This window comes from Pinus tabuliformis, chromosome 6 (assembly GCF_031772625.1).
Source record: "Pinus tabuliformis cultivar Carrire ecotype Pingquan chromosome 6, CPIR1, whole genome shotgun sequence".
In the NCBI taxonomy this organism is placed as follows: Eukaryota; Viridiplantae; Streptophyta; class Pinopsida; order Pinales; family Pinaceae; genus Pinus; species Pinus tabuliformis.
The window spans coordinates 1,252,803,338-1,252,875,426 of NC_142292.1; the positions used below are offsets into that span (position 1 = coordinate 1,252,803,338).

The following is a 72,089-nucleotide window of genomic DNA, read 5'->3' on the forward strand; positions in this document are numbered from 1 at the left end:
GATTGGAAAGATTGTCTGCTCAAAATGTATGTAATTGAGAATGATTCTTAAGAAATCATTGCTAGTCTTCCGGAAAAGATAAGCCGACTTATTGGTCACAGGGATAAGCTTTGTGGTATTACAGGGAAGATCAAAGTAGACTCGTATAACCACCATGTAATATCTGACAGTCCTGATGGGGTCTGGTAGCTTGATTTGGGGAAAAGTATTGGATCCGAGAGAAGAGATTGGCTTGAATCCATAACCATAAGAAATTGCATTCGCGAGTTTGATTGGAGGAGGGAGGATATTAGAGAGGATGGAAGGTTATATTTAGGGTTGAATTCAAATAGATTGAAGGCTAGAATGGAGTTCAGGATGATTTCAATGAGAGGAAGAGAAACTGATTTAAATAATCGGCAAAATAAGTTACATGGTTTGGGCAGAGAGGATGATGATGGTTCTGAATTCTCAGATAGGCTTGGTAACACTGAAGATAACAAGGAATATATACGGAATTGCATATGGCGAGAACCGCAGAATTTGAAGACAAGTTCCCTCTCCTGGGTGAATTGCATATGGCGAGAACCAAAGCATAATTTGAAGACAGGTTCCCTCTCCTGGGTGCCGAGCAGTGCTCATTGTGCTCTACTTGAGGACTAGATGGTCCCTTTGGATTCCATATTAGGTTTTCATATTCAGGTATATGTTTATCAATTCTTGAGGATAATTTTTGAGCTCAGTGAAACCAGTTCATGATTCAAGAGTTTCTATTCAGATATTTGTTATATTATGTGCATCACTTGTTGCAAGTCGAGCTTGAGGATTTCAAGTCTTAGGCTGTGAAATTGAAAAGTAAAAAAACATTAATTACTCCTATTAGGCATTTTTGAAAATCCATGTTTTGACCAGCATATTAGCTCTTTTGGGGCTTTAAAGGGAGCTGATAAGTGATACATTATAGTGATAAGAGATAATTGTTATTGATTTTTCTCACCCATAAGCAAGAGTTATTTTGGTAATTTTACCTCATTGTGAGATTTCGGGGATTCAATTTTAAAGGGAGCTGATAAGTGATACATGATAGTGATAAGAGATAATTGTTATTGATTTTTCTCACCCATAAGCAAGAGTTATTTTGGTACTTTTACCCCATTGTGAGATTTCGGGGATTCAATTCATCCTCTTGTTGTTTTGGGTTTGAATTGCTTTATTCCACGAGTAAATGTAATAAAAACTGTATCATTTGAAGAGATCAACATGGAAATGATGCTAATCGGTGGCTTTTTTCTGGAAAAAAAAGCAGGCTATCAATAAGTTTGGTTTAATTTATCGGGTGGTTGGGCTAGTAACCCATAAATTGATCTTCTTTTTTCTATCAATTTCAGAAGCAAAATCACATGAATCTTATATGACAATGCATTCTTCGCACTAAGACATGCTTTGAACTTCAATGAGATGTTTCCTCATAGGAAAAGCATGAAATATTATTCTACGCTACAGGATTAAAACTCTTGGTGATGGAGCATGAACTCATAGTTTCTTCGTTGCACTTAGAGAAGCGAAATACTCACAGCCAAGGATGGACAAATTTTGTGTAAAATTCATTTCCATTAACAGAAAAATAAAATAATATGCAAGGAAAGGGACATGCGAGTGCTGAGAAAATGGGATATTAAAAGGACATGGCAATAACTGTTTAAAAAAAATCTACGAAGGTAATCATAATTGCATTCAGAAGCAGGAAAAACAGAATAAAAAAATGAAAGCAAAGAACTTATATTTTGCATGAACTCTGAAACTTCCAAAAGAGAAGAATCTGAACCGAAAATGTGTGCTTCATTTGTCAAAATCTTGTGAAAATCAGAATTTGTAAAAGTGATGTAAATAAAAAATCTAAAATTTAGAAAAATTATGTATACTTTCGATTTCAGAAAAAAATTGGAGTTTGGAATGGTTTTGCAAGTAAAAGATCTTTGTGCATGCAGTGAAAAATTTAAAATTTAAAAAAATTATCTGTACTTTTTATTTATTTATTTCAAATAAAGAATTTATTAATTATTAAAAAAAATTAAAAGTCGATATATTGAGAATTTATTAGCTTAAAAATTTTAAAGTAAATATTTTGGATTTATATTTAATCCCTTTGTGTTGATCCTTATGTTCTCATTTTTTTAAATGTCAAGATAATATTGAACATATTGTGTCATTTTATGATCTAATCACCTATTGAATTGGTCTTGTTTCTTAAGGTGTTCACTTGAAGCAAGGCATTAGCAAGTTTATGAGCCTAAAAAATAGAGTACTATAAGATTATCTTCCAAAGAAACACCAATGTCCATACCATGCTTCTTGTCAAACATGTGGAAACCCTTTGCCCACATGTCACCATTATAAAATGGCCTATCAACTTCCACGGTAGCCTACCTAGTCAATTGGCTATTATATCCACTATCGACCTCTTGGGAAATATCACATTAGTTTAAAACTTGCTTACTCGGTCTTCACATAACCAGAAAATGGGTCATCAATTAACATAGTTACCTTTCCATCATCTACCAGATTACTAAGCCCCTATCCCCCCAGGACACTTAATGCTCTACACATACTTATTGTCTCGATACTCGACACCTAACATACATATGAGCTTGTAGATTGAAGCCCTAATGTCTTGATACCTGATATATCGAAAGGCCACTGGTCGGGCTATCAAGCCATTGGGCCCTCGAGAAGAGGCTAAAGAGTGTCATTGATACATCTTAACATCCAAAAGCCCAACATCCATGTTGTCGCTATCTGGTTACCATGTCGCCATCACCTTGGTGCCAAATAAAACCTCCATTACCATCTTAACATGCCACATCACTTGCCAAATTGGTATGTCAGGTTAGCTATACCCACATTGGTGCCACATCATAATGAGACATTAGCACGTCCAATCAACTGCCACACAATTTACATATGGTATCCCCGGGTCCACATCAAATCATAACATCATTACTCTATGAATATCAAGGTTTCTTGTTGTTGACTAGTGTCCTACTTATCGATGTCTAGTACCCAATATTGTGACATTTTGATAGGTCGTTGTGCCAACAAATAATACATTACATTAGTGTTGGTTGACCTCGAGGTGTCCTTAATACTGTTAGCCTCACATCTAATATTTTGATGGACTCTAGTCCTGAATCATTAAGTGACATTCCTTGAACGGTCTATCTCCATGAACTAATGGGTAATGTATTATTTGTTAATATCGGGGACATGTTTCACATGGAATCTAGGTTAGTTGGGGCTTCTTGTGCAATTAAGTGATGGGGAGCACTATTTTCCATCATTATAAACCATAGGTATATAGATGTTGTATGGGTGCCAATGTGAGGTTTTTCCCAACAAGGATGGCTTTTGTTCGGGCCTTGGAAATCATCTAAGCAGAAACACCATAACCAACCTAGGGCCTACGAGTGGTTTTTAAGGCTTAGTAATAATATAAAATATGCACATGGTACAAAACCACCACTTAGTGCCTCTAAGGTGAATAGTTGGCCTAGTGGTGCCCATGTAGCCCATCTAAGGGATGGTACTTAGGGCCTTGAACATTGTTCAAGGATGAAAACTAGTCCTTGACGACCCAAAAGAGGTGTAACATAATGTTCATGGTCCATGTATAAGTTCCCAAGCCACTTTAATATAACCCCTACAAAGAAAATATTTTCCACATGTATGTTGTATGGATGATGTTTAATATTTTCCTTCAGTGGCTAATTCGTATTGAATGCTACTATAGATTTTGGAATATCTAGCATGAAAAAGTGTTTGAAATATTTCATGTTATATGTTGATGCCTATTGCTACACTTTTTATTTTTCAACCTCTATTCTTCTAGAAATATATAGTTGTCTCATATAAAACCTCAATCCATACGCTTGGTAACACCCTTCAAATAATATTTACTCTCATTTATTAAATAATTTGTATTTCCACTTTTCAACTTCAGTCACAAAGAAATAATAAATCTAGCTAACAATGAGTAAAATCCATCAAAAGTGCTACCTAAATTTGTGGTTATTTTATCTATTAGAGATGATGAAACTATTTATGAAATTAAAGATATCAATATGTGACATAGTAATCATGATCATTTATGGGAATTATTACCTATAACTATTCATCTGATACATACATTTCGTTCAATTACAAGAGATATTGAATAATCAAGCCATATTCATTTTACCAATGGTATAAAAAATAAGATGAGATCCTAGTTTATTCTTTAGAAATTCTCATTTTGGATAGTCTAAAAAAAGGTGTTTTATTTGACCTTTGGTATTGTTTAAGTTTATATTGTAACTTCTCTCCTATACATATTTAGTTGCTTCTTGTCAAACACGTGGCAACCCTTTTCCCACATGTCACCATTATAAAATGGCCTATCAACTTCCACAATATCCTACCTAGTCAATTGGCTATTATATCCACTATTGACCTCTTCGGAAATATCACATTAGTTTAAAACTTACTTACTCGATATTCACATAACCAGACAATGGGTCATCAATTAATAGAGTTACCTTTCCATCATCTACAGGATCACTAAGCCCCTATCACCCTAGGACACTTAATGCTCTATCAATACTTATTGTCTTGATACTTGACACCTAACAGATAAACGAGCTTGTAGCTTGAAGCTCTAATGTCTCGATACCTTATATCTCGAAAGGCCAATGGTTAGGCTATCAAGCCACTAGGCCCTCAGGAAGAGGCTAAAGAATGTCATTAGTACTAATTAGTTGATATCTTAACATCGAAAATCCCAACCTCCACGTTGTCGCTATGTGGTTGCCACCTAGCCATCACCTTGGTGCCAAGCCAACTCTCCATTACCATGTGAACATGCCACATCACTTGCCACATTGGTATTCCATGTTAGCTAGACCCACAATTGTGCCACATCGTAATGATACATTATCATGTCAAATAAACTACCACACAATTGACATGCTGTATCCCTAGGTCCACATCAACTCACAACATCAATACTCTATCGATATCAAGGTTTCTTGTTGGTGACTAGTATCCTACTTACTGATGTCTAGTACCAAATATTGTGACATTTTTAGAGGTCGATGTTCCAACAACTAATACATTGCATTAGTGTTGGTTGTCCTTAATAGCGTTAGCTCGACATCTGACCTTTAGATGGACTCTAGTCCCCAATCATTAAGTGATAGTCCTTGAACCCTCCATCTCCATGAACTAGTGGATAATGTAGGATCTACTAATATCAGGGACATGTTTGACATGGAATCTAGGTTAATTAGGGCTTCTGCACAATTAGGTGACGAGAAGCACCTTTTGCCATCATTATAAACCACACGTACATAGATGTTGTATGGGTGCCAATTTTAGATATTTTTCAACAAGGATGGCTTTTATTGGGGCATTGGAAATCATCTAAGGAGAAACACCATTACCATCCTAGGGCGTACTGGTGAGCTCCAGTATTGCAGCAATAATGCTGCACTCCTGGGACTCCCTTCTTTACTTTTATGAACCCGGTAGTTCGTAACAAACTTGGAAGCGACCGTGCTGTATCCACAAGTACTAGCTCTTGCCACAGCTATCACTTGGTCAGCTGGCACAAGTCCACTAGGGGCTCAAGCCAACTTCTATGAGCTCTAAGAAGAAGCTTTTTAACTGATGGACGAAAGCTAACTTAAAGAAGGCTGATCTATTTGCAGAAACAAACTGGAAAGCAAAAAGGAAACATAAACCCTAGTAAACCCTAATTCTACCAGCTAACCCTACTGCTGTAAGAAGGAAGATGTGAGCTACTGAAGGGGATGCCATTGATTTATAGAAAGGTAAATACATGCATCTAAGCTACTTCTACATCAATATCTGGAAAAAAACCATCTTTTTGTATTTTTGAATGAGTTGTCATAGTTATTATGCATATGCATTGACTGTTTTTGGCTGTGCAGAGGTGGATGGGCGAGACGAGATGCTTGGGACAGGTCAAGAAGGTTCAGAGTGGGCCTAAGGGGTCCCTAACACCCTTCCATAGAGTTTCACCGAGTTTGGCTATCAGGAAACCTCATTCGTGAGCCTCTACAGGAAGTCTGCAGGGGTTCTATAGGATGTCTGCGATTTTCTAAAGGATGTTCAGAAATGAGGTTTTTGGTGGATGAATGGAGAGGAAAAGGAGAGGGAGTGAGTGTGGAGGTAGGGTGAGGGTTGGAGATGGTCTAGGACTTGGTGGATGGAGTGGTGGATAGGTGTAGATGGCTGGATTTGGTTCAAGGAAGGCTGAAGCAATGTTACACACAAAACTAGGGTTATGGGAGCAAATGGAAAACAGGAGGCAAGGATTCTAAGTAGAGGGTGGAGTGGATGGTGCTGATGGAGAATAAGCAGGTGAATGCGTGGTACAGATGCTCTGCAAAGTGTTTTCCCAACTGATCCAATGAAGACTTGTAAATTCAAAAACTAATTCCGTTGACCTAATATGCTAGCTGTCAGCATAGAGAAGGAACAGAAGTGTGACCTGCAATGAAACCATGTATTTTAACTCATGCAACTACGCAAGAAAAAGTTTGAACTTGTGACCAACTCCTACTCATGAAAATTCAAACACTAGGGATTGCATGGCAAAGAAAAATCAATGTTTTGTGGGCAGCACAGTCATCCTGATTCCAGCTCTGATCCTACTGAAGGAGATGTGAAACTAGAGATGTTTGATGGCCCTTTTTGAAGCTTTTTCCTGTTAACAAATTATCAACTAAATCTGAGCATCAAAGGCCTTTCTAACTATTAACAGTGACCTAGTTAACTAGCAACCTTTAATCTACTTAACCGGAAATATTTTTGCAATTGCATAAAGAACAAATAACAATACATAAAGGAGGCCTTAGCACTCGAGTTGGGCCCAACCCCAAGAGCTGCAAGATCCTATAAAGAACTCAGATCTGTGGGCAAGTAAAGCTTCTTCTTATTATTCAAAAATAATCATCATATCAAAGTTGTACAACAGTAGCTATAATAAACAGGCTGAGCAAAATGACAGCACTATAGTGCAAAAATAACAATAGTTCCAAAAGTAAACTATGAACGCTGAGGCCTTCCTACTTATACAATACAAGGGGGCTAGCAGCCCTCCTAGATTCAAGGGACTTGGTTGTCCCAAATGCTAGTAAACAGTATCTTTTCCCAAAGATGCTTGGCTGCCTTTGAAACTCGTTTTGGTGACCTGTGGAGCTCGGAGTTGAGGGTGGAAATTTCGAGGAAGGCTATTTAATGTAAGAGACAACCTTCCTACGAATCCTCCCCTCAAGCTTGGCTGCCATCTGTCTCGTGATTGCTTGGTTTTGCTCCAAAATTTGTCCAAAAATCCTGAAATAACCATGTATTAGCCTCCTAGGTAGAGTGACCACCCTTATTCGTTCAAATAACACAAACATACTAAGAAAACATGCATAATCTATGAAAAATGGAGGATTGAACAAGGACAACTAGGAAAAATGAGCCCAATAAGTTACCCAATTTGGGGGCTCATCATCACCCCCCTGCTAAACATGTTGCTCATCCTCTGAGCAACTAGTCCAGCTCATGATCCTTGATGGCTTTGATCGCCTCCCTCATGTCCTAGGCCTCTGCTGTGATATCCTCTTCCCAATCGTGGAATCCTGCGTTCCTTTCCACTTCCTCCCACTGTCTGCCTTCCTCCTCCACCTTAACTCCTTCTAGCAATCCTAAAAGCAAAGGAGGACTGAATTTCAGGCCAATCCAGTTGGCCTATAGATTCTGCATCAACTGTTTGTATTGAGGTACCCTTGCCAAGGCCTCCCTCATCTTGGTGGGAGAGTGGTATTCCCTTATCTTCAAGCTGTGAGGCAGTGTGTTTCACAGCCTTGTACAGGCATGCATGCAACTTTCTCCCAACAACCTGTCCATGTCCTCAAAGTGGGCGATGGCTTGAGCTTGTTGCTCAATGTATTTTGGGAGATCTTGAGGACTGTTGGCCAAGTGTTGGTGGGCGCTTATCACTGCTGAGGGGTTATCTGGCTCTGCTCTGATCATGAGTGGTTCGCTGAGCTCTCTGCTTATGAGATTGCGGACCTCTGCTGCTCTCTTTTCCTCATGGTTCATCTAGGACGCCATGGCCATTAGTTGGACATCTCCTATCACCTTGTTGGGATCCCATGCGTTCATGTCCGAAAGGGCGAAGTTGTGAAAGTAGAACTCTGCCAATTTAGCCCTATCCTCAGATGAATTACTGCCACATAAAGCTGCAAACTGATGAAAATTTTGGAAAGGGGTAATACCCCTTTGAGCCAAGGTATTAATTTGAAACTGTAACCATTGGTCCTTGAGGTATAGGGCATAGTATTTGGCAGGCTGCTTGCACTGCAGAGCTTCCATTGCCCAGCTGGCCATGCAGGCCAGTTGGGCCTCCTTGTCTTGCACCTATTGTTTCAGAGAATGTATATGCAATTCTTGTTCCTGTAGCTGCTGGTTCAGTGCCTCAATTTTAGTCTGTGTTCCTTCCTTTCTCTTCTGTTCATAAGGGGTATCTTTGGCTGTTGTGGGACCCTCCTATTGCTGTCGCTCTCCCAAGATAGGAGGCCTATCTTCCTTCCCTTGCCCCTATGACTGTAGCTATCGTTTGAGCAGCTCATTTTCTTCCTGTAGCCTGACCCGCTGGCTGCTCTCCACATGTCCTACCATAGCCAATTATTTTCTGGCCTCCTTGAGCTGCTCCTCCAGAGGACCTATATTTGCCACTCCCTTGGACTTAGTGATTTTCATCCAAGTGTGGGTCCTCATCCTCTCTTCCTCTAGTGCAAGGAAAGGTGGCACTGTGAATTTCTGAGGAATGATCTTTCCGGCCTCCAAGAAGTTATAATAGGAGCCCAAGCTGGGCTGGGGGCTAGGTTCCACAATGTTACCTTTTCTTCCCTTTGAGGTGATTTAGTTGCCTCACCCTCCATTACTTTGGTCTCCTTCAGTCTAGCCAGTGTTTCCTGTAGAATAGCCTCAGCATCCTATAGAGAGGCCTGGGTGTCCAACATTTCCATCCTCTCCCTCCAGGTGGATGTCTTCGAGCTCCCCCATTCATAAGTGATGGCTTCCTTGGAGGGGGACCTCTCCTTTGGTGTGGTATGGGTGTCGACAATGGTGATTGGTTCTTTGGACAGTGGTTGGGGTCTGCCGGTTTTAATCCTCACGCTTCTTCTCGCCTTAAAATATAGTGGAAGCTCCCTCTTTCGCTTCTCCTTCTGCTTGGGGGATGTGCTTAGGGTGGCCAACACAGCTACTGCCTCCCTAGCCAAAATCTCGGGCGATTTCTCCTTCTGCTGCCCTTTCCCTAGACTTCCTGTAGAAAGTCCTGTAGTGGCCATTTTCTAGCTTCTTGTAGAAGTAGTTTTCTGGCTTCCTGTAGAAACAGTCTGATGGCTTCCTATAGAACTAGTTTTCCCTGATTTGGCTTGCTTGGCTGGGGGTGTCTTCTCCTTGATTTGTGCTGTGGTTTCTTTGGGTGTGTCCTTACTTTTTTGGACTTTTTCAGTCCTCTCTGCCAGGGTCTGCAACCGCTTCTCCCTTGGCATTTGTGTTTTTACTTCACCCATAGCTTTGGCCTCAGCAAATTGTCCTTTTTCTTGCTTTTCCTCCTACTTTTCCTATGGCTTTTCCTGTGATGGTCTACCCTAGGTTTTCTTACCCTTAGCTTCCTTACCCTTTGTTTTCCTCTCTGCCTTAATTTGCCCCTTTTCCTCACTGCTGGATGAAGTGAGTTCTTTGGCCAGAGTCTGGATATCATCATCCTTGGACATATTGCGGAAAATCTCCCAGGAAATAGGGACAGTATAAGTATGGAGGGCATCTTCAACGAGGAGCTTGATAAGCCCATGATGAGCCAGCTGGTCTGGTGTCCCCTCCTTCGATTTTGTGCCACACTCGATCAATGACTGTAGGAGGAAGTATGGGATACTCATTTTTTGTTCTGAAGGCAAATCCATCTTATGCCTGAGCTCAGTTAACAAGAGGAAGTGATAACCATACACAATATTAAATCGCCCCTCACAGGTAATATATTTCATAATTTGAAGGCTGACCTCGCTCCAGAATGGCTGAAGGCTAGCTCTCCGGACCCCATTCTTATCCTCTGAAAACTGTTCTTTCGATAGGAAGAATTCTTGTTTGGCCTTTTGGCCCAATTTCTTTTCCTCTTTATCCTAGGGTATCCCCAATGACAATTCCGTGACCTGACTAATGAGTTGTGGAGTGAGTTTTAAGGTCAATCCTCTAAATTTTACAGTGGCCAATGTTTTTGATTTGGGCTGCAGGGACCTTAGGAACTCCTCTGTTATCTCATCATCGTGACCTTGAATTCTATCACAGAAGGTCATCCAATTTGCATGGGTAAATACGTCTACCACCTCAGGAGTTTCTCATAACTTCCTGGAATCCGAGGGCTCCTTTCGGATAAACCCTCTTGGCATGGTGAAAATACCCTGTTTCCGGCTTAAGCTCTGGTTAGAACGGAAATTCTGATATGGTTTTCCTCCTTGACTCTCAGGACAGGATTTCTCCGCTATTTGTATCTCCCCTTTCACCAATTCTCTAGTTATAATATTGCTGCCACCCAAAACTCGACATGTCAAAAGGAATTAAGCTCTCACAGATAGAGTGCAGAGCTAATTTTCACACTAACCATATAACAGTCACAAGAAAGTTTATATGTGCACAGGTGAGCCTTACAGCGGTTTATCGTTTATAATGGGAAGAGTTTGTTAACAGGAACCATGGAGGAGAATATGACACAGCACCATTTGAAAGAAATTATGTGTATCATATAAGCAAACCACCATTCTTGACCCACAGGCAGACTGGTTTTAATTTTCCCCACTTCAAACAAGCTAGTTCACCACCTTTCGAAAATTAAGCATGGGGATGGCGTGTTCGAGCCTACCTCTCTTCGAAATTTCCAATTCCGACGCAACAGACACGGGTTTCTCTGCTCCGGGGGCTTTCGCTGTGCTTCCTGTAGAGAGCTTTTGCTGCTTCTGGAGGACGTCACGGCGCTGCTGAGCAAGCTTGGGACGCGGGAAGAGTTTGAACCGGGCCAAAAAACTCGGGCTAACGAACTGTAGAGGAGGAGGAAACTCACGTTGCTGAAAACCGGTTGTAGAGTAAATGATAGTGGTTAATGTGAGTGCTCTGGTCGAATGATTTTGAAATACAACGTAATTCATGGCGCGGGGGGTGAGGTGTTCAGGTCGAGCCATTAGACAACGTCACGACCATCATTCTTTGGTGTGTCTCTGACCGCCAATATCTATCTCCACCATTACCTGTCGTCATCCCTATTAGTCCGCCGATTTCATTGCAAATCTACTGATTTTCCCCGACTGGACACTTCCCACGTGTTGGCTCCACGTCTTTCTGGCGGAATTGAGCGTAACCATGCTCGTTCGGATCCCACGAGGCAATTCTATTGGCTGTGGGTGGCCGGTTGACTGGCCATTGCATTCATTCAATCCGCCCCATTCACAGATATGTAGTGTTCATAGTATAGTTATGCAATTTGACGAAATAAGGTTAGGCACTTACCTCTGTGGCCGTGGACGTACTTCGCAGGTTTTTGGACGTGAAACAATGGCTTTGCTCTCTGTTGCTCGTGCACAGACGGTTGAATTCCCTCATTCATTGGTTGACGCTGGATGCAAGGCTTCAGGACCCGGTCCTCTGGTGGTGAATGTTGCATGCACAGCTCTGCCTTCCCTCAGTTGTCGAGGAGGTGTTCATATTTACACGGAGTTGGTTGCATGCCTCCTGTTTTGATTTCGACCGCTCTTGACTCCATAATGAGCGCTCCACATGGATTAGCTGCTATAGGATTCCTGTAGGACATAATGTAGTTGCTTCTCCTCCTGGGATGCATGCTAAAACGGGCAAGGTTATAGTCACGGATGAAGGGGCATATTGAAGCATTTGACAGGTAGGGTATGCAAGCTTGTGAATGCTTGATTTCTCTTTTAGTGAAAAAAATTCACTCTGAGGAAAACAAGACTTTTTGCATGGCTATGCAGGGATAAAGGATCAAATTGTGGTAATGGCAGTGGAAAGAGATGAAAGAAGTGATGGATGGGAAAGAGGAGTGGCTGCAGGCCTCATCAACAAACTTCAAGCTTTAAATCCCTCTTCGGAATCGATTTTGGCCTGCCTAAAGGTTCTACAGGATGTTTCCTGTAGAAATACAAAACTTCCTATAGAAAGCCCTGAAACTTCCTGTAGGAGGTTGAATCTTGACCCAAATGTGTCTAAATCCTGGGAAAAGTGAGTGGCCATGGAGGGAGTGTCAGTGAGGATGCCTGGTAGCTTGGGATGGACCCTTGTCCTTGATTTGCGCGACCTTCTTTATCTGCATTATATGCCCTGCAACCTGCAATAATTTTAGAGATCAATCTTGTTTTTCTTTTTTCTTCTTTTTTCTTTTTTCTCTTTTTTTTTTTGAGACAGCAGGGGCGCCTCTATGAGGTTTTCACCCCCACAATCTGCCCTAGGCGCCTCAGAGAGGTTTTCACCCAGGGATCTTTATTTTCCCCCTTTTTTTTGATGATGAAGGTGTGGCCGGAACAAAGGCAGAACCCTGATTTATTACCAGCACTGACTTTTCCATAGTTTCAATGAACTCCTGCCTTGAGAGGGGTCTCTTGTAGACTTTTAGTCTATGCCCATTGACAAGCATGGCGATGGCTTCTTCATCAATGGTCTTAATGAGGACTGAACCATTGTCATGGCATTTCTCCACTGTATATGGTCCTAACCATCTTGTCCTCAGCTTTCCTTTGAAATCCTTGTATCTTGAGTCATACAGCAGCGCCCAATCTCCCGGCTAGAATTGCTTTTCATTAAGGTGTCAGTCATGCCATATCTTCCTCTGGAGTTGAACTACCTCTGAGTGGAGAAGGGGCTGCATTCTTTGTTCATCTAATCCATTCAGCTGCAATAATCTTTCACATTGAGCATGGCTGAGATCTAGGTCTAGCTGAGCTGCCACCCTCAATGTATTGTACTTGAACTCTATGGAAAGCAAATCTTTCTTCATGTAGATCAGCTCATAAGGCGTGAAAGTTGTTGTAGTCTTCCAAGTGGTTTTGTAGGCCCAGGTGGCCCCAACCAAGCGATCTGCCCAATCCTTTCTGCTACTGCTCACAACCTTAGTCAAAATCCCTTCCAATGCTCTATTAGTGACTTCCACCTGCCCATTTTCTTGAGGATGATAGGGGTGGAAGTCTTGTGCTTGATCTTGTGATGAGCGAGCAAATATTCAATTAGGTTGGAGGTGAACTGGCTTCCTTGATCAGTGACTAACTCTCTTGCGTAGCCAAACTTGTAGAAGATATTTTCCCTCAATAACTCAGCTACCTTTTCTTCTGTTGCTGCTTTGATTGCTTTCGTTTCTGCCCACTTGGTCAGATAGTCGGTGCACACAATGATGTAATACCGTTGCTTTAAAGGAGAGTTGATAGGAACCGAAAAATCCATGCCCCACTTCTCAAATGACTCGAAGGTCACTTGAGGTTGGAGAGGCATTTCATCTCTTGGAGTCAGTTTCCCCATCCTTTGACATTAGTCACACTGGTTGATGTATCTTCTGACATCCTGATGAAGAGTAGGCCAATAGTAGCCTACCTGCAGAATTTTGAAGGTAGTCCTTTTTGCTGCAAAGTGGCCTCCACAAGGTCTGTCATGGCAGGTTAGGAGGATTTCAAAGACTTCCTCCTCCCTAACACAACATCTCAAGATCTGATCTGGGCCAAGCTTGAACATGTTGCCCCCAATCCAAGTGAATGGGGCGCTCTTCCTTACGATTCTGCTCTTCTCTTTTGAGGGTAGATGCGGAGGGAACTGTGCTTAGACCAAGTAATTTTCTATATCAGCAAACCATGGAGAGAGTATGGAGATAGCAAATAGATGTTCATCTCGCATCTGGTCATCCACTATTCCTTCTTCGCCTGCGGGCAAGTCCAATCTAGACAAGAAGTCAGCAACAACATTTTCCTTACCTGGCTTGTCAACAATCGTCAAATCAAATTGTTGCAACAAAAGTAACCACCTAATAATACGAGCATTGACATCCAGCTTATTCATTAGATATCTAATCGTAGCATGATCAGTGTGCACAAATATTTGATAACCAGTGATGTAGTGTCTGAACTTGTTTAGGGAATGGACTATTGCCAGGAATTCTTTCTCAGTTACAATATAGTTCATTTCTGCCTTGGAAAGGTTTTTTCTAACGAAGTATATGGCATGTTGGAGTTTCTCCTCAACTTGTCCTAAGGCTGCCCCTATGGCTTTGTTCGAGGCATCAGTGTGGATGTGGAAAGGTAGGGCTCAGTTTGGACCTCTCAAGATCAGGGTAGACACCGGCTTATCTTTCAATTCGTCCAGTGCCCCTTGACAGTGGTCAGTCCATTTAAACTCAACATCTTTCCCTAAGAGTCCAAACAAGGGCGAGGCTAGCTTACTGAAGTCTTTAATGAATCTTTGATAATATCCTGCTAAGCCTAGGAAACTTCGAACATCCCTTACCTTCTAAGGATGTGGAACCTTTTGGATGATAGCAATTTTGTTTGGATCCACCTGTAATCCTTGGCGAGAAATGGTATGTCCTAGCACAGTCCCTTTAGTCATCAGGAATTCACATTTTTCGGGACTGAGGGATAGGTTCATCTCAATGCACTTGGTTAGAAATTTTCCTAGATTAGCCAATGCTTCGTGGAAGTTGGACCCATAAGGAGTAAAGTCATCCATGTAGATTTCTACCGAATCATGGACTAATTTAGAAAAGATGCTTACTACTGCTCTCTGGAAAGTGGCAGGAGCGTTGCATAGCCCAAAGGGAGAGACTCGGTAGGCAAAGGTACCCCATGGACAAGTGAAGGTGGTTTTATCTTGGTCTTTAGGGCTTATATGGATCTGGTTATACCCGCTGAACCCATCTAGGAAAGAGAAGAACTTCTTCCCTGCTAGTCCATCCAATACTTGGTCTATGAAAGGCAAAGGGAAATGGTCTTTCTTGGTGGCTTTGTTAAGTTCTCGGTAATATACACAGATTCACCACTTCCCGTTCTTCTTGGGCACAAGCACTAGAGACGAAACCCACTCACTATCAGAGATAGGGTAGATAAATCCTGCATCCAATAATTTTTGCAATTCTTCTTTTACAATGTCTTTAAGGGCTGGATTCATTCTCCTCTGAGGCTGCCTGACTCGTTTACAATCTTCTTTGGTAGATTTGATGGGTACAGACCGAAGGATGGACTCCTTGCATCTCCTTATAGCTCCAAGCGAAAGCATCTAAATGATTGTTCAATAAACTACACAACTCCTTTTCCTAGGGAGGAGATAGGGAAGAGCTGATCTTCAAAGTTCTTTCGGGACCAAACTCCACATTCTTAACTCTAGGGGAGGTTGAATCAGTCACACAGAGGTCCACTAAGGTGCTAGCTTGGGTATCTTCCATCAATTCCTCTAAGGACAGTGCACAGGGGGGTGGATTTTGAATCAAAGTCTCAATCAAATCATCCTCGGTTTGAGGCCCTCCCCTAGTGGTTTCTACTGTGCACGAGGGTGCAGAGTAGACCTCATCCTCATCTCCTTCTTCCAACCAGAGTGGTAAGTCATGTTCTAGCAGAGGTTGGGCAGGAGGATATAGGACTAACTGCTTGGACATAGGCCCATTCTTGATGGTCATGCTCCCAGCTCGGCAGTTAATGTAAGCATCTACAGTGGCTAACCAAGGCCTTCCCAAAATGAGGGGGTATGCAGTAAGCTTTGCCTTTGGTTGAAGGACCAAGAAGTCCCCAGGATACTCCCAAGAGTCAACAGAGACCAAGACATCCTCCAAAGTCCCTTCGAGAGTCACGATGGAGCGATCTGCCAGCTGCAGGACTGTCGAGGTCTTCCTTAAGGAACTTTGAAGGTTGAGTTTAAGCATGGTGTCCCTGGTCATCACATTAATGGCAACCCTAGATCAATCAAGGTATGGGGAATGATGGTGCCATTGATGTGGACATCTGCTACAAGACTCCCAGGGTCCATATACTTTGGACAGATTACTTGTCCCAACATTAGATCGCACAGTTGTCCTATGACATTGATAGTCGAGACCTCTCTCTTTCTCCTGCTTGGGTGCCTAAAACACTTCTCCTTAATCAATTTGTTGTATATTGGTACATCTTTGATGGCCCGGAGAAGGGGTATTTTCACACACAACTGTTTCAGTTCCCCTAGAAGTTCAGTCTCCTCTGGGTTTGGTTATGTGGTTACTGTTAGTCGCTCAGGAAAGGGTGGAATGGCTTTGGGTTCACTTTCTTGTTTGTCTTCCTCGTCCTCTGGGGGAGGAGGTTGGCGATCTAGAAGGGTCTTCCCGGATCACAGGTTGATCTCTTGGATCTCCACAGCATAGGTAGGACATGTTGTCTCCCCAGTGTATACCTACTGGGCCTGTCGGTTGTTGGGGTTCGGGTTCGGTTGAGTAGGCATTTGGGGTTGTCTTGGAGGAGCTGGAGATAATGGTTGTGGTTGAGCCGGTGGTGGAGGCAGAATGGCGGGAGGAGAGTTGTATTGGGTCCTCCACCCCAGTTGAGGTGCATTCCACTGAGGCTGTGGCTGGACATGTGAGTGAAACGAATGAGCAGTGGGTTGAGTATGGTATTGAGGTGGATAAGACCACAGAGGAGGTGCAGACCAGAAAGGATGAGCAGGGGGACCCCATGAAGGCATGTGAGCAGACTGGTTGGGGCTATAATAGGCTTGGGATGTCCCTTACATCCCCTGCTGGTAAGGTCAGGGTCCATGCGGCCTCCTTTGGTTGAGGAAGTAGAGAGGTTCAATGGGTGCCTCAGTCCCTTGGTACATGGCTTTGAATCCGAGTAAGGTTGGGCATTGGTTTGTGGGGTGGTCCTCCTCACAAACGAAACATACCTCTACTGAGTGCAATGGACACTCGTTCTTAGGGTGCTTCCTCGTACATCTGGGATAGAAAATGGCCAAAGCTCTCTAAGCTTCCTCTTTCTTTTTTTGGATTCGGAAAGTATCTAGTTGCATGGCAATAGTCTGTCTCATCTCACTTTTGAGGTCTTCCATCTGATTAGCAAACTCATGCTTGGAGAAGGTCATACTAGCTGAAAGTGGATTCCCCCTACCTCTTTTCCCGGCTACCCTAGAGTGGTTTCTAAACATAGTCTTTATGTCCTTATAAGATAGTTGGTAAATATCTCCTCCAGCTAGCATGTGAAGGGTATCTAGAAGGTATTCAGGGACTCCTCGGAGCAGAACCAGCTTTAGAGATTCAGGGTCAAGTGTGCACCTGGCCCGTTTATAGCTGAGTTGGAACCTTTCCTTGTAGTCCTCTAAAGACTCATCAGTTTACATGGTCATCCAAAAGATTTCTTCCTTGGTTTCCTTTGACCTACAGTAATCCCAGTGTTTGTTGTTAAAGGCTTGTTGCATCTAAGCCCAAGTAGTGATACTGTTTCTAGGTAACCCCATGAACCAGCGTAATGCTGCATCCTTGAGGGTAGAGGGAAAAAGTTTCAGCTTTTGCTCGTATTCTCTATAGTCATAAGTTCGACAAAGGACAACAAACTCAAATAGGAAGGTATCAGGGTCTTCAGTGGTCAATCCATGGAAATGAGGTAAGGCTGAGGGGCTTATGTTCTTCATTTTCATGTCCCCGTTAGTCTCTCGGATGGGGAAGGTACCTTCTATTCTCTCATCATCGTCTCTACCATTTCTGTTTTCATCCATGGTATCAAAAGGAATGTTTTCTTGCTCTTCTTCTGTTATAGGATCTTCGTATATCTCAGGAGGTTCACCTATAGGTTCTTCTGGATCACTACCACCAAAGAAGAGAGAAGGGTGACTCAGTGAAGTGGTGGGGGTGTTGGGTAGGAATTTTCTGGTATTATCTCTGTTCCTATGAGGCATGAAAGGATTTTTTGGTTGTTTTTGCCTTTTTTCTTTGCTTGTACCTGCAAAACTAAAACAGATGGGATTGCAAATAACTAGAATCTATCTTGCAGCAATGAAAATGCAGAATTGAAATGAAAGTGGGAAAGGACTAATCTACTCTGCTGAAATCAAATTGCGAAAAGGAAATACTAGACTATGCTTGCAAAATTGAAATTCTAGTTTACGTTTGCAGAATGGAAAGGTTAATCTACGAAAGTAGGAAATGTCTAATTTACTTTTGCAGAAACGGAATTGCAGAATGGAAATGAAATAAACTACTTACCAGAAGGTTAGAGCAGGAAAATAGAAGAAAAGCAGCAATCACAAATACTCTAATGCTTCCCCGGCAACGGCGCCAAAAAAAAGAGTGGTGAGCTCCAGTATTACAGCAATAATGCTGCACTCTTGGGACTCCCTTCTTTGCTTTTATCAACCCGGTAGTTCATAACAAACTTGGAAGCGACGGTGCTGTATGCACAAGTACTAGCTCTTGCCGCAGCTGTCACTTGGTCAGCTGGCACAAGTCCACTAGGGGCTCAAGCCAACTTCTATGAGTTCTAAGAAGAAGCTTTTTAACTGATGGACAAAAGCTAACTTAAAGAAGGCTGATCTATTTGCAGAAAGAAACTGGAAAGCAAAAAGGAAACATAAACCCTAGCAAACCCTAATTCTACCAGCTAACCCTACTGATGCAAAAAGGAGGATGCGAGCTACTGAAGGGGATGCCATTGATTCCTAGGAAGGTAAATACATGCATCTGAGCTACTTCTACATCAATATCTGAAAAAAACCATCTTTTTGTATTTTTGAATGAGTTGTCAGAGTTATTATGCATATGCATTGACTATTTTTGGCTGTGCAGAGGTGGATGGGCGAGAAGAGATGCTTGGGAAAGGTCAAGAAGGTTCAGAGAGGGCCTAAGGGGTCCCTAACACCCTTCCATAGAGTTTCACCGAGTTTGGCTATCAAGAAACCTCATTCGTGAGCCTCTACAGGAAGTCTGCAGGGGTTCTACAGGATGTCTGCGATTTTCTACAAGATGTTCAGAAATGAGGTTTTTGGTGGATGAATGGAGAGGAAAAGGAGAGGGAGTGAGTGTGGAGGTAGAGTGAGGGTTGGAGATGGTCTAGGACTTGGTTGATGGAGTGGTGGACAGGTGTAGATGGCTGGATTTGGTTCAAGGAAGGCTGAAGCAATGTTACACACAAAACTAGGGTTATGGGAGCAAATGGAAAACAGGAGGCGAGGATTCTAAGTAGAGGGCGGAGTGGATGGTGCTAATGGAGAATAAGTAGGTGAATGCGTGGTACAGATGCTCTGCAAGGCGTTTTCCCAACTGATCCAATGAAGACTTGTAAATTCAAAAACTAATTCCGTTGACCTAATCTGCTAGCTGTCAGCAAAGAGAATGAACAGAATTGTGACCTGCAATGAAACCATGTATTTTAACTCATGCAACTACACAAGAAAAAGTCTAAACTTGTGACCAACTCCTACTCATGAAAATTCAAACACTAGCGATTGCATGGCAAAGCAAAATCAGTGTTTTTGTGGGCAGCACAGTCATCCTGATTCCAGCTCCTGATCCTACTGAAGGAGAGGTGAAGCCAGAGATGTTTGAAGGCACTTTTTGAGGCTTTTTCCTGTTAACAACCTATCAACTAAATCTGAGCATCAAAAGCCTTTCTAACCATTAACAGTGACCTAGTTAACCAGCAACATTTAATCTACTTAACCAGAAATATTTTTGCAATTGCATAAAGAACAAATAACTATACATAAAGGAGGCCTTAGCACTCGGGTTGGGCCCAACCCCAAGAGCTGTAGGCTCCTATAAAGAACTCAGATCTGTGGGCAAGTAAAGCTGGCTCTCATTATTAAAAAATAATCATCATATCAAAGTTGTAGAGCAGTAGCTACAATAAACAGGCTAAGCAAAATGGCAACATTATAGTGAAAAAATAACAATAGTGCCAAAAGTAAACTACAAAGGCTGAGGCCTTCCTACTTATATAATACGAGGGGGCTAGCAGCCCTCCTAGATTCAAGGGACTTGGTTGTCCCAACTGCTAGTAAACAGTCTCTTTTCCCAAAGCTGCTTGGCTGCCTTTGAAACTCGTTTTGGTGGCTTGTGGAGCTCAGAGTTGAGGGTGGAGATTTTGAGGAAGGCTATTTAATGCAAGAGACAACCTTCCTACGAATCCTCCCCTCAAGCTTGGCTACCATCTATCTCATGATTGCTTGGTTTTGCTCCAAAATTTGTCCAAAAATTCTGAAATAACCACGTATTAGCCTCCTAGGTAGAATGAACACCCTTATTCGTTCAAATAACACAGACATACTAAGAAAACATAAATAATCTATGAAAAATGGAGGATTGAACAAGGACAACTAGGCAAAATGAGCCCAATAAGTTACCCAATTTGGGGGCTCATCATGTACGAGTGGTTTCTAAGGCTTAGTAATAATATAGACTATGCACATGGTACAAAATCACCAACCAGTGCCTCTAAGGTGAATAGTTGGCCTAATGGTGCTCATGGAGACCATTTAAGGGATGGTTCTAAGTACCTTGAACATTGTTCAAGGATGAAAACTAGTCCCTGAGGGCCCAAAAGAGGTGTAACATAATGTTCATGGTCCATGTATAAGTTCCCAAGCCACTTCAATACAACCCCTACAAAGAAAATATTTTCCCCACGTATGTTGTATGGACAATGTTTAATATTTTCCTTTAGTGGCTAATTCCTATTGACTGCTACTATAGATTTTGGAATATCTAGCATGAAAAAGTGTTTGAAATTTTTCATGTTATATGTTGATGCCTATTGCTACACTTTTTATCTTTCAACCTCTATTCTTCTAGCAATATATAGTTGTCTCATATAAAACCTCAAGCCATAGGCTTGGTAACACCCTTCAAATAATCTTTACTCTCATTTATTAAATAATTTGTATTTCCACTTTTCAACTTCAGTCACAAAGAAATAATAAATCTAGTTAACAATGAGTAAAATCCATCAAAAGTGCTACCTAAAGTCGTGGTTATTTTATCTATTAGAGATGATGAAACTATTTATGAAATTAAAGATATCAATATGTGAGATAGTAATCATGATCATTTATGGGAATTATTACCTATAACTATTCATCTAATACATAAGTTTGGTTCAATTACAAGAGATATTGAATAATCAAGCCATATTCATTTTACCAATGATATAAAAAATAAGATGAGATCCTAGTTTCTTCTTTAGAAATTCTCATTTTAGATAGTCTAAGAAAAGGTGTTTTATTTGGCCTTTGATATTTTTTAAGTTTATATTGTAACTTATCTCCTATACATATTTAGTTCTCCTAAAATTGAAAATAGGATCTTGGTAATTATTACATAAATAAAATTACTGAAGAGTCATTTTTCCAACATTGATTGGGCACTTTTTAAACAATTTTGTGTGACATTTTCAAATTTCAAGCACTTCTCAAACAATTTGGTGTTGAAGCATTTTGGGAAACTTTTGAGCAGACAGATAATCCATTCTTTGAGGAGCATTAGCTGGTGCACACATTTATAGATAGATTATTAACTCCACTATGGTCGGGGAGTATCGTGGAGCATTAACATGTGAGGCGCTTTTGGGAACAACCCTTCCATACCACCAAGATAAGTTTACAATCTCTATAGTTACAATCATTCCTTTTGACAGCCCCGATCTTCCATGGTTTTTGCCTAAAGTAGGTATCTTTTTTGGATTGTTTTTTTCTTTTCTTAAAAATTATCTCTTTGAATAAATTATCATCTCCAGTAGGTGAATAAGGAAAAAAATTTATCAGTCTCTCTTTGATTACACTTTTTCCCTGCAGAAAAGATAGGTTGTAGAAACTATAGGGCACTTCAATTGACAAATTTTCCTTTATGTTAGTTTTGGCTCCAGCATCCTCTCCAGTACCAGTATCAGAGCCAGTCCCAAACCTATCACCTATCTTTTCACCTGTAGCATATCGAGATATGGATCCACCGATTTCACAGATAGTAGAGACTATTTCTAGCAAATGTAATAGCAGTAGCAGACTGCTACTTCTACTGATTTTGGATCAACAACTAACTCTACCGTATATACTAGTGATGTACCTTTCCTTTCTTATAGGTAAATTGGCTATGCTGGTATTGATTCTACTACTGGTGCTTCAACTTCTTCCTTTACTATATATGGTACTCATGTATAAACTCCCAAAGCCGTTGCTTGTGCTATTGAATCTATAATAACCAGTAGAGGGGAAGCTACAGAATCTGTTGCTAGCTCGTATAATGATGCTATAGGTTATGGATCTACTACTTTATATGCTCACTCTATATACCTAGATAAGAAGGTTTAGAAAGGAGAAAAAGAATCTTTACTAGAGAGAAGAACCACAAACCCAGTCTAGGGTCAAACTAACTGCTATCAAACTAATTGACCCGAAGTTTAACCTTTAAAACTAGGACCATAGTTGGGCCTTCCTTCTCATCCTTCAGAATCTCAACAACGATGCACTCTATTGTGGTTAACAACGAAGACACACTTGCAGCATCAACCAAAGTAGTTCTAATCACTTTCAGGGGATCAATAATCCCTGCCTTCACCATGTCAATGTATTCACCTTTGGCAGCATGTAGCCAAGGTCAAGATTATCTTGCTCCAGTAATTTCCCAACAACCACTGCACCTTCCACACTATAATTTGCAACAATCATATATGCATGCATCTTCAATGCATTCTGAATAATTTTCACTCCAATATTTTGGTCGAAGTTAGCAGTTTGATGTTTTTCTATCTCTTTTGTCGCATAAAGAAGAGCAACACCACCTCCTGGCACAATACCCTCCTCAACTGCTGCCTTAGTAGCATTCAAGGCATCTGTAACTCTGTCTTTCTTCTCCCCTACTTCTGCCTCACTAGCACCACCAATATTCAAAATTGCAACTCCTCCTGAAAGATTTGTCAACCCTCATGATGCTTACATGTTGGATTTAATGGCAGCATGAATCTGCTCACATCTTTCTTCTATAGCCTTCTTATCACCACCTCCATCAAGAATAATTATGTCATCCTTCGATACAGTTACCTTCTTTGTTGAACCAAACATATCAGCTTCAACCTTTTCAAGATTCATGCCAAGTTCTTCTGTAATCATTTGACCACCAGTAAGTACAACAAGATCCTCCAAGTTGGCTTTTATGTTTTCTCCAAAGCCTGGAGCTTTGATTGCACAGACCTTGACTCTGACACAAATTTTATTTAGAATTAGGGTTTCTAGTGCATCACTCTCTACATCCTCGGAAACAATTAGAAGAGCTCTTTGCTTTCTTAAGGCCAACTCCATTGCTCGGACAACTGCATTCAAATTTGAAATTTTCTTTTCATGTATCAAAATCAGAGGATTCTCTAATTCACATTTTTGGGCCTTCTCATTTGTGATAAAATACGGGGATATATAACCCCTGTCTAGCTTCATTCCTTCAACAACCTCCAATTCATTATACAATGTCTTCCCATCTGCAATAGTTATGACTCCCTCGCCAAATTTTTCCATTGCTTTAACAATCAGTTCATGAATTTCCCTTACATCATTTGTTGAGATGGTGCCTACCTGTGCAATTTACTCAGATGTGCTTATCATCCTTGCTCTACTTTTCAAATGTGCCACAACTGCATCAATTCCCATGCTAATGCCCCATCTCAAGTCCATTGCATTCATCCCAACTGCAATTGACTTACAACCTTCTGTGAATATTGCACGAGTAAGGATAGTCGCATAGGTAGTGCCATCTCCTACAACATCATTTGTAGCATTGGAAACTTTCTTCACAAGACTTTCACTGCCATTCTTTAACTTGTCACTGAACTCAATACTTTTTGCCACGGTAACACCATCCTTTGTTACTTTTGGAGCACCATAAATTTTTTCAATAAAAACATTGCCACCCTTTGGTCCGATTTTCACCTTTACATCATTTGCAAGTTGTTCCCCACCTTGTAGCATTGCAACTCTTCATTCAACACACCAAATTTGATATCTTTTGCATCATAGTTTCTCCTCCAACCGACTCTGCTAAAATTCTATCTGTAGCTTTACCCTTTCAAGGGTTGTCTATATGGTGCGTAATTTCTAAAGAAAAGACTTCAATGTCCATGCCTAATGGGCCTATGAGAAAAAATATAACTGTTGAGTAACAAGGGTTGTTCCTATCATTTATATCAGTGGAGGTCATGTTGTTAGTGCATTATATTTCTTACCTAAGTCTTCTATATGGCTAGTTCCATTTATTTCACTCTGATTATAATACTATGTGTTTGTCACTGTTATTAGTCATTCCTTTGTTGTTCGAAGGTCCTATGTCTCTTAATTTTAGTTTTTGAATTTATTTAAAATAAAATTATTTACTCTTTATTAATTCATTTGACAAGATGCCTCCTTTTATATCTGTGTTGTAAATGTGCCTTTCCTCATTCCAAGTTTATTACAATGGAATGTTATCAGATCCCTTTGGTTGAGGAACCATGGCTGGGTATCTGTTATGCCAAGTTCTGTAGGATTGCACCTAGTTTCAATAACACAAAACCATGAGCCTTAATGGGGTCTAAGAAATTCCCCTGCTTTACAAACTAATAAAGATTGATCACTAGCAATTATTCATTTTCTATTTGTCTAGCCTATTTTTGGCTCTTGCCAATTTTTTCATAGGCCTAACATTCTCTCACTATTATGCCAATGAAATTTTGGGTTCTATTTTAAAGCTTAACTATCTAGCATTGCCACAATATTATGATAAATTAGTTTAAACTGGTAGCTAGAGGTGGCCCATGGTACATGGATGTATCTTGTAACAGTTGATTTTTTCATAGTATAATATCGATTTTACTACATGTTGTTTAGAATCTAAAAACAATTATGATGTGATTTAATTCTAAATACTATGTCTTAGAAGAGAACATGTTGTAGGTTGATTGCCCATGTGTCACTAACACTTGCATTGGCCCCTATTTCTATTGCAAGTGTTAGTGATCCAACCAAACTGACCCCTATTTCTGTTGCAAGTTCTAGTGATCCAACCAAACTGGCCCCTATTTAATAATTGTTTGGGACAACATTAATCCATGTGAAAGACTTCGAAAATCAAAATTTCATTTCTTAGTCTCATGTCAAACACTAAGTAATTTTAGAGTACAATCACATTATTTTTGTCTATTAGGATATTTTAAGATGGTTTCTGCATCATAATTGACTCTTGGTGATCACCCTTCTCTTCTATAGTAAAAATAAAAACTATGAATCTTTTAAGCTTAAAATTATTTCCATTCTTTCCATTATTTCATTATGGACAAGGAACTCAAAGTCATGGAGGGGGTATGGGTCCCATTGTTCCTCTAGATACAAAATATCACGTGAGTTAGCTATTCTTCTAGTAGCATGAAGATCACTCTTCAAAAATATTTCACATTGATTAGCTCTACCAATTCTTGTGTCTTTTTGAATTATATTAGAACTAGTCCTGTCCCCCAAAGCATGCAAAAGAGTGGGTATGACTTAATTTGTCATTTGTGTTCATAGATCTTTATACAGAGTAGTCAGGGACAAATCTACAACTACAACTATTTGTGGGATCATGTCATGTAAGTTGCACTTAAAATTTTTGATAAATATGTCAGTTTCTTGACTGGGTTGTACAGGGCTTCTGGCACTAGATTTTACATCAAAATGTTTTCCTTTATCTATATTTGCATGGTGCTCAACAAGCCTATAGTTGTGAACCACTGGTTTCTTGGTTCCAACATGGTTGATTTAAATATTCAACTTGGCATCAACCCTTTCACTCGTAGCATTGACACCAATGTAATGATGCAAGAAAATAGTCCACTCAGGATGAACCACATATTCAATGTGCTAGAGAGCATATTTCCTATGAAAAATATCATAAGGCTCATGATCATATCCAAACTTGTTACTCCTGCTAGTAGCCTTTTTTTTATTTCCCGCAATTTATGTTTTTTGGTTACCTGTGTGTATACAAATCTTATTGATGTGAATCACACTTTGAAAGGTACCCCATAAGCTGAGTGGTCAGAGCAGCCAGATCTTGTTTATGACTATGTTGAGAAAATGCCCTCTTTCTAGTTTCAAGCTCATATTGACCTACATCACCAATCATTCCAAAGTGCACATTTTCCAAGCCCCAAAACTATCCCTCAATGTTGACTTCATGCGGATTTGTTAGAGGTTTGTTGTCTACTTTTCCTTTTAAAAATATAATGCATGAATGATTGTCCACATGTTCATGGAGAAGAGAACATATTTGCATTTGATGTGGTCCAAAGAGAAAAAATTTATTTGATCAAGCTCGTATTCTTCATCAATGATTTTCTTGACATTGTTTTCATTCTCAGCACTATAGTTGTATATGTCATCGAGGGTTTCATTATAGGTTTCATCAATCTTCTGGGGTTTTCCAACTTCGTTATTGTTAACAATAGAGACATCTAGAGGTTTACATGGATTTGTATGACTATAAGCTTCAATAATTTCATGTTTATAACATACCCTTTGTTTGTCTAGCAAGGAATCTCCATCACATATGTCAATAGCTTTGTATTCTAGATGAGTATTGACAATAAAAAGAAGAGACTCCTATTGCAAGATTTATTGCAGAAGATGAAAACACATATTCTATCCTTTCCTCAAAAGACAAGCAACTTGAGCGAATTGTCTTGTTATGAAAAGGCCAAAAAGTAATGCTAACTTCCAACCTTTGGGTTTCAACCAGACTTGTTAATGGTTCCTCGAACAATTTATAGCCATATTTTACAAAGAATCAACTGAACCTCCAAAAATTCCAACATTTGTTGTTGTAGATTTTCCCAAATACTTTGGGCCTGCTTGGGATGAAATAAATCCGACCCACTTACGTATTCCAACAATAAAAAGAAATGGACGTACACAAGTTCCACTAAAGATGGCTTGGGAATTAACTATACATAAATCTCAGAGTATGTCATTACCAAAAGCAACGATAGATACTGGAAAAGCTGAAATTCAAGGAATCACATTCACAGTAATTTCAATATTTCCTTCTCTACAAGATGTCTGAATTTTGCCTCACATTCAATTTCGATCATTACATAAAAATGAAAGACAACAAAAATATTACTCGCAAAAAACATGCAGAAGAAATTCTCCATTCAATGTCTCCTCCAGACGACCTACTCCAATCCATATGTTAACATCTCCAAAAGGTTTCCCATAATTATTAAGCTCAATCTATTTTTATCGCATACATTTTCTATCTATTAACAATAGTCAAATTTACTCATTATTAATACATAGTTGTAAATATTACATTGTTATTATATTTTTTAACTACTTGATTTTAACATTATCTATCTTTTGAAACAGGACATATGGACTCACAGATATCACAACTATATAGTTACTACAACAAAATAGAGGAAGCAATAATTACATTACACAATATAGAAAAAATATTTCTACCAGTGCCAAATCCAAACATACCACTACACTGCCTTCGACCAACTTTACAATTATTATTAAAAATAAAATCTACTCTAAAACGTATAATCCACATACATGAACACGACAAAATGCGAAAAATACAAACGGAGTAGAAATCAAGAAATATGCATCTTCAATTATGCATAAATCTTCAATGGTGTTCGATATGCCATCATTCCCTTGCATTTTTTACTAGAAGTATTGAAATTCCCATGACAAAGGTAAGTTCAATTTCATTCACTCCAATTTCATTATAACACAATTCACATGCAAACTCATTATAGTCAATTTTAACAGTTAATTTCCATATTTAAAATAATAATAATTATTCTATATATTTTGAACGAAATATTTCTTTTTCAAGTGGTTTATTTCTTCTTTGACTCCCTGATGTCTTCAACAAGTTGATATGCAAATTTAAACGTGGAAGGATAACCACCATGTTGTTCGCGATTAAAATTATTATTTTTCAAGAGGCAATGTATGTTAGAAACATTACACATTCAATAAAATTCACATAATATAAATCATTTACCTTCATCTTCTACCTTTGCATGAAATCTTGTTTACTAAATCTTAGCTTCAATAATCACTTACATGTCACAATTCTTCTTCAATTTATGCTTTATAACATTTTCTTTGCAACATCTGGTGCAATTATTAGTGGATTCAAATGAGAGAGGTACCCCTAGTTCTCATTCATTTTTAGAACTATAATGTGATTAATGGTTTTTTATTGGAGTCCAAATTGTAATTTTAATGCAAGTTGCAACTCACTTCTTGAAGCCCTACAAGGACATAATGAGAATTTTGTTCAGGGGAATAAAATCAAAACCGAGCAAGCATAATTGTTTTGTAGGCTGCTACAAGTGTGTTTGGCCAAGGACCACATGAGCATGATACCCACAATTTCTGGAATTATTGTCTTGTAAAATAGAACGTTTTGGCAAAAATTACATTGTCTCTCATTGAACAAAACCCTAGTTCTTCATATCATCGAATAAAACATTTTTTAGCTAGTGGAATCAAATGAGAGAGGTTTCCCTAGTTGTAATTCAATGTTAAGAGTCCAATTCAATAAAAAAAAAAATTCTATCGGAGTCTTAGTTAGATCTCTATGGGGAATTGCAACTCTCTTCCTAAAGCCATTTGGGGACGTAATGACACTAGTAGAAAATGAGAAATTAGTGACTAGGTGACTAAAAAAGTTAGTCACTACAACTTTTCTAAGTGAAATACTACCAAAAATAAGAAATCTTAAGTGAACCAACTAAAAACGACTAACATAAATGACTAATTTAGTCTCAGGTTAAAATACATGACTAACTAATAAGTAATACAACTAAAAATGACTAACGTGAATGACTAATTTAGTCTAGGAACAAAAATACAACTACCTAACAAGTACTACAATAATATGAATTGGTCGTTTACGTCATTTTTTTTAATTGTGTCATTTTAGAAATCCAAAATTACAAGGTCTCTCAACAATTTAGGCACCACAATGCCACAGACTAGATTCCTGACCAGGGAAATCTATCTGGGACTAAGATGGACTCAAGCTTTCAGCTTCTCTAGGTACCATCAGGCTTACTTACTAATCATCCACCCAAGGATCCAAGTGCGTGCTAGAGCTCAATGACCAACTCCACCTTTCCTACTTCGGGACATCAACACCAAGTGCCTACCAGATGTCCTCTCAAGAAATGCTTCACTCACACAGCCTTAACAAAAAATATCTCTCGATAAAACTGATAAACAACCAACATGCTTATCAAACCTTCGAGATATTTTTACCTGTACAAACACAACCCCAATCAGTAGTACACTTTCAAAAGTACATAACTAAATACAAACCTTCGAGTTCTTCTAGACAACTCGATGTTGCTTCTCAACTTATCTCAGTAGGACTATGAATCTTTGACAAAATATTCCTCAATCATACACTTTTCTTTCCTACTTCACATGTAGCAACATACCCTTTAAAATGCATTCTCCAATCAGAACTATGTTATCTCAACCAGGGAGTTTTCTTCTATCTAGGCTCCCTCTTAACCTAGGGAGATCAACTTCTTCTTTTGATATTGGAGAATTTTTCATGGCTTCCATCCTTCTCATCATGCTTATCATATCAACTTCTCTTACAAACATCTTCACCATCTTGAAGATGATGTACTTGCACAACTTAGATAGAAAGTACAACCAAATCTATAGAAGCATGAAGTTATTCATATCAAAATCTTATAATAATAGAAGCATTAGACTTTACAAACATAATCAGCAAGAGACTATACTTCAATACTTCAACTTCTTGCCTAGGTTTTGTTACAAACCCTAAATCACATCAATAGCTCAAACAAAATATCAAACTCATTATATCTATGGTCTTAACATTACTTTCAATGATATGACAAGCCTTTTCAAATATCAAACCCTAGAAACAAATCAGAACCTAGTTACATTCTTCAACATGATTAAGCCCTTACTACAGAGGGAATATTGATGTCTACCTTATGGGTGGGAGTTGCATTGATTCTAGATATAGTTGTCCAATGTCAAATTGTGGATGGTTGGATATGTTCTATTACATGTAAGTACATGCTTTTAATGTTATTCTTGGTTTACTTTGTCATATACATTGGACTCGGATTTTCACTAATTTTTACGGCTACTTGCTGCATGCGTTTACTGCATAAACTGTGGAATTTTGTCTCTATATGGAATCTCTCAATGTACGGGCCCAATAATTTGAATCAAATTTCCTAGGGATAATTCTATTAACAAATTCATATTGATGAGCCATCACTTTTTGCAAGTTGAAGTATAAAAGTTGTAAGGTTGCTTCCATTTTCCCTAGAAGGATAACAAGGTAGTCTTAAGGCATTATTGATTAAGAAACAAGGTCCTGATTCATATTTATCATAGATCCATTCTCCCAATATCAAGGCACTGATCTACCAAGAGGTGGTCACTCAAAACTTAACTCCTTTTCACCTTTTTCTAGGTCTAGCCAAGTTGGGTCACTTAAAACATCATTTTCCTGAGAAAGAATCCCTCCAAAACATTCGATCTCCTAGCCTCTTTCGCACTAGTGTATCCTCAAGGCCTCCTCCAATTTTGAAGCCATTCTTATGGTGGAGTTGTGAGAAAATTCAATCCCTATCTCCGAGATCATACTTTTCCCTAGTATCCCAAAGGCTAGTGCCTCATAGAATGAATTCAACACCTTTAAGTGAAAATCCTTTCTTTGGTCCTTTCCTGCTCCTTTTCTAGGTTAAGAATGTAATTGGTTGCGAAATTCTTGCCTCCTAACCTAGGTTGGGTCCACTTGGTCCCATATGGTCCCATTCCTTTGGAAAGACAATTCTTCAACAACCATCGAGGATACCAATTCCAATAACATGTTTAAGATTGGGAAAGTCTTTCAAAAGTCATATTCCCTAAACCTAACCCTCAAATCCTCCCATCCTTCTCTTAGAAGATATTGTACCTTTCTTAGAAAGCAAGTAAGATCCATTCTTGACTATCTTCTTGAAAGGGATTATTTGGGTCATTCTATATCCATTTGTTGATTTATCCTTCATTTATGACTCCATATGTATAGGGTCTCCTCCCATCAGTGAAAATCCATAAATAGAAGGGAGCCTTAGCTGAGGTGATAGTGGGCCAAGTCTCCATTTGTTTTGCCTTGATCTAGCATTTGTCCCTTTAGGAATCCCCTTAGGTCCCCTACTAGTTTGAGCAATAACAATGTGTAAGAGCATTAGAGAGAGAGAGAGAGAGAGAGAGAGAGAGAGAGAGAGAGAGGGAGTAATTATATCATTGAATGAGAGAGTTCGATTTTCCATGAAGGAGAGAGATGTGAAGTGACATGATTGAGAGCCAAGTAGGAGAGGTGACAAGTAATTCCTTTTTAGATAATATTATAGTATCATAAGTGTAATAATAGTAATAACATTCATGATTAAATTTAAGAATTAAACAATTTAGATTGATTAAGGATAAGTTAAGTGATTTTCTATCATATATACATGATTACCAATTGAAGCAACACGACTTACTAATTTTGGAAAGTCATTGTTGCAATGATCCAAATTGGATCCTAGAAAACTCTCTAAGTTTTCATAAACTCTTCAAAATTATGCCAAAGGCTACAAGTCTTATAAAGATCAAGCTTATCAGAGATATCCTCGTAACAGTTGCAATTTGTGATCAGCGTGGAGCAACGAGGACCGTCAGTCAAGCGCATAGATCGTCAGTCCATGGTAACGCGCGCTATCGCAGATTAGCAATCGAAAGGTCATTTCAAGGAATAGGGGTAGTTTTTGATATGTCATTAGCGACAAGTCACTAATCGCATATCGCAAGGAAAACCCCTCAAAGAAGGAAGGGCCGTAAACCCCCGGACCCGAAAAATCATAAAATGCAATAGATATCGTTCCAATTCCATCAGAAGTGGGGTCCCACAAAATATGGTGGGATATCAAAAGGGCTTCGAGCAGTAAGCGATTTCAACCGAGTTCCACCGGATGCCATACAATGATCACCACACGTCCGATGGAAGAGAGAGAAACCTGTTCATATCCAATGGGTAAACATCATGTTACTTACCCGCCCGATATGGACGATGACCGTAGGATATAGGGTCCCCAAATCAACGGTAGAGACGCATTCTGATGGATGACTGGATTTGACGGGGTCAACAGGTAGAGTTGTATAAGATTTTAAGTCCAACATATACGATGCGTTGGCAGAAGGTCGTGTTTCACGGGCATTCTTGGAATTAATGGAATTAATGGCCATGTCCAAGAGAATTGAAACTCAGTTCATTATGAAATAGGTAGCCACCTCCCTGTGAAGCATTATACAATGATTGATTATGCAGGATAGAGGGATTCAAACAGATAGAGGTAGGGGAACTAGAAAGCCGGGAAGCAGAAAAAAAAAGCCAAGAAGCAGATTGGCTTAAAAGCCACTAACTGACAAGAGCAAAGCAAGCAGAAAGCAATAGGCAGTAAGCCGAAAGAAGAAAGAAGAAGCAGAACTGACCTGTAGAAGTGAAGGCAGCATCAATCCAGAATTAAGAGAAAGCCAGAGAGAGTGAGAGAGTCTATGTACTCTAGAGAACGCTTGAGAGGTTCAAGAAAACTCCTTTGTATATGCCTGTCATGTATTGAGTCTTAGATTGGACTCATACCATTGTGCCCAATAGAGGTCAAGATTCATCAAGGAGAGTCTGTGTACTTGATAGACTTGGGGGATCTAAGTATGGTCTTGTTGATTTATATCTATTGTGTGAGACTCAAATTGAGCTCACTGTTGTAAAAACTTTGCTTTGAAAACATAATAGAGAGGTCACCACTGAAGGTTGGATCAGGAGATGTAGCCCAGGAGTATTGGGTGAACTCCTTATGAAACTTGTTGTTTTTATATGTGTTGCTTGTTGTTGGCTTATATGGGCTTAACCTAGGTTCGAAAGAATTATTTAGCCAAACAAATCCTGCAGCTACTGGCCCTTTCGGCAACAGCCCGCGAAGCGCGGACTGAGCTCTCACCCGTGGTAGCAGGGGAGGGTGCTGGAACCAGGTTTCCGCACCCTGGGGATGTCTTAGATGTGGTTTGGGGCTCGTGCGTTGTTCTGTAGCTTCGCACTACGCTAGATCCGTGTAGATCAGAATAGCTTTATCGCGTTTATTACAGATTGAATCAATCATTACTAGTCAGATCTAGTTAAAATGATCATTAAGAAAATATTTATTACTTTTGGTTACTTCACGCATCAAGATTAATCCAATTCACATGAACTCATCTATAGAAAATACAGAAATCATAACAATTCATTTCTCATAAAAGATTACAATCGCAATCAACATAGAATTCAGAAGAAACTTATATTTATTATCAATCTTCAACAATACATCCAGATCCACCCTGCGCACTCAACTGCAAGGGTCCGCGCACACAACTGCGGACTTTCCAGGCCTCTGTGCACATAGATGCAGAGCCTCTACCTTCTACCCTACTCCCTCGACTCGAACCTACAGACGCTTTCAAGTTATTTCCTTTCAGAACCCATTACATTCCATCCTTTTCTAGAACTACTTTCCCTCATAGAGCCTTGCTCTATTTATACTTTCCCTTGGCTCGCGGTCCCTTCATGGGCTAACTCTATTACTATTTCTTTAAAATTTCTTTGGGCTGACTACCTTTGACTCCACCTACTATAGTTTGCACTCTGCGCTTTCCGTGGACTCTTTAACCCTAATATTACCCAAAATTCCAGGCTTCGCACCCCATACTCACTTTGCGGGGCTTGCGTTACCCAATAGTCCCCCAACACAATCATCGTGACTCGTCTCGAGTCACTTAGCTAGTGCGTCCATATTTGAGCAAAGGTCATTTAACAAGTTCTATGCTATGCATGTCTCTTCAAAAAATTCTACGGCGGTTTGTTGTACCAGTGCCACTCGGGTCACTGATGTATCTGTGTCTAATGGATGCACTTGCTTAGAATCATAGACTGCCTGCATCTGTGTTATCTTGCCCTCCATCATTGTGGAAACAGTAAATGCTTCATCGATCCATGGCTGAATGCAGTCTTTAAGTTCTGCCTCCTTTTGCCTTGCCACATCCATTTGGACTTTGAGAGCCTGAGCTTCCCTCATCTTAGCTAGCCGTTGTGTGATAGTGACCATTTGTGCCTCTCCGCGAGCTGTATCATAGGCCTTCTGCAACGTGCATACCTAAGATTCAACACATTGAATGGTGGGGTCCTCCTATTGAGATGTAAGTAGGCCAATGGACGGATCTAAAAGCCTTGAATATTCTCGGACCGTGCTTCACATGGTTTCCATGCCTTCTTGAATTTCCACGCGACAGTGTCCATCATCGGGTCGGGGTTGTTGTGCCTGGAGCTGAAGCGCTGCAATCTGTAGAGCAAGCTCTCTTTGTGCTTTTGCGGCCTCTTCCTAGACCGTGCGAACTTCTGCAGCCATGTGTTGAACCTTGGTCATAGTTGGAAGATCCTAAGGGATAGCTACCCTCAAAACTGTGCGGCATGCTTCTGTGACAGCTTGTTCAATATTCCTGTAATGCTCGACCCAGATAGTGTGCTGAAGACTGACCTGTTCGAGCTCAGCTTTCTGCTTCCGTAAAGTGTGGAGGGCGCTACCTTCCCTTGTGCGGAGTTCACTAGTGAGCCCCTCCTGTAATTGAAAAGGTATGCTACTAGGTAGGGCGGCCAGATCTAAATCCCAACTACCCTCTTCATTGGGTCTTGTGATAGCAGCGGCTAGCAACGTTAGAGTGTTCGGTGTGAGCAGCTCATCAATGGCTCAATCATACCTATGTTGTTGGCGAGGTGAACCTTCCCCCGAGATTGTGCCTACAAGGTTCCCACCTGCTTCTGGATTTCCCCCAACATAGTTGTCTGTTCTATAAGTAGAGCAAGAAATATAGGGCTTGCTGTGAATTCGTTCTCTACCCTTGTTATTACTTTGGAATTTTTCTTGATACATGGTGGGTCCTCCCACCACGACCATTTGACTTGTTCTCTAGGAGCTTGAGTTTCTGTCTCCTATGCTAGTTCTAATTCCTGCGCTATCGAGGTCTCTTCGGCTGGCGGGTTCTGGGAAACCCCTTGTTGCAAAGCGAGCTATTGTTCCTGTCGTGCTTTTTCTACCAGATGCTGGAACCGCTGTTGTTGTTCCTTCTCCTGCTATTTGGCAGCGAGTTGTTCTAGGATGGCCTTGTCCAGAGCGCGCCATTTGAGAGGCCATTTTGCCAAAACCCCATAGATTGCTTCGTCCATTGCGATGAATGGAAGTGTGGTCCAAGATTGGTTCGGGTTCTTTCGCGCTTGGATGTACACATGATGCATGTCAGCTTTAAACTTGGCCATGCTTTAGAGATTATTGTAGATTGTGGGAGACATGCGCGGTCAGCGAGCAATCTAGATCCGTATTTGTTCTGCCATGGAAGTCCAAAATGCTCGAATTGTAGAAACCCTTGTCACATCCCTTGTTGAGCATAGCACCATAAACCGTACAGCCTCAGGTAGGTCATCTGTAATGCTAGGGAACTAGCTATCCACTGGCAACGCACTTGTTACCAAAAATATTGACAGAAGCAACCAAGCATAATGAAATGTCTTACCTTTGTCCTGTGCTTCTCAGCAGTTGGTCAAGAACTATATGCATAAGAACTGGGCCCAATTAAACTGCAGCCCCTAGGCGCACACCCAGCCAGCGCAATGACAGAGGTGAGTACCTCATCTGCATGGCACTTCCTCATGAGTTTTCCCCCGAGGAGTTGTGTAGCCACTCAAACGGTGTAGTCTTTGATGCTAGCTATGACATATCCACGCTTTCCTTTCGCTAGCTTGTACCACGTCTACATTGTTTTGGTGAGGCTGACCTCATTGCTAGTTCCTGTGGCATTAGCAGGGTCATCTCCTTACAGGGGTAGGTGTGTTATGTGGTGGATTAAATCAGCTGCGATCAGAATCGACTCTTCCAACCATAAGAATACATCATGTACAAGACAAAGAAGTTGCTAGATCACAAAGGCCATAATCGTCGCGCGGTGGTAGTGAGGTAGCCATAGGAGTTTGAGGATCCCATCCCTCTCTATACCTAGTAGCCATACCCATGGTAAAAATTTGTCTGTGGCCAATTTAGGGAACTTCTCACTGTCAGCCAGATCCAAATCTTCAAATTTGAGGGTCGAAATGCATCCCCACAGTGGGCCTTCAACCTTTATATCATCTGGAAGTAGAGGGGTCTGATGTTCAGCTTTCGCTCCATCTAAGTCCCTTGGTATCTTTGTTAACCTTGTCCATGGAGACAAATATGGGGGAAATGAAGGAATTTGGAATGCACCTACTTTGTCCTCATCGATCTGGTCAAGGAGGTCTTGAAGAGCCTCATCCTCTTCCTCATTGTCTGTCGAAACGGCTTTTCCCTTATTGGTTGCAGCTTTCTTGGTGAGTCGTGGTGAGGCTCGCACTATGCGGGTCTTCTGCTTCGTATTCTATCTTCATGGGGATTTTGGAACCTGCTATTCTTGGCCCGTGCCTGCTAACTCTTCCTGATTCAACTGCATTTCTTTGGCGAATCATGCTTGGTTTCTGGCAATAGGACACAGGGGTTGATTTGTGTCTGGATTTATACTGATTGATCCTAGTATATAGGGCCAATGTGCCCGTATACTCCCGCAGTCATAAATTAAGACCGTCACTTTGAACAGTATTGTACCAACATTCCCTCGAGTGATCTTAATGAATCCACCTCGGAACTTTCGTCTTAATGATTCGCCACCCACTCCTTCCTGTCGTACCCTAATGTCTCTATTATGAAAAGGAGTGCTAATGGTTATCTTTTATCTAGCGTGCAACCCATCACTCGCGGTTGCGATCGAGGAGACAGGGTAATGTAGGTAGAATTGGGTATGCCAGATCGGCTCCCTACACACTTGTTTATAGTCCCGTGCCCTCTTTCAGCTTCTTGGGGTGCTGAGACTGTGACCTTAAGGACTAGTCAGGTGTCCACACTGTCATGCAGATCCGTACTATCCCTACCTCCTTGTGCTACGGGCATCGATCAAGCGCTTGGTTAGCCAGGGTTTTGTGCCACATATGTGTGTGTTGTCTTGATAGCTCGGTCCGCTCTAGGTTAGTTCTAGTAATATTTCATGAGGGTCTGAGTTGTCTTAGGTGAAAAAGGGCTGAGCTTCTGTAAGCATTGCGGCATGATATCCTCTTGAATTTAGTCCTTTCTACCAGGCTTCGATCTCTGGATCGTACCTTAAGGGTGCTGTCAGTGTGGGGCTGGTAGCTACCTGGCTTCTTCTAGTTTTTCTTCCATTGCCTAATGCAGAGCCATCTAGGTCATAGTACCTGTAGCCTCCAAGCAAGTCGTGTTAGCACAACGCCATGATGTATGCCATCCCTTGGGTTTTCATGGATCTTGTGGGTAGCTTCTGGTGATTCGTGTTGCTGTGGGTTGCTCTTCTTTGTTTGTCTAGCTACCGATATTACCGTGTGTCCGCAACCTCCATGCTTTAGTTTATGCTTAGCCGCGCCTACCTCTTTTGTTGATGTCCTAGCTTTTTGGGATGCGAATACCTTCGGTGCACCGGGTTTTGATTTCATTGAGACCACTGGTTCTCTGGTGACTTTTGCGAATGACGCGATAGCTCCTACTGCCACCATTCTATTACAATTCAATGTGGTTACTTCATGCAGTCGATTTTTCCATCGTTCAACCTCTTCATCTAAATTTGATGTGCAAGAGCTATCATGGTCCCATGAGAGTTGTCCATCTTTAGTCGGGTTCACTTAGTCCTCATTTCACACGGTGAGCTGGTAGATGCAGTCTAATTCCCTGTTACTATCGTCGTTGTGCATTGATTCAGTATAGCAGGCTCCTTCAGCTAGATCTAAAGGAATGACTACTCAGAGTGCATTATTTTCAAAGATTATTTTCCACTTTTTGAGGTTGATGATTCCATTCATGTCTATTGCCCAGTATATTCCTAGTAGTGCCAGGTAGGGGTTACTGTTGTCCATGATTTATATGACTTCAAAATCAGTGTGCGTGCAGGCACTGTTGATATCTACTACAACTCCTTGCAATCTTCCCATCGACAGGATCTTTTGTTGGTTTGCCAATCATAATTGGATCGGGGACCATTGCAGTGTAGGCCTGCCCATGCGTTCCCAGGTCTGTTTTGGTAGGAAATTCTCGTTGGAACCCAGATCTAAGAGTACCTAGCCCATCTCGTAATCGCTAGTCTGGGCAGTCAGCCGCATCTCCCATCCAGTGTGTAAGACATGTTTTCCCAATTTCTAGATTATGGCGGTTCATCTACCCCCTCGCATCTAGCTATTAATTCTTGTAACCCCTTCACCGCATTGGCATCCCGCAGGAGCTTCATACAGGTTTCTAAAAAGGTAGTTACCAAGGCATTATCCCGTTGTAGGTCCGGTTGCTCCTTACTACCTGAAGTCGATGCTTTTGTAAAAAATTTCTTAGCCTCCAAAAAGGTTTCCTTTGCTTGTAACAAATCAAATTCTGGTTACTTTGTGGGGGCCTTACGAACCCACATATCCTCTTCCAGGTTCTTCCCCTTATCTTCCCCGGTAGCTACACCGCTTCTGAGCATCATGTTTATGTTGGGGCCTTCAATGCAGGGTTTAGCCTTCATCATCCAGATGTTCAGGGTGGGACTAGCTGGGAGCACTCCTTTCTCCCTTAATTGCTAGAGCAACATAGGGCAATTAACTGCATCATGATCAAATTTGTGGCATGACGACAATAGGCTCTTTTAGGATTCATACAATCCTACTTGTGATGTCCTTGTTCACCACAATTATAACAAATCAATTGTCCACGGCCTCGTCCGGGCCCCCATCCTCCACGCCCTCATCCGCTTATCGGGAATCCCCCATGCACGAATGGTGTAGACGGGTCCTATTTGTGTGTCTCTATTTTCATCCTATATGCAGGGGGTCGATCCATCAACATGCGAAAATATCTCTCCTCGTGACCCATTGTTCTGCAAAAGTTACAAAATAAGTGTTGAGGAGGTTGTTGTACGTTCAGTAATAGGTAGTATCTGTCTTTTGCATGCTTTCCCCCTACCTGGAAAATCATGCACCAAAGTGGGGAATCGCACTTGGTCCCATCTGTACCTCTAGTCGCAAGTTTGTTGCCCCCCCTGTTGCCTCAAAATTTACTGCAACCAGACAATGATCCTTATCATTTCCTTGGCTTCTACACAACCCCCACCATACTTCTTCCTTAACTTCTGGGTGTGATGCCTGGTCTTGTTTTAACTTCTATATTTCCAAACACAAATTTTGGACATGTGCTTGGATTCGCTGAACTCCCAACCCTTGGTCCTATACCAGGGTTTCGTGCAGCCACATTGCTGCCTCCAATGCTTCTACTTGGGTTGAGATCTTTTGTTGTGACAAATTTGATTTCAGATATGGCATTAACGATGCGATAAACCAAGCGCGGTGCTGTGCATCCATCAGGGTCATGTTGGCTTCGCGAATAGTGCTTTTTAACCTTTGATCTAGATCTGACAGTGTCTCACCAGGCATCATCGTGATTTCTTTGAATCCTACGATCGACTGCGACTCTGATTTTGGCTAGCTAAACTCCTTTTTTAACTCCATGTAGATGTCTGTTATCCCCGCCATTGGGTTGGTGCCCGAATACTTCATATACCATGTTAGCGCTCGGTCCTGTAGTGTGCTGACTAAGACAACTTTCTTGATATTGATCTGTTGTGTGTTCCATATTGAATTCAATACAAACCAAAACTTTTCCAGATCTTCACTACCTGCTCCCTTAAATATTGGTATCTGGATGGCGATCGCCATTACTACTGTATTGATCCTTGTTTTCTCTTTCCTCTAACATCCCCACCTTTCACACCAGAAACCCCTTAAGTAGATCCTAGTCCCGGCAACGGAACCATTTGTTAGCTTATATGGACTTAACCCAGGTTCGAAAGAATTATTTAGCCAAACAAATCCCATAGCTATCAGCCCTTTCGGCAATATCCCGCGAAGCACGGACTGAGGTCTCACCCGAGGTAGCAGGGGAGGGTGCTGGAACCAAGTTTCCACACCCTAGGGACATCTTGGATGTGGTTTTCGGCTTGTGCGCTGTTATACAGCTTCGTACTACGCTAGATCCATGCAGATCAGAATACCTTTCTCACATTTATTACATATTGAATCACTTATTACTGGTTTGATCTAGTTAAAACAGTCTTTAAGCAAACATTTATTACTTTTGGTTACTTCACGCATCAAGATTAATCCAGTTTACATGAATTCATCCATAGCAAATGCAGAAATCATAACAGTTCATTTGTCATAAAAGAGTATAGTCGCAATCAACACAGAATTTAGAAGAAACTTATCTTTATTATCACTCTTCAACAATACATCCAGATCCACCCTGCGCACTCAGCTGCAGGGGTCTGCGCACATAGCTACAGACTTTCTAAGGCCTCTGCACACACAGCTACAGAGCCTTTACCTTCTACCCAACTCCCTCAACTCGGACCTACAGACACTTTCAAGTTAATTCCTTTCAGAACGCATTACATTCCATGTTTTTCCAGAACTGCTTTCCCTCATAGAGCATCACTCTATTTATACTTTCCCTTGGCCCGCGGTCCCTCCATGGGCCGATTCTATTACTATTTCTTTACATTATCTTTAGGAAGGCTACCCTTTGACTCCACCTACTATAGTTCGTGCGTCGCGCTTTCCGCGGAGTCTTTTACCCTAATATTACCCAAAATTTCGAGCTTCGCACCCAATACTTGTTCCTCGGGGCTTGCGCTACCCAACACCTGTTATGTTTACTTTGACTGCTTTAGTGTCTGTGTTTTCGCAATATTATCAATCCGTTGCACAAAATAACATAGGCACATCCATGCATATGAGTCTGCAATACCTTATTAATTCTCTTAAATCAATTTTAGATCAAGTGGTATCAGAGCTCTAGGTTGCCAAGGCTAGACAAGCTTGTGCTGGATTTTTTTGTTAAATGCTAACTAGGACAAAGCTCAAATTAGAAGAAGGAGAATTGGATGAAGCTAACCCAGAAATTGGAAGAGTCTATCCTAAGAGGAAAATGGCAGAAGAAAGTCCCTTGGGATTAGACTCCCAACTCATGGATAGTTTGATGACCATGAGAGCCATGGTAGAGGAAATGTATAGAAAATTTAAGAAAGGTAGAGATGAAGATTCATCAAACTCCAAGCAAGATAAAGGAGCAGAAGAATCTCTCTTCCATGACCATTCTAAAGGCAAAGGGAAAGAAGAAAAGCTTCCCACACCTCCTAATAGCCCTGAAAATAAAAAGAAAACATCTTTGATTAAATTAGATGTTAAATTTGATTTGCCAGTACATGACGGAGAGTTGAATGCAGAGAAGCTGGATAATTGGATTAGACAGATTGATGTATATTGCAGGGTTCAAAGCATTGATTTAGACAAAATTAAGATTTAGTTGGCCAACATACACCTTGGAGGCACTGCCTTGGTATGTTGGGAAGGCAGGACACAAGCTGACATGAATAAGCATGGTAAAATACTTTCTGTCTGGAGTGAATTTGTTTATGCAATTAAAAAACAATTCTATCCACTAGCTTATATGCGGCAAGCTATGATGAGTTGGGAAACTCTTCATCAATTGAAAGGGCAAAGTGTACAAAGTTACACCCAAAAATTTAGGAAAAAAGCTTTGATTCTAGGCATTTCTTTAGACTCACCTGAAACTTTGCTAAAGTATATAGGTGGTCTACATAGTTATTTGAGACATACCATTCTTATGTTTAATCCCACTAGCATAGATGAGGTATCTCTTCAAGCTACACATTTAGAGGCTAGAGGTAAGAATGTGAACCCAAAAGTTGGGGGATCATCAAAACCCATTGCAAGCAAGAACAAGGAAAAGAGAAAGCAGAAATGGAAAGAGAGGAAGGAAAATGTTGTACAAAAGACCAAACCTTCATGCACTCACTACAAGAAGGATGGGCATGATGATGAACACTGCTGGATTCTGCATCCAGAGCTGAAACCCAAGAAGTACGATGGAAAAAATAAGAAGACTGTTGTAGCTATTCAAAAGGATTTGGGGTTAGACTCAGGGGATGAAACAATAATCACAGCCACAGGTATAAAAGGTAAAATTTCTGAAGCATCTACTAGTAATTCTGCACAAACTATTGATAGTGAACAAAATGAGAGAAGAAGACATGAGCTTTTTCATATTAGAGTTATTTCCAAGCATCAAAGAATTGATACTTTGTTTGATAGTGGCTCGCAAGTAAACTTAATTTATGAAGCAATTGTAAAGAAACAGGGATTACTAACCACACCTCACAAGAAGCCATATCCATTAGGTTGGTTATGTGATAAAGCAAAGCTACAAGTGACTAGACAATGTAAACTTAGGTTTTCTTTTCGGTCAGCATTTGTAGATGAGGTTGAGTTAGATATTGTTCCCATGGATATATGTGGAATTTTTTTAGGAAGTCCTTACTTGTATGATAGAAAAGCAATTTTCTATAGAGCTGAAAATAATTATCTACTCATTAAAGATGGAATTGAATATATTGTAAGAGCTCATAAACTCAAGAATAATTATACTCTCATAAACTTAGGGAAGATAAAAAGAATTGTAAATTGATGCAAACAATTTTTATTGATGGTTGTAAAGGAAAAGAAACCTGATAAAACCAATGTATTTGAACGTTGTAATGCTAAACAACAAGCTGATTTAAAAAAAGTTGTTTCAGAATATGATATACTATTTCAAGAACCTAAAGTTCTGCCACCCAAAAAGGAAATAGTACATGATATTAATTTGTAGAAATATGCTCCATTGCCTAACGTCAGAGTGTACAGGTTGTTCGCTTTAGAGAATGCAGAAATCAAGAAGCAGGTACAGGAGCTGCTCGAGAAAGGGTTCATAAGACCTAGCACATCACCATGTGGATCTCCAATTGTCTTGGTGATAAAGAAAGATGGCTCATGGAGAATGTGCATTGATTACTGAGCACTGAATAAGATAACGATAAAAAATCGTTATCCCCTTCCTCGCATAGATGATCTATTATATCAGTTGAAAGAAGCTATTTACTTTTCCAAGTTGGACTTGCATAGTGGCTACCATTAGGTCAGAGTTGCAGAGCAAGATGCATGGAAGACTACTTTCAAAACAAAGCATGGATTGTATGAGTGGTTAGTTATGCCTTTTGGCTTAACTAATGCTCCTGCTACTTTCATGAGAATAATGAATGATGTACTCAGGCCTTTTATTGATGATTTTGTCATTGTATATTTATATGACATTCTTATATTTAGTAAAACATAGGCAGAACATTTGAAGCATGTAAAGCAGACTCTAGATGTTTTGAAAAGAGAAAATCTCTATGTTAAGCTATCAAAGTGTGAATTTTGCAAAACATCTTTGAATTATTTGGGTCATATTGTAGGGGGTGGTGAATTGAAGATAGATCCCTCTAAGGTTGTAGTCATTGTACACTGGCCTAAACCCAAATCTGCTACAAAAGTTAGAAGCTTCCGAGGAGTAGCACAGTATTGGAGAAAGTTTAATGCTAACTTTTCCTTGATTGCAGCTCCCTTACATGCTTCAACAGGATTCAACAAGGTGTTTCATTGGGGAGGCAAACAGCAGAAAGCCTTCGACACCCTAAAAGAAAATATTAGTACAACACTAGTACTAGCACTGCCCGATCTTCAAAGACCCTTTGAGATTGAAATGGATGTCAGTGACTATGCCATGGGAGCAGTGTTGATGTAGCATGGTAAACCCATATGTTATCATTTTGAGACCTTTAATTCTATAGTAGTTAATTATCCCACATATGATAAAGAATTGTATGCATTAGTACAGAGTGTGAAAAAATGGAAACATTATTTAATGGGCAAAGAGACAGTCATACATACTGATCATCAACCACTTCAATATCTACACTCACAAACTAAGTTGCAGCAATCAAGACACTATACACAATAAAGTTGTAGATATGTTGTCCAGACCAATCATAAATGCATCTACTATACTTAAGCATAACTTAGTATTGCATGAAAGCTACATTGAACAATATGCTCAAGATATAGATTTTAAAGATGTATATGCAACTTTAAGTCATGGCAAACAAGTTGAAGAATTGAATTATCATGTTAAGGACCGAATCTTGTATCATTCTGGAAAGTTATGCATTCCTCAAACTGAAAGAGTAAAGATAATTTGAAAAGCACACACTTCTCTAATATCAGGTCACTTTGGTGTAAGTAAAATAGTTGCACAACTGCAAAGATTTTGTTATTGGCCAAAAATGAATGAAACAGTTTCTAGATATGTAAGAGGGTGTACCATGTGTGCTAAAAGCAATCCCAGCAATAGAAAAATAGGCTTGTACACTCCACTACTAGTTCCTTCTCATCCTTGGGAAAGTGTTTCCATGGACTTTGTTGGGGTATTGCCTAAATCTAGAAAAGGTCATGACTATTTATATGTTATTATGGATAGGTTCAGAAAAATGTGTATTTTAATACCTTGTAACAAACATATTACAACTGAACAAATAACAAAGTTGTTTTTTCAACATGTATGGGTTCATTTTGGATTACTGAATTCCATTGTATCTGATCGAGATTCCCGATTTGTTGGGAAATTTTGGTCGAGTCTGTGGGGCTTGATGGAAACCAGACTAAAGAAGAGCACAACCTTTCATCCACAAACATATGGCCAAACATAGGTGGTCAATTGGACAGTGATCCAGTTTCTCAGAGGATATTGCAGCAAGCATCCCAAGCTTTGGGATGAACATTTGTGTTATGTGCAATATGCTTACAACCAGGCTAAACATTCTTCTACACATAGATCTCCTTTTGAGACCTGTTTTGGTTTCACACCAAGGGCTCCCATGGATTTTGTCTTTGGTAAAGACATAGTGGTTGATGGACATAGTGATGTGGACAAGGCAACCAAGTTCATTGAACAAATCCAAGAGATTCACCAGGTAGTACAAGAACAACTGGAAAAGAGCCAAGCTAAGTATAAGGAAAGGCATGATAAGCATCAGATTGAGCATAGTTTCCAAGTTGGTGATCAATTCTAGTTGTATATCAGCAAAGATAGAATGCAATATGAAGGTAAGAAGCTAAAGCTGATAAGGTATGGACCTTTCAGGATACTTGAGAAAATTGGTGAAAATGCTTTTTGCCTTGATTTTCCAGCTTACATGCACATCTATTTAGTAGTTAATGTAGAAAGCTTGAGACTGTTTGAACAGCCAATTTCCTTCTATTGATGATCTGTTGCCTGAATATCTCAATGAGTTGCAGGAAGATACAGTTCTGGACAAGAAGGTGAGAACTACGCACAGAGGGGACATTGAGTACCTCAGAATTGGACTCAAGGGTTCAAAACCAAGTAGTCCAAGATGGATAGAAATTAGGCAAGTGAGGAATCTATATCCTCACTTAATTGATGCTTAAAAACCAACTTTTGGTGGTCCAAAAGCTTTTCAGTGGGAAGGCAGTGATCCAAATTGGATCCTAGAACACTCTCTAAGTTTTCATGAACTCTTCAAAATTATGGCAAAGGCTACAAGTCTTATAAAGATCGAGCTTATTGGAGATATCCTTGTAACAGTTGCAATTTGTGATCAGCGTGGAGCAACGAGGACCATTGGTAAAGCGTGCAGACTGTTGGCCCATGGTAATGCACGCTATCATAAATTAGCAATCCAAAGGCCATTTCAAGGAACGGGGGTAGTTTCTGAAGTCACTAATTGCATATCGCAGGGCAAACCCTTCAAAGAAGGATGGGTCGTAAGACCCAGACCCAAAAAATCATAAAATGCAATGGATATCATTCTGATTTTGTCAGAAGCGGGGTCCCACAAAAACCGGCAGGATATCGGAAGGGCTTCGAGAGGTAAGCAGTTTCGACCGAGTTCCGCCTGATTCCATACAGCAATCGCCACACATCTGGTGGAAGAGAGAGAAAATTCGTTCACATCGGATGGGTAAACATCATGTTACTTATCCACCTGATATGGATGATGACTGTAGGATTTGGGGTCCCCATATCAATGGCAGAGATGCATTCTGATGGAGGACCAGATTTGACAGGGTCAACAGGTAGAGCTGTATAGGATTTGAAGTTTGACGTGGACGATGCATTGGCAGAAGGTCGTGTTTCACGGGCATTCTTGGAATTAACATAAGAAACAGCCATGTCCAAGAGAAATGACACTCAGTTTGTTATGAAATAGATGGCCACCTCCCTGTGAAGCGTTATACAGTGACTGATTACACAATACAGAGGGATTCAAACGAATATAGGCAGGGGAACCAGAAAGCCGGGAAGCAGAAACGAACAACCATGAAGCAGATTGGCTAAAAAGCCACCAATTAACAAGAGTAAAGAAAGTAGAGAGCAACAGATGTTATAGACATTTTTGTGCCCTACAACCCCAAGCATGAAATGTCCATAAACCAAGGGCTCCTAAGTCCCTAAAATTGTTGTTCTAACCCCTAAAGGAACAAGGTCAACAGATTACAACTTCTCCCAGAAGTTCTCCATGAGAAACTACTCAGAATTGGTGAAAACAAGATCATTGCAGCTGCTCCACTGGCTAAGTGCGTTGCATCTCACCTAAATACACTGTGAGGGTGCATTGCATTTCAAAATTCCCTTCTGTGGGGTGTGATGGGCGAGAAATGACAAATGGCAATGTCATTCCGCGAGGTGGAGAGGCAATGGAAGCTTCCAGAATCTTCTCCTGTGACACTTGCCTCACTGAATTCGACCAAGGATGAGTAAGAGGCCCTCAGTCTCCAAGTGGAAGCAAGAACTGTCGGAGAGAAGACACTAATCAAATCACAAGCTGACTCATCCCCCTTACAGATATCTATATATGGATCCCTCATCCCAGAGATCCAGAGGCTGGAATTTTGCATATTGTAAGGAATTGTTGTTGGTTTCTAGAGACAAACATCATATTGTTGGGTGATCTAAGCTTTGTTTGAGGTGAAGAGGGGCTTCTTTGCTGGGAGGTTGATGCTGGGTCGAAAAAACTGGTTGTAACTCCTCCTGGATATTTTCTTGTTTATCAATAAAATCTATTTGAGTTTTCCTCCATGCTTTTGTATCATTGATGCTTGTTACATTTGTATGGTCAATTTACATCTGATCCTAGATTGTTTATGATTATAGATCCATGTCTTTATATAGTGCTATGCTTCTGTGATCTTACAGGTAATTTGTGAAGCTGGGCGTGCAAGGGAGCAGGTAGCTGAGGACTATCAAAAAAGAGAGGGATCGAATCGAAGGATTAGCGCAAGACAGAGGTTGGTCTTTCTATTCCTCTCTATCTATAATTCATAAAGGAAAAACAACAGTAGTTTTTCTCTGTTTTTTTCTAAGGCAGCTATCACACCTTAGTGGGATAGAGCAGTTCTAAATAGACACTTTTCCCTGTAACAAAATGGCGACTCCGCTGGGGAGCTAATTAGTTTGTTTGTCTATCATTCTTTGTTGTTTGTTTCATAAACTTACAAGTAGCATTTGAACTGCATTTGCCATAACAAATGCAAAGTAGATAACCACTACTTCAATCCATCTACCGGATCTGTTTATGATTTAAACAACTGATTCACAAACTATCTGATTTCCCTTGTGATAGCTCTTAGATCCTCCTTAGATCTACCCCTGATTGTTGCATTACTGATTGCTTTTTACTTGGCCAAAACCCAAGAACTGAACTGCAAACTGTGACCCAGAACCTGAACAGAGTCTCATTTCTGGCCCAGTGCAGGTACTGTTCAGAGATTTTGAATTTCAGCGCACTTCCCGAGTGGACAACCTGCGTTGCATTTCAGATTCTCTGTGTTACAAGTGCGCTGATCAGACTAGCTCTGTGTAGCTGTGGCTTCTGTGATTCATTCTTTCCAGTTCTATTCCTGAATCTTGCTACCTGTGATCAGTATATGTCTGTTTGAAACCCCTTTTCCTTGTTGTTATTATGCCTCCTTTGTAAAAAATAACTGTAGATGTTTTTGTGTGTTTGTCGAGTCATTTACAGTTCTCTTTGCAAAAGTAGCATAGTCGTACTGTCGTCCTTTGATTTGAATCTATCGCAAGTGTCGATTTTGATCATAGGAAAAAGTTTGATTGTTGTTGATGGTCGATTATCCTGTTACTATTGCTTTTGGTCTGAATTTGTAATTTTCTAGTGTCAAGAACAAGTATTCAGTTCAAAATCGTAAGGTGTTGTAATCGTCTCCATTTTTTGATTTCGAAAAGAAGCTTGTTGATATTTGTCACTTGAAAAGAAATTTAGATTTGTGCATCAACTTTCTTTTTAGAATCCATATACTAAGAAAGTCGAAAACAAATACATGCATGTGCATTTGCATATAGACAGTCTGATTGGCTTGATTTAGGAAAGTGCATTTAGAGTGTGCTCTTTGCTCTTTGTGAAAAGATTCTGTCTTTCTTTTCCCTAGTAGCTAGGATTTTCATTGCATAAAAGAGATAAAAGGTTTGTTTATCATCTTAGATTGCATTTTAGGAATTACATCTACATCTCGTGGTGAACCCGAAAGGCAAACTTCATAAACAAGATCAACTTAAAATAAATTCAATGAATCTAACAACGCTTTGGAACTTAACGCACAACATTTAGAAGTCTAGGCTAGAGACGTATTCCGGCGTCGTAAAGCCTGGTAACTGTTGTTCTCACTGATGGTTGGGTGATTCCTCCACTTTGAGACGATAAGTGCCAGTACGGACTTGTGCTCCCACGTACCCTCGAGTATATTTTGGGAGACCCCAATAGGCTTAATCCTTTATCCATAGGAAGCCATGTCTGCCGCCCTATCGATCGCAATGCACTGAACACAGCATTCGGGAAGATTGACTGCCGTACCATAAAAAGTATTTTGCAGTTTTGCGATTGGTTTGGTACTCCCTCTACCTAGACTTCCAGAGCAGTCCCTTTTGTTCCTTTTCAGCGTCCTTAACGGAAAAGGTCCATCTCAGCACTTGTCACTTCAAGCTCATTAAAAATCGAAGGAGACTAGAGTCATCTTTTGTTTTTTCTCGACTCTTAAAAACTGAAAAAACAAGTTGTGTCAAAGCGTCTAAAATTCATTTAATTCGGAAACATACTTCCCCTTTATTTTAGTTGATCGAGTAATCCGCAATCGTGGAAGAAAGTCAATTGAAACCCCGTCAGTCGCGGAGGCTTACGAGTCAACTGTCTTTGTCTCCGGAATCGAAGCCAGTACGGATAAAGCGAACTCGTTTAACCGGTTCCAAATCTCCTATTAAAGTTAGAACAAGTGTTCCAACGACATAGAGACTCCAGTTACTCCAAACAGTTCTGGAATCCCTGCCTCTACAGAAGAAGTTCAGCAGCCACATAAGGACAGTGATACTGATCCTAGTCTGAGAGTAAACACTTGTGTTACCGAACCAGTTCCATCTACAACCGGTTCAGAGAGTCTTGCTCTTCAAACATCTGTCGCTGCCGATTTCACACCTTCTTCGGCACCAGAAATATTCTACGGACCTGATGGTCTTCCCCTTCCACCTGGTCTGATTGCCATAGAAGAAATTGTAGAAGAACCTCCAACAAGTACTCCAACGCAATTTGGAGTCGGGGTCACTCTATATCCTTCTTCATCAGAAGTTAGTCTACCACCAGCGGAAGCTCCTGTAGAATCGCTAGGTAATCTTTTGGATAGAATACAAATGTATGAACAACCGTCAATATCTAGGACTGTGTCGTCTGACATAGCGACGGCAAAACTCCCTACTATCACTCCGACAATCTTTGCCGGTATACCATCTATCCCGACTAGCTCTCAACCGCTAGAAGGAGTCCACTCAGGGGCTATTTCGACTGTATGGTCTGTTCCTGTTTGTTCATCTGGAATAATATCCGGAAACTCTTATGTTGAGTCTCAACAAATTGATCCATTTGGAGGTCAATTTTGTCAATCCGGCCCCCAAGGGCAAACAATTCCCTTGATTTCTGGATTACCACCGTATGGGGGGCAGTATACCCTTTCATTATCCCCTCTGAGAGGATATCCATACGGGAGTTCACAACCACATTCAGGTTATACTGGAGTTACCTCAAGCGGTTGGGTACCTATACTACCTCAACAACCAAGAGTTGTATACTCGATGCAACAATGCTTACCTATGTCAAATATCCCAACTATGCCAGCTATTGTGACGGTGTCACAAGTTCAAGCGCTGCCTATTGTATGCCAACCTCAGGTTTCTCAGGTTGTAATGAAACAGACCCTTGACCTTGCGACTCAACCACAATCGCCGACTGGTGGAACGACACAGGTTCAGACGGGTACAATTACCCCTCATCTTGGTCAAATTGTTAGTATCGGGCAACAGCACATGGCTTCACAACCATGGCTGGTGCAATACCAACAATTGCAATTCCAACAAGTATACCAAGGTTATGAGCAACAAATCTTTGCTAATAGTGGACAGTCGTACATTCAAAACGGTCAAAATCAACCATTTTACAATGGTCATGCCCACCAACCTTACCAAACATACCAACATCAAATGCATTATGCCGGTATGCAAAGACCAACTGCTCAGGCAATCCCATCTTATCCTGGGTATGCTTCACCTAACCTGAATCAACAGTTACCCTTTGTGGCAACTTTGGAGTTACCTGATTTAAACTGGTTAACAAACGATCCAATCGCTTACGCCCCTTGGTGGCCAGCGATTCCGCATAAACTTCCATCAGATATTCCTAAATTTAATGGAAATCCGGGCGAAGATCCATCGAATCACGTGATGACCTTTCATTTATGGTGTTCATCAAACACCCTAAATGATGATTCGATAAGACTTCGCCTCTTTCAGAGGACGTTAACGGGTCCGGCGGCAAAATGGTACATCGAATTGCCTAGAGCTTCGTTCGACAACTTCAGTACCTTAGCCACAACCTTTTTAACCCATTTTCAGTTACCAATAAGGTACGAAACGGGAACAGAACTTCTTACCAACTTCAAACAGACAACGGCCACTCACATATCTGATCATATACATGAGTGGCGACGTTGTCGTAGAATGGTAAAAACGTATGTCCCCGATCAGCTCTTAGCTGAATGGTTTATCAAGTCATTACTGCCTTCCATCACGGAAGATGTGGCAAAGGGGGGAGTCATAACAAAAGAGCAAGTTATCGCTCGTGCGCAATATCTGGACTTGATTTACACTCAGTCCGACACGCTCTACGATAAAATACCTGACACCCCTAGACCGGAATTCTCAATTCCTCCCCCTCCTAATCGAACAATGACTCTCATGCCGGCGATGGTGTGATTGGCACAACAGACACGAAATCGACAAAGGCTACATCCAAAAAGGCCCGTAAGATTTCAAGTCAAAATGAAAAATATGAACTTCTTGCTTCAGAAGTAAATGTCGTATCGACAAATAAAGGCAAAGAAACCAAACAACCAGGAAGCAAGAAGAAAGACAAAGGGAAGAAGAAGAAACAGGAGGAATCATCACCTGAAAAATCTTCTTCAAACCCTCCTGGAGATAGGAAACCAAAAAATCCATGCTTCATATGCGATGAGGATCATTGGACCGCAAATTGTCCACACAGGGCTGAGCTTAAGAAATTCTTGAAGAATTCAAAAACCTCCGCAGTGTTAACTGATCCGTTTCCCAATCCAGGAACAAATCTGGTTGAAATTGGAAATGCTTCCCCGTCTCAAGTGCTAACGTTATCGGTTTCAAAACAACAAAATGATGCTTTGATATCGACAAGGAACAAAGATTGTGGGAATCCACAGCTGTCGAACAACAAGGATAAAGATCAACCTAGTAGTTCGACAACAACTTCGATAGAAGTTGCGCCACCTACCATTCCCGAATTGACGATAAAACCACCAAAGGGAGTAGTACACAAGTCGACATTTAATCCCCGCACTAGAGCGGCACAACATTATAATATAGTGGAAGATTTGGCCCAATCTCCATCCGCTATGTCGACTCTTGAAGTACTACAGAATTGCCCATCCCAAAGGCAGGCTTTATTATCAGCCATGGTGGGATAGACCCAAAGGATTCCAATCTTGTATCCTTCGACCATAAAGGATACGATCCTCAATTACCAGCTCAACTAGCTTTCCTTGTTCAAGTGAAGGCCCTCTACAAAACTGTTCATCGAACAATTATTGATGAGGGAGCATCTACATGCATTATGTCGATGAGTTGCTGGAAAACTTTAGGATCTCCAACCTTGTCGCGATCTTCGACGATATTAAAAGCATTCGACGGAAGGACATATAACCCATATGGTATTCTAAGTAACTTGAAAGTTGAACTAGGAGGGAAAACAGTAGAAATAGATGTTGAAGTAATCAATGGAAATTTTGATTACAACATCCTACTAGGAAGGCCATGGATATATGTTATGGCGGCTATTGTGTTGACCTATTTTAGGAAGATTGCATTTCCGTTTCAAGGAGGGATTACAATCGTCGATCAACAAAACTTCCTCCCCAATGGTTCTCAAGTTACACGAAGCATTCCCATGATCCATGGAAGCCCCCATTCGCTTCAAAATATCGGAGTAGGCCTATTAAAAGATCCTATACTAATGGGAACTTTCGCCCTTCCACCTCCAATCAACCTGGCAGAAGTAGCGTCGATAGGAACCTGCAACATGATATCTTCTAAAAAGATCTCAAAAAATGATATCGACATGGATCATGCAATGGTTTTGCCCCCAAGCCCAACAGAAATATTGTAGCAATCAATGTTCCTAGCATGGGAGGCAAACCCAAATCAGCGCTCATCGAGCGTTTGGATAGATAGGTCTAAAGAATATGGTACCCCTTCAGATCCTTGGTCGCAAGTGCATGTCACCGACAAAGGAATTGTCCAATCAATGGTAATTGAAGGAGCACCATGGAATGATTCCCACCATCGTTCCCTTCTTCCGGATTGTGGAGAAGAAACTCAAGATGACCTTTATCATCCTTCAGTCTTTGATTTCCTATCAAATACTGTAAACACGATGGATTCCGAACGAAACTTGTCCAACATTGAAGAGACTATCGCCATAAATATCTCGACCAAAACAGATGTTGTAGAAAATATTTGTGTTGGAAAATGTTGTTCTCCTTCAGAACTGGAAATATATAATGCTCTTTTTCACGAATTCAGAGATGTCTTTGCTTGGTCATATAGTGAAATACCAGGCATTGACTCGAGTATCTTTGAACATGAAATTAAGATGTATCCAGATGTCAAACCAGTACGACAACGGCTACGGCAGGTGCACCCCAAGAAAGCCGCTGCCATTAAGGCAGAAGTTGAAAAAATTCTCGATGCTGGTTTCATCTACCCGGTTCCTCTAATCGATTGGGTATCAAATATTGTCCCTGTTATGAAAAAACAAGGAACAATTAGAGTGTGCGTCAATTATAGGGATGTAAATCAAGCTTGTCCAAAAGACAACTACCCTACACCCTTCATTGACCAGATAATTGATGAATGCGCCAGATGCAAAATATTTTCATTCATGGATGGATTCTCCAGGTATAATCAAATAAATATCCGCCCACAGGACCAGTCAAAGACTGCATTTATTTGTCCGTGGGGCACATTCGCATATCGAAAATTACCCCTTGGTTTAAAAAACGCAGGGGAGACGTTTCAGAGGGCAATGAATTATGCCTTCCATGACATCAAAAACATCGTTCAACCATACCTCGACGACCTTCCGGCTCATTCGCGAAAGCGGACTGATCATCCGCAGCATTTAAGAGTGATATTTCTACGTTGCCGACACTACAAGATACGACTCAATCCACAAAAATGTGTATTTTGTGTCAGTTCTGGTCATTTACTCGGCTTTGTAGTCTCGAAGGACGGGATTCGTCTCGACCCATGTAAGGTCCAGGCAATCATAAATTTGCCTCCACCTTCGAATTTGCTTCAAATTCAGAAACTCCAAGGGAAAGCAAACTTTCTGAGGAGGTTCATTCCAAATTTCGCCGAACTTGCTAAAGGTTATACACGTCTTTTGAAGAAGGAAGTGTCCTTTGTCTGGGATCAGGTTGCACAAGCTTCCTTTGATGCTTTAAAAGAATCACTAATGAAAGCATCATTAATGTACGGTCCTGATTATCAAAAAGATTTTAACCTGTATCTGGCTGCAGCAGATACGACCATCGCAATGGTTTTAGTTCAAGAAGTCGATGGAATTGAACATCCTATATATTATTTAAGTAAAAACTTAAATGATACAGAAAGCAAATATTCTTACGTTGAAAAGCTAGCACTTGCAGCTGTTCAAGCGATACAGAGATTTCGACACTATGTCCTCTTTTGGAAAACTACCATTCTGTCAGATTGCAACCCCATGACTTATATATTGTCGCGACAGTTGCTTGGGGCAAATATTCAAAATGGATAGCGATCCTACAAGAGTTTGATCTGGAATTTGTAAAATCTAAGTCAAAGAAAGCTCTAGTTTTCGCAGAATTATTATGCGATCTCCCATCGTCGTCCAACAATGACACATCCGAAGAAACAATCGTGGATGAAAATCTGTTTCTGATATCTGCAAGCAAGAGTGGTATGGGGATATAATCATTTATCTCCAAACCCAAAAATACAAGCCAAAAACCTCCCACTCCGAACAAAAACGTATTTGATACCAAGCAAAAGACTACATGATCGTCGGTAATACACTTTACCGTCATGGTATCGATATAGTTCTGAGAAGGTGCCTCCCCCATGAGGAGGTCAAAAAGGTCTTGAATGATTGTCATTCAGGCACGTGTGGGGGGCATCAATCTGGATATGCTACAGCGCAAAAAATCTTATGAGCAGGATACTTCTGGCCAACAATGTTCAAAGATTGCATAACCGCAGTCAGAAGTTGCCATGCTTGTCAAATTTTCGATAGCAAAACCAGAAGACCACCCGCACCTCTGCAGCCAATAGTGGCTGTTGGGCCATTCACCAAATGGGGCATCGATTTCATGACATGTAACCCCACCTCGACCGGGGGGCAAGGGTATATCATAGTCGCAGTTGACTATTTTACCAAATGGGACGAGGCAATGCCTACATTAGATAATACTGGTGAAACAGCTGCCCTCTTCTTTTTCAATCATGTAGTCGCCAGATTTGGCGTACCACAGGCTATAGTCACAGATCATGGATCGCATTTTCGCAATCACATGATGGTAGAATTAGCTGCCAAACTAGGGTTGTCTCACGACAGCTCTACTCCATATTATCCGCAAGCCAACGGACAAGTTGAAGCAATCAACAAGGTCCTAAAGCGCATGCTGCAAGGGATGATCGGAGTTCACAAAAGAAGATGGCACCTAATCCTGTACTCAGCTCTGTGGGCTTACCGAACATCGATAAGGAATGCAACCGGGTTTACACCTTTCCAACTGGTATATGGCCTGGAAGCAGTCTTACCAATCCAGTGTGAAATCTCGTCTCTCAAACTCGCAATTGATCTCCTCCTCGGAACTTCAGAAGAAGAAGCTCGTTTCTTGGAATTAATCCAATTGGATGAAACCCGTCGTCATGCCGCTTTGGCTCACGAAGCCCATAAGAAACGAGTCAAGGCACAGTTCGACAAAAATGTCAAACCCCGTGTCTTCTCAGAAGGTGATTTGGTCTTACTTTATGACCAAGAATCCGATAAATTGGGAGCAGGTAAATTTAAGTCTTTATGGATGGGCCCCTATATTGTTAAACGAGTGTTAGCAAAAGGATCCTATGAGTTAATGGATTATGATGGAATTCCACTGGCGCAACCTCGTAATGGGTTGTACCTCAAGCGTTACTATGCGTAATGGTAACCTGTATGCTTTTGTTATGTTTTTGTTTTCGCTAAAGTGTTTATTTTGGTCAAGTAATCCACTTTTTACATTTATTGCAGATGTCGAACCTATTGGAGTCATGTGTTGGATATGCCGACGGAGCAAGTCGTAGTTCGCAGAACTTATCTTCCGCAGCCTGGGCTATTTTTGATCCAAGCAGCGAGTTAGTAAGTTTCAGAGGGGTATGTATTCGTCGATCAACAAATAACATCGCTGAATATAGCGCGTTGATAGAACTTCTCTCTAATGCCATCACACATGGTATACGCCAACTAATTTTCAGGCTAGACTCGCAACTCGTAATACTACAACTCAATGGTATATATTCCGTCTGAAACCCAACTATTTATCGCATGTTCCTAAGGGTTAAGATTTTGGAAAGACAATTTGATTTTATTCAATATCAACAAATTTCTAGAAACTTAAACACATTAACTGACTCATTAGCAAATTATGTGTTAGATAGACATTTGCAACATTTATAAAAAGAAACATATCATCAATGTTTGCATTTGGATCATGTAACTTAACCAAAATTAAACTCTGAAAATCAAAAATATATATAACTGTTTATGGTTTACACATAATGTTCTATAACCAAGACAAAATCGGTCAAATTGCCAAAAAACTCAAAATGCTAGGGGGCACCCTAGTCTAATGATGCTCGTGATAGCAAGTCACAGCCTGTGCGATCATGCGTAAGAGACGAGTCCATCGTCTGGGCACACCAGTAGTATGGCGTTGTAACCTCAAAGGTAGCTCATCAGTCCTCACATCTGGAATACCAAGAGTGAGGTCCTCAACTTGCTCCTGTAATGCTGTGAGAGTCTCAGCCACGTCGAGGTCATGAAGGATAGCCCTTCCGACGGCCTCTCCTGCTGGGGCAGCAACTGGTACTCTCAAGCGAACTACTGGATGAACAGGACCAACATCTGCATGTACACATGAGTTTGATTAAAGTCTTGATAGAATAAAGCACAAGGACATTATAAACGAAAAACGATAAACAAGAATATGGTCAAAGATTTTACCAATGGCGCCCCACTGTTCGCCATCCGGCAGTACTAAATCTGGATCACCCCGGAAGTCCATGCCAATGTATGGATACTCGGAATAAACCATCTTCTGACGATCAAACCACCTGAAGAAGGTATTAGAAAATGAAATCTGATACTGGCCAGCATGCCTAGACATATGGTCAACCCATCTCTGCATACGTGGTTCAGTAGGAGAAGGTAAATCGAGTGCAATATACTACGGCTGCATCAGTGGTATCTTCTCCAAGGCAAAGACAGTCAAAATAGAACTGTACCCAAAGTTCTTCAACCTCCAGCTCTTTATCTTGGTCAACTATTCTTTCATCACAAGAAGTACTGCTGCGTCGCACCAGTTGAACACCTTCGGTTGGAGGCATTCCAAGGCATATTGCATGTAAGATCAGTTGGCTACATGAAGAGTCGCACCACCGGCCATCCTACCAAAAGTAAACAAAATAGTCCTGAGGGACCTGTCAGTGACATCATGGATGATGATCTTGCCGTCTTTACTCGGCTGAGATCCTTCTCTGCAGTACCGGCGAACATAATCTCTCACAGAGTCGCCTCCCCGGGCCGAACCTGATAAAGAGATGGGGGCACCCCGCCTTGACAAGCCAGTCAAGAAATAGATGTCTACTACAGTCAAGGGGATAGATTTGCCCCTGATCTGGAAAACCTGGTTGGTAGGATCCCAAGCATCGAGCAAATACTGTAGTAAGTGGATTTGTTGTCTCATGCTAGAAATGCGGAAAAACTTCAGCAAGCCACAGTTCCGCAGTGCGTTTACTGTAATTGGATCATGTAGGGCAAGCATGTCCTCTTCTTCACGCTCACGTTCTCGCCATGTAATGGTCATCTTACTCCAAATATCTCTGAAAACACACAAGAGAAGGGTTAGATCCTGATTTTGGTAAGAAACAGGCAAAATTTCCATTAAAAATTGTACACAGAATTCCTTCTCTGTGCCCATCGCACCTATAGCAGTGTTCTGGGTACGTTGCATGTCAAATGCCCTTCAGGCTGGCCAACATTCAACGCACCTTTCGATACACAGAGGGTGCGCTGAAGGCAGAACGCGTTTTTCAAACCCTAGGGGCTCAGAAAAACTAGGAATCAAACTCAAAATGCAAAATGGAAACCATGAAAAGAAAGAGCTCAGGTTTAGCTCCTACCTGGTCCAGACGGTGCCGAGAATCGTCCACAGAATCTCCCGAAATCAGCTGATGAAAATCAAAGGGGGAAAGCACCTCCAAAGCTCCAACAAACCAAAGTTCAAATGAAATGGTAAAATGAGAGGTAAAAACACTTTTTCATTACTTTTTACGTAGTTCAAAGTAAAATATTAGTGTTCTAACTCGTTTTCAAGCATATATTGTTCATTTCTGACTAGTTTGATGAAGCAGTTAAAGATACAGTACAATCTTTGAAAGAACAGAGCTATTTATGGTAAAATCAAAATGGGACCATTTAATCGAGCAGTTTTAGCACGTAGTTCAAGCTCGTTAAAAAATAAACATAAGACATGAGCAAATGTTTCCCCCCGCATTTAATCTCATTAAAAAATGAACTATTCCCCGGTAAATAACCATCGTGAATGTAGTACTTTAGCCGTTAAAGCCTTGGTCGTGTTTGCACCGTCACCTCAACTTTTTCATTGGCCAATCGTTCACCTCCATTTGGTTGTTTACCCATTTTAAGGAACAGTTGCGAAGAGTGATTTCACTAGCCATCCTTGTGACACTGCCGTGATTGGAAAATTCCAAACCTTACCTGGAATCAGTTGCTACCCGTTTTATCACTCGTTCCTCAAAAGACGAGTCTCCTTTAAGCTCTTTTCAACTGACTCGTAAAATATGAAAAGATTGTTGAGCCATTGGCCTCTCCAGCTCGTTAAAGGGACAGGAAGTGTTATCCCTCCTCTAGATTTTAATCTTTTTGGACCTGGGGGATTATTACACAAAAAGATCGAGCGCTTGTTTTGTTCAGCTTGTTAAAAGTATCGAAAATTCATCCCTTCTGTATTGTTTTATACTTTTTCGGACTTAAGGGATTAGATGACGAAAAAGGAATTTTGGAGTTACCTTTACGTTCCTTTTCAGACTCTCTAAAATTGAAAAGGACCGAGTTATCTTTGTCGTTAAAAAAAAAATTAATAGCGACAAACTTGTCTATAGACGAGAATGAGTTTCACTATCGCTAGGCTCGTTAAAACATAGCGATGGGTTTGCCCGAAGGGCAAATTATAGAACAAGCATATGTTATCCTCCTCAAGCTTGATAAAAATAAAGAGGTACTGGTCAGCAATCACTGGGGAAAAATTGGGAAGAAAACTCAAAGAAACTTTGTTGGTAGCAAGTCGCTCTTGAACATGACACTTCCACTCCGTGTCCGAGTCAGGTTGGGTTGATTCATTCACCGATCACATCACCATGGTCACACCATACCATCCACATTTGGGGTTAATGCTACCGATCCATCACATCAGTGTTGCCGATATGTTCAAGAGAAGTCATTCAGAGAATTCACCTGTGTCTCACCCACTACCATACATTATACTCCATTCTTTCATGACCGCCACCCTGAACCTTATATCACCAGATCGTTTTCACCTCCATTAAAATCATTTGCTCTGTTCCGTGTCATTCATGTGGGATTCATTAAGGCCCTCCTGTGACGGATCACTTCTTGTCGACATCAGCTCATTATCCAAGAAGTTGATCTAGGAACACCCCATTCAATACTTTGAAGCTTGCATGCCTCAATGGCAAGTTTCTCACTTCCGGCGATAGGTTTACATCAATGGCCTTCGACCAAAAGATTTTGCATGGTGTTTGACGCCAAGTCATTTATTCACACCACGTAAATTGTACTGCAGTACCTTGAGGGTCATTATCATTATCGGTGATTCCTCTCGCGCTTGTTAACAGTTTACATCATTGACTGGTAATCAAGCGATGTCTTTTGATGTTCGACTTCAGAACATTTCTCACATGGATCGACTTGTACTTCAAGTGAAGATCAGACGAGATTGAAGACCCCGGATCTAGTTTCATCCATCCAGGTTGTGATATATATTCAGGGAAATAAAGACATTAAATGTACATCATTGCCGCACAGATATTCATCCACTCAAAAGGATGATGGCTCTATCAGAATCATTAGTCTACACTCAGACGATTGTCTGTCCTATGTACATGAAAATGAATTTATAAAGCTGAGCATGGGAATGCCCGCCTCAGCTAGATCATGAAAATAGTATGACGATAATGTATTGTATTGTATCTTATTACAAGTCTCCTCCCAGCATTGAAAGAACTTCGGATCCTCATAATAAAGCATTTCACCCGACACCAAAAGGTTAACGGTCTCATACTTTAGGGGGCAACTGTTATAGACATTTTTGTGCCCTACAACCCCAAGCATGAAATGTCCATAAACCAAGGGCTCCTAAGTCCCTAAAAGTGTTATTCTAACCCCTAAAGGAACAAGGTCAACAGATTACAGCTTCTCCCAGAAGTTCTCCATGAGAAACTACTCAGAATTGGTGAAAACAAGATCATTGCAGCTGCTCCACTGGCTAAGTGCGTTGCATCTCACCTAAATACACTGTGAGGGTGCGTTGCATTTCAAAAGTCCCTTCTGTGGGGTGCGATGGGTGAGAAATGACAAATGGCAGTGTCATTCCGCGAGGTGGAGAGGCAATGGAAGCTTCCAGAATCTTCTCCTGTGACACTTGCCTCACTGAATTCGACCAAGGATGAGTAAGAGGCCCTCAGTCTCCAAGTGGAAGCAAGAACTGTCAAAGAGAAGACACTAATCAAATCACAAGCTGACTCATCCCCCTTACAGATATCTATATATGGATCCCTCATCCCAGAGATCCAAAGGCTGGAATTTTGCATATTGTAAGGAATTTATGTTGGTTTCTAGAGATAAACATCAGATTGTTGGGTGATCTAAGATTTGTTTGAGGTGAAGAGGGGCCTCTTTGCTGGGAGGTTGACGTTGGGTCGGAACAACTGGTTGTAACTCCTCCTGGATCTTTTTTTGTTTATCAATAAAAGCTATTTGAGTTTTCCTCCATGCTTTTGTATCATTGATGCTTGTTACATTTGTATGGTCAATTTACATCTGATCCTAGATTGTTTATGATTATAGATCCATATCTTTGTATAGTGCTATGCTTCTGTGATCTTACAGGTACTTTGTGAAGCTGGGCGTGCAAGGGAGCAGGTAGCTGAGGACTATCAAAGAAGAGAGGGATCGAATCGAAGGATTAGCGCAAGACAGAGGTTGGTCTTTCTGTTCCTCTCTATTTGTAATTCATAAAGGAAAAACAAAAGTAGTTTTTCTCTGTTTGTTTCTAAGGCAGCTGTCACACCTTAGTGGGATAGAGTAGTTCTAAATAGACACTTTTCCCTGTAATAGCAAGTAGTAAGCCGAAAGTAGAAATAAGAAGTCAAGTTGACCTGCAGAAGCAAAGGCAACATCAAGCTAGAGTTAAGATAGAGCCACAGGGAGTCGGAGAGTCTATGTACTCCAGAGAAAGCTTGAGAGGTTCAAGCGAACTCCTCTATATATGCCTATCATGTATTGAGTCTCAGATTGGACTCATACCATTATAACCAATAGAGGTCAAGATTCAATAAGGAGAGTCTGTGTACTCCAGAGACTTCGGGGATCCAAGTATGGTCTTGCTTATTTATATCTGTTGTGTGAGACTCAAATTGAGCTCACTGTTGTAAAAACTCTGCTTTGAAAACATAATAGAGAGGTCACCACTGAAGGCTGGACCGGGAGACATAGCCCAAGAGTATTGGGTGAACTCCTTATTAAACTTGTTGTGTTCATATGTGTTGCTTGTTATGTTTTCTTTGACTGTTTCAGTGTCTTTGTATTTCGCAATCTTATCGATTCGTTTCACAAAATAACATAGGCATATCCATGCACATGAGTCTGTAATACCTTATTAATTGTCTTAGATCAATTTCGGATCATGCAATGATAGAAGTGACTTTATATATTTATAAATTTATGCGAAGTACTATCAGAAATGAAATTTTATTCAAGGAAATTCATCCCTTAGCTCCTAGTTTTCAACACAATTTCTCATACACTCATTACATTAGGTGAACTGGCTAGAGTATTAAGTTATTCAACATGACCCATCTCCCATGACCATTAGCCATTAGTCATAATGACCAATTTCTAATGTAGTCATTGTATGAGGGGAATTGTGTCTCGATCAATCTCCCATGAGAATTAGTCATAACGATCAATTTCTCATTCATTGCATCAAGGGAACTTGATATAATATTAACTCATTTAGCAAGGCCCATTCCCCATGTGCATTAATCATAATACTAAATTTCTCATGCAATCTCATCTCCAATCAACATTAATCATAACGTAAAAATTCTCATCTGTTCATTGTATCAGGTTACAATGAGCTTGCAAGAGTATTAAGTCATTTCACACAACCCACCTCCCATGAGTATTAGTCATAATGAACAGTTTTTCATGCACTCATTGAGTCAAGGGAATTTTCTAGAATATAAAGCTATTCAATGTGACTCATCTCGCATGAGCATTGGTCATAATGAACAAATTCTCATGTTCTCATTGCATGAGGTGAGAAGGTGAAGAAGTGGCATTGAATACAATAAAGTGGAATCACCTGGCATCAATTGTCACCTATGCTACTTATACCTAGTAATGAGGACTTCATAGCAAGGTCAAATGACCAATTTAAGGCTTTTTTCTCAAATGACACTTAACCATGCAATGTTTCACCATAACCAAGCCTGTTTAACTTTCTATACCAGCCTATTTAGAGCTCCATTCTCTTTATTTAAATTAATATTTTTTTATTGCTAAGCATCAGTGGGTGGAAATAACAACAATATCCAGTAGGCACTGGAAAGTGCACTTAGTTTGAAAGTGAAGTTGGAATTCCATCAATTAGTTTTATATTGAATGGTATTATGTACATGCCAAGAGTGGTGGAAAGCTGACCCTTATCTGAGAGAGAAGGGTTGGTTCTTAAAGGTCTTACCCAAGCTCTGCAAAGGGTTATCCTAGTATGACCTCCTTTCAAGTCCTTACCTGACTGCTCTAAGGTGGACCCAGTCTGGACCAACCCAGTATGGCCAGTGATTGGATAAGGTGCAAAATCTTACCTACTCCAAGATTGACCCAGGACCAACCTAAAGAAAGCCAATGCAAGACCTGTTAGAACTTTTTCAAACCTTGTTTTTTAAGGATTGGCCTTAGAAGTTAGGAGACCAACTCTTTGTTAGATAAGGGTTCACTGCTCATTTCTTGGGCATGATTGAAAGGTTGACTCTTCTCAGTTAGGCAGGGTGTTGCCTGTGCCAGTGATACAGAGTTGGGTTGGTTATGACTGAAAATGTCTCATAACATGGGTTGGAGTATAATGTAATATGGGTGATTATAGTCACAAGGAGAAAGATACTTTACTTTCTTGTAGAATATCAAGATCCAATCAGTTTAGTCAGTTGTTGAGTTTGCAGAGAATATAATATTTAATTACATAATTATTTGAAAAAATAGTGCAAGACTACGTATTTCAATGCCTCACAATTGCATAATTGTCAAAACTTGGAGGTTATGGGGATTATGCAAAGTATTGAGATCCAATCAGTTTAGTCAGTTGTTGAGTTTGCAGAGAATATAATATTTAATTACATAATTATCTAAAAAAATAGTGCAAGACTGTGGATTTCAATGCCTCATAATTATATAGTTGTCAAGGCTTGGTTGTGATGAGAGGAGTATGCCAACTAATTTGATGGAATGGTTGGTAATATGTATATTAAGTTGGAATTCACTTAATTCATCCTATTTTGAATGGTATTGCATTCATTCATGACTCAAGTTGGAGTTTGATGTAATCAGGGTGAATTACAATTGCAGGAAGAAATATAACTTATTTGCTTATAGAGTACTAGGATCCAATATTGTTATAGTTTTTATGTTTTTATAGAAGAAATTATCTAAGTACACAAGAGTAGTAAGGTACATTCTACAGCTTGGGTGGGAATGGCAGTGGTGGTGTCCATGTAACACTGCATTGAATCCAGAGGGTGGACTAGTACATTTAATATGAGCATGAGCCCAAAACTATTCAAACCTAAGTACATTATGCACCTAGAGGTTACGAAGCTCAAGGATGCATATCTTTAGTTCATATAAATGGATATCATATATTGGAACTTGAAATATGCAACCTCAAGCTTATGAACCTCAAGTTGCATATGAGACCCGGGTTTAGATGGGTCTTGGCTAGTTATTTCATCATATGAATAAAAAATAGAGTACAAGAATATGTGTTTTATCGATGCCTTCAATTGTATAGTTCTTGAGGCTCAGTTGCAACTCCAAGACTCAAATGGTTTTGAGAGTAGTACACAGTTTCTCAATCTATGTCTTGCCTTACAAGACTTTGAGAGGGGTTGTAGATTCTTCTCAGTGGAATGCAAATATTGTTTGTAAACTTGTTTATTATCTAATCATCTAAATAAAAGAAAATTACAAGAATATGGGCTTCAATGCCTCACGAGTCACAACTATAGTGTTTTTGTGGCCCAGTTAGCAGCTCTGAGATATCATAATGTTTGAAGAATAGTAAAGGGATTATTCCCAATGCATGTCCTTTCCTTGTAAGACCTTGATAGGGGTATATAAATTCTTGTCAATAGAACACATATTTGTCTGTATAGTTTTTTATCACATAATCATCTAAAGGAAAACATAGTACAGGAATATAGGTTACACTACCTCGTAACTGTATAGTTGTTGAGGCTCAATTGTGATTACGTGATTTTGGAAGATTTTGAGAGTATATAAGCTCTTCTCAATGTATGTCCTTTCCTTCCAAGACTTAGAGAGGGGGATATAGAGTCTTCTTATTGGAATTCAAATGTTGTTTGACTAGTTTCTTATTATCTATTCATCTAAGGAAAAATAAAGTTAAAAGAATACAAGTTTAAATGCCTCACAAATTTACAATTGTTGAGGCTCAACTGCAACTTTGAGAACATGGAAGATTTTGTGTGGAGTATATAGACTCTTCTCGATCGATTCCCTTGCATTGCAATACCTTGATAAGGGTATACAAATTTTCCCAATAAGACACATATGTTTGTCTAGTTCATTATTATCTAATCTTTTGAAGAGAAACAAAGTACAAGAATATGGGTTTCAATGCCTCACAACTGTATAGTAGTTGAGGCTCGGTTGCAACTTGGAGAACTAGTTATATTTTGAGAAGAGTATGTATTATTTTAAATCAATGTTCTTGCCTTGCAAGACCTTGAGAGGTGTATATAGATTCTTCTCAATGGAAAACAATTGTTGTTTGTATGGTTGTTTATGATCTAATCATCTGTAGAAAATCAGAGTGCAAGAATATGGGTTTGAAACCCTCATAACTGTATAGTTGTTGAGGCTCTGTTGGACTCCAAAATCTTGGAAGATTTGAAAGGAGTATAAAGGTTTTTTGTTTTTGTTTTGTTTTGTTTTGTTTTGTTTTATTTATTTATTTTTATTTTATTTATTTATTATTCTTTTTATATTGAGTTGCTATTAAACATTTTCATATTCTCCCTAGTTGGGAATTGTAGTTATTTCTTCTCCTAGGTTTATGATGTTCTTGTACATAGCCTTCTTTCTATGTTCAAATTTGAAGTTGTCAAGAGTTGTGTACAAAGATTGTTTTGCATATTAGTCTATTTTTTCCAACCTTTTGCATAGTTTATGCGCAAGATACCCTATTGGGGATTTTTAAATATCTCCCTTAAAAAATCGGATATACCTTCATCAATTTTATTACTCATTAACAAAAGGATTTAGTTTCATTAAACTGCCATTGAAGGGAAAGGAAATCTTGAGGAAAATCAAGTTTCAACTGTGGTTGTGTGTACCTTTCTTGTATTTGATGACCACTGTAAATTGTTGCAAGAAGGCAATCCAGTTGAAATGATGTCTTTGGTTCACCTTGGAGTGGATTTGAAGGAATTACAAAGGCTTATGATATAAAAGGATAATTGTCTCTTGTCCCAATAATTTAAGTTACTGATGCTATGCATAATAATTGTTGTTATATTCGATATTCTACCAACATGCCATGCAAATTTTGTTTCTCAATGTGTATTCATGTATTAGTTCAACTATTTACAAACTATTTTATGTGACCAATGATATGTAGAGGAACTTTGATGGGTGCTTCAGATCCTAAAAGTCTGAACTTTCATACATGGTAGTCTATATATAAAAGTGAAGATATGACAAGAAATAAATTTTATCATGCTCCAATAACCAACTAAGGTTTTGGTGAACAAGCTTTAGAAAATATAGTCTAATGATTCTTATGTGTATTTTTATTCCTGTAGCAGGATAGTTCCAATAGGATTTGATTTAGACAAATTTCAAGAAAGCCATTAAGGTAATTTTTACATGTATTAGCTACAACTATAGATTATTTTAGCACACTTTGTCTTGATGCTCTTTGTTTGTCACTAAGGATTACTGAGGATCACTGCTTTGTTGATAACTTTGTGCACAAACATTAATTATTAAATAATATCTTTTAATGATACCACAATTGTTCATTTTTGTTGTGATGACCCTTTTGTTCCAAAATTTGCTTAGATCTCACGAAAATCATCCTACACCTTATTCATCTTTCCACTTTATTTTCCCTAGAAAAAAATTCCATATCTAATGCATATGGCTTATGGGGGGCCACACCATATTTAATGATGTGAATTTGTGTCATACATTATGACAATACTATTTCTTGTGTGTCTTTAGTACAGGTGACATATCTATTAGAGGTTGTCCCCAACTAGGAAAAGCCATTTTGGGATCTTGTGATTTAATGTGAGATATTATAGGAAAATTCCTGAAAGGCTTGCCTTGGTTCTGTTGTTAAAATGTTAGGTCATTAAAATAATGGTGAAATTTTGAAATTAGTGCACAAGAAACAATTGTGTGTCGTGTGACTTGAGGGTCTATAAAATGGAAAGTCAAGGAGACGAGAAACTTGGCTACATATATGGTGAGGGAGAGATTATAGGAAGTGAAAGGTTATTTGACAAATAAAGATTCATATGAATTGGAATGTTTATTGTTAAAATCTATATTAAATGTTCACGTGCTTCCAAATCCATTTTCTTTTGCTTTGTATTTGTAATAAAATTGTTAGTGTCTCATTTCATAGTATTTTTGTGTTATTGAATGATCTATGTGATCCAGTTCCAGTGATAACATGATGCTGATGTGCCTCAATTTATACATGGCATCAAAGATGAAGCATGTGTTTTTGGAAAGCATAAGATGGATAGCTTTGAAATATCTAAATTTAGAGAAACATAGATCATGAGTTAAGTCATAGTGACATTTTTGGTCCTATGAAAACAAAATCACTTTGAGGAGCAATCTACATAAGAAACTCTGCAGTGTTAGCCTTAGAACTGTTGTTTGTAGGAAAAAGAAAACTGTAAAAAATAGTAGTTTCTGGGAATTTATTGAAATTGACTCTATAGCAATCCCTAATCACTATAAAGACCTAGATACACCTCCAATGTAATGGAACTAGCATGATGGAATCTATTTGGATTAACCCTCCAGTTGTGCAAGGAAATTTTGGGTTGACAGACTTACCTTTTATTGGACCTAGGTCATTCTAACAAATAAGAGATGCTCGAGAATCAGTACCTTGTGTCATTTTCAAATGATGCAGTGGACTATGGGTTCTTTGGAAATTTTCTGAAGGCAACTGTTACAAAAATAAGAAAAATTATCTTTGGTCATTTCACAGAATTTTTTTTCCTTTAAAAAGAGAGAGAGATTTTCTTTACAATACCTTGTTTTGTTGGTGATATGTAAGCAGATATTGAGAGTAATTTAGAATAGGAAAAATAGTTGTACATCTTGTGATAAAGGTGATTAATTGCTTGGACACAAAATTCTAAGCTTGCCACATTCTTTTAAGAACATTGGATCCAGAAATCCCAAAAGCTTCAACTACACTTATTATGTCATAGAAGTTGGAAGAACTAGAGATGCCATGGATGTGTAACTGTTAGCATTCTGAATATGATAGCATGTGTGTCTTTTAAGGTTCATTACCAATCATAGTGAAAGAAATAAATTTTACCACTAATAGAGTTCCTTGGGCATGAATATCAATCAAGCCTAGCTAGGCTTACTTTCTTGGTAAGGAGATGAGGCTTGATGTTTTCCCCTCTGTTTTCCCCAAGGAAAGTTATTCTTCTAGGATAAATTATTAATTACTTTCCCATTTTACAAGAAAACACTTGGCAAAAAATGGATTTCACATCTAGGATTATTTTGTAGGATAAAGGGGAAGATGAGTGGTTATCCTGGTAGTAGTTGCATTCATCTTATCATCTTCAAACTATTTATCACCCTTCGTTTACTACATTATGTCAACAAATTCCAAAAAGAAGTTATTTTAAGTTGAATATTATTGTCCACCGCTTACCCATTTCAAAAGACAATGGTTTTATTGGAGACCTATGGAGTATCACTCCAAGGAACTCAAATGCTAAAATACAACGATCTAGTTTTATAGAAAAGAATATAAATATGAAGTGTAATGTCAATAATTATGAGGTTGGGTGGATCCAACAATGCCAAGGCATCTAGAAGTCTCATTCTTCATTTTCAAACACACATATTGGGATGGTTCATTCTCCATGATAGTTTCACAGTTATGGATTGGTTACAACATTTTGGTTTTGCTTGGACGTCATTTAATCTGTCACAAGCCTAAAATGGTTAAGCATGTGATGTGGAATTGTTCAATTGTCCACAAATTTTTGGCTTTGATTTCTATTGGATATAGTTACAAGAATACTTTTTTGTTGTTCTGCTTCATTAGAAGGGAGTTTTTCTCATAAATAATTAACAAACGGATGGTCCAACATGCGGCTAGGAACATCTGTGATGTGGTCCCTTAAATGCACTATCTTTTCTCACATAAAACTTGGTGTTGTGCAAAATTTCATGAGGCATTATCCCCCTTCAGTTTGAGAGAAGTTTCCACATTCCTACAAGATTTGGCTCTCCAAGTTTCAACAAGGCTTGACATGGTTAGGAAGGATATATATTATCACTCGGATCAAAAGAAAAAAATGTTAGAGCTCAGGCTAGGTATTTTGTTGTGCCAATTATTTGTTTAGTGGATATGTTAATCTTCATGCACATTGTAACACCCTCCTCCCACATCTACCCAAGTAACTGGCCAACCAAGGTAAACATGTGACGATAAGCTATTATGATGTGATTCAACTTCGTAAGTCACCTTAAGGAATTGGAATCGATGGAAACACACCATACAAACCTTCTACATCAACAATCAGACTCCTAGCAACCATCCCAACCTCTCAGGTAACTAGCCCCTGGGTCCCATTGAGTTTTTAGACCAATTAACCCTCGGATGTTCCCATGATATGGGCATGAATGCATTGGAGCTTATGAACAAGTTACAATAGGGTAAAGGTGGTTAGCATGTGGACTATCATCTTACAATAGATAGTTTGGTTAGATTTAGGGACAAGATCTATGTGTCAAATGATAGTGAGCTGAAGAAGAATATCTTGTGATAATTCCATGCAAAACTTTATTCAAGTCACCCAAGATACCAGAAGACATTGATAGCAATGAAGAAGTTTTATCACTGGCTGAATGTAAACAAGGACATGGGAAATTTTTTGGCTAGATGTTTAGACTATCAGGAGGTGAAAGATGAATGTAAGAATCCAGGTGGACTACTACAGTCGATTCTGATTCTAGAGTGGAAGTGGGAAGTCATTTCCATGGATTTAATCACAAGTTTGCTGAGGATATCTAGACAACATGATTCCATCATGGTTGTGGTGGAAAGGTTGACTAAGGTAGCACGCTTCATTCCAGTGAAGTCTAATTACTCAGCTAGTGACGTGGAACAGGTATTCATCAAAGATTTAGTGAGGTTGCATGGCGTTCCAAGAAAGATTGTGTCAAAAAGGGATGCTAAGTTCACTTCCAAGTTTTGGAAGGATTTGTTTATAGGTTTGGGGACAAATTTGGCATTCAACACAACTTATCATCCGTAGACATATGGATAGACGTAGAGGGTCCACAGGATATTGGAGGACATGTTGAGGATGTATGTGATTCATCAGCAGAGGAGATGGGAGAAGTAACTTCTATTGGTTGATTTTTCTTATAACAATAGTTATCAGGAGTCACTGAGGATGAGTCCATTTGAGGCACTATGTGGGTGGATTTGTAATACTCCCATTAGTTGGAATGATCCAGTGAATAGGGTATTAATAGGACCAAACATGATGGAAGACATGGAATAGGAAATGAAGGTAATCAAGAAGAATCTAAAGGTAGCACATGATAGGTAGAAAATTTATGCATAGGAGAAAAGGTTGTTTAAGGAGTTTCAGGTTGGGGAACAAGTGTAATCATGCATAAATATGAATAAGAGATCCTTAAGCATTGATAACGTGGCAAGCTAACACCTTAGTTTTGTGGATCTTTCAAGATTCTTGAAAGGGTTGGACCAATAGCCTATTAACTTGCACTACCTCCGATAGTGAAAGTCCATGATGTTTTCCATGTTTCATTAGTTAAGAATTATGTTAAATATTCTAATCAGGTGATTGATTGGTATGTATTGCATGTGGTGCCAGATGGAGAATTCCTACCAGAAGTTCAATGTATATTATAGAGAAAGATTCTCATGCTCCAAAACCAAGCAATAAAGCAATTTAAAGTGAAGTGGAAGCACTTTGGGCCCGATGAATATACATGGGAGATGGTGGATGAATTGCGGGCTATGTATCCTTATCTATTCATTGGTTGAGTGAATGTTTTTGGTATATGTTTTGGTGTGATGTTTTTTGTATATGTACATATGTATATGGATGTAAACAATATGATGAGCTATGTTATAAATCTCCAATAAACGGCATGCGTGTCATGTTGTTATGGTTATTATGTTGTTATGTGTCATGTTGGTTTGCTTCTAAGCAGGTTGATCATTGTAAATACTGCATTGAGATAAGTTATAAAGCTCCATGGGCAATACGTTTTTTTTCCCAATAGTCTTGTTGGTTGTTGGTATCATTGAACACCGAGGATGGTGTTCCCCTAAGGGGAGTGGTTCTATAACAACCCTGGTCAAAATTCCAAGTAATAAAGTTAATAAAGGAAAAATAATAACCAAGGTCATGGAACATGAATTCCAAGCTAAGTGTTGGGAAAAATGTCCTAGTGTGGGTGTTCATTTGCTTTATTTTGCCTAAGGAAATTGGCAAAGGAAATGACAAAGTCTTTGGAAAGGAAAAATGGCATTACTTGGCATTTTATTTATGAAAATAATGGAAATTAGGAAAAGCGAAAGGTGAAAGGTCACAGGTTGCATGTGAGGATCAGTTGTTACCTATTTGTCAGTACAATTTTGGATATCTCTCTATTCTCTCTCTCACACTCTCGGACACTTAAGAGTTTTCTTGGAGAACTTTAGCATTGGATCAAGGAGAGAAAAGGAAGGACCAAGAAGGAAAAGGAAAGAAACTATTAAGCAAGGAGGAACAAGATCAAGCAACTACAGTCGGATCATTTGCACGTATTGATTTGAAAGGTTGAAGAAGAACACAGTGATTTCCTTCACTGTAGTTGCATCCACTTCCTTCACTGTACATGGGGAGTTGAATCACATCATAGTAGCCTCTCATCACATGTTTACCCCAATAGACCAGTTAGCTCGTGTAAATGTAGGAGGAGGGTGTTACACTTTTAATTTAGAGAAGTAGACATGAATCTCACATTAATTTTCAATCCAGGTAGGCTTTTTTGTTTCAATGGTATCAGATAAAGTATATCCAAGGAAAAATGGTGACTAGTGCCATTGAATCTCAAACCCAATCATTGTTGTTGGGTGCAACCCAACTTGGCCTAAATTATGG

General features: G+C 39.9%; 1 pseudogene; it reads right to left on the reverse strand.

Annotated features, from left to right (window-relative positions):
- Positions 1 to 22,456: 22,456 nt before the first annotated feature.
- LOC149263207 (chaperonin CPN60-2, mitochondrial pseudogene) lies at positions 22,457 to 34,220 on the reverse strand (annotated as a pseudogene).
- Positions 34,221 to 72,089: the final 37,869 nt, after the last annotated feature.